Source organism: Gossypium arboreum, chromosome 4 (assembly GCF_025698485.1).
Source record: "Gossypium arboreum isolate Shixiya-1 chromosome 4, ASM2569848v2, whole genome shotgun sequence".
In the NCBI taxonomy this organism is placed as follows: domain Eukaryota; kingdom Viridiplantae; phylum Streptophyta; class Magnoliopsida; order Malvales; family Malvaceae; genus Gossypium; species Gossypium arboreum.
The window spans coordinates 29,254,185-29,326,273 of NC_069073.1; the positions used below are offsets into that span (position 1 = coordinate 29,254,185).

General features: G+C 36.3%; 1 non-coding gene across 1 annotated transcript; it reads right to left on the minus strand.

Annotated features, from left to right (window-relative positions):
* Positions 1-40,508: 40,508 nt before the first annotated feature.
* On the minus strand, positions 40,509-40,615 carry LOC128291926 (small nucleolar RNA R71). The gene has a single exon (XR_008281910.1). It is a non-coding gene; the product is annotated as a small nucleolar RNA R71 (small nucleolar RNA).
* Between the last annotated feature and the right edge of the window lie 31,474 nt (positions 40,616-72,089).

Below are 72,089 nucleotides of genomic sequence, written 5' to 3' on the forward strand. Positions count from 1 at the left end.
GCCAACTTGATGTTCATGTTAGCCATGGTTCAAATCCTTGTTACGCCATGGAAGTGGTATTTGGTCAAGGTTGGTATTGTGATAAAGCCATTGCATGTTAAGTGTGAAGCTTGATGATGATGCATGCAATGATGGATTGTCTACTCTTGAAATTTCTTTGTAGCCATCTTGAGTAAGACTTTGAGTTTTCTTTTTGTTTAACCATGATTGAAGATGAAAGGGCATGATTGTGATGTATTCGGCCATGATGCATTCATGAGCATGGTTCATGCTTCTTGCATGTTAGTTAAAATTTGTGTTTTGGATGGCTATATGGACACCTTGAAATTCGCCATGCTCATATATGTATATATATGTTTGCACATGATGTTTTGGTTATGAAGTAAGTGATGAATATGTTTGTTTAATGAAGAAGATGTTGAAGAATGTTTGTGAAATTGCAAGCACATTCGGCCTAGCACACATATGAGTGCTTGATGCTATATTATAAGTTTTGAGCTACAATATACAAAGCATTAACTAGTAAAATGCATGCTGTTTTTGTGTGGTATTAAGTGCATAATTGGCCTCAACATGGACATGTATATTCGGCCTTAGGGAGCCTATTGATGGCCTAAGCTTTTCCTTGATGCTCGAATGAATTGTATTGAATTGCTTGATGTAGTATAAAATGTGCATGACCATTGTGTATTCAAGCGAAAGGGTGGCCATATGACCATTTAAACTCCTTGTCATATTTGGCCATAAGCTAGCACAATGAGGTTTTAATAAATTGAATTTGTTTGAATTAGCTCAAGAGCTTAGAGGGCCACAATTGGACAAGGGGAAGGAAAAAGTGATCGAATAGCCGTAAAAGCCGTTCGACAACATCCGAGGTAAGTCCTCAAGAAGTGACCCTACTTGAATTATGTGAAATGAAATATGGATGTGTATTGATTATTGATTTATGTGTGTATGAGTATTTGAATGATACGGGCTAAGTCCCGGCGATTATGCTTGTGATTATATTTGCGTTTGAGCCTTAGTAACGAAAATGAAATATGAATGTCTAATGATTATTGATGCATGTGTGCATGAGCAATTGAATGATATCCGGGCTAAGTCCCGAAGAAATTTATGCTGGAAATTATATCCGGGTTAAGACCCGAAGGCAATTGTGCTAGTGGCTACATCCGGGCTAAGACCCGAAGGCATTCGTGCGAGTCATTCTATCCGGGCTAAGACCCGAAGGCATTCGTGCACGTGGTTATATCCGGTTGTATTCCGAAGAAGCTTGGGCTGGAGCTGAGTGTTGGTTGCTGTAATAAATTCAATTAGTACGCTTGAAAGGCCCAAAGAATAAGGTATGTTTATATGTGCATTGGAAAGTCGACATGTTTGAGCAACATTCGCTCAATCGACTAACGAATTTCAGCTATTGAATAGGTTGATACCTTGTGAAAGTATATAATGATGAAGTGGGAAGTAAGAATGATTATGTGAATGTGTATTAATGAAATGATGCATTTGACTATGTGAATGTATTGCTTTAATTAAAGCTGATTTTATTCCTTGAGACTTACTAAGCATAAAAATGCTTACCCGTTGCTTTGGCTCTCTATTTTATAGATTTTGCTCGATAGCAATCGGATTTGGGATCATTAAAGTCGAAGTCATCCACACTATCAACGCCTCCATTTTGGTATAAATTTTGGTTGAACTTTGAAATGGCATGTATAGGACTACCCCTTTGTTGGTTTAAATATCTTTGTGATGTATATGTGTTCGGCCATGCGAAAATGGCTCGTAAAGGTGAAGTACGAACTTAGACTATTTGCGGTTTGTATATATATATATGGTGTCATGATGTGATTATGGATTGGAAGTGGAATGTTGGTCACATGATCAGCCATTGGTATGGTTAAAATGATCATATGTGAACCTATGTATGGCAAGACTAGTTGGTTCATGGAGACTACAAAATAGGTAAGACCTACCTTCAAAACAGATGCTGCCAGCTGCGGTGACGTGAATGTGAAAAATCACCAAAATTTGTAGGGATGGTATTAAATAGTGAATAAGATATGTAAATGAACCTTGATGAGTCTATTTTCATATGGAAGAAACGAAATGGTCATAGGAGTTACATGTTAAGAGATATTAAAGCTATTGAGACAGGGCCAGAATGGTTTCTGGGTCCCCTGTCGCAACTTTAAAAATTTACTATAAATTATCCAGAAAGAATTAGGAGTCATGCCTTATATGTACAGATTCCATTTTGAGTCTAGTTTCATTAGAAACAAACGGCACCAGTATTAAAGCCCTGTGCAGAGAGATATTCAAGTTGTAACGCGCGAAGGTCAAAGCAGTCGATCCCTGTAACATGGGTAACTTTAACTAATAAACTGTACCAATTGGCCCCTACCAAAATTCTAGAAATAAATCCATGGATGGATATATGAGTCTAAATTCAGGAAAATTCTGAAACCAGTTTCCGAGTTTTGGAACTCTAGATATGATTTTTAAGGCGTCGGTGACGCAGTTTTCCACTCGATTGGAAATGTCAAATTGGTGGGCAAAATATGTGGACTTGGCTTGTTAACCCCTCGTGTCCGACACGGCGATGGTCTCGGGTTCGGGTGTTACAATTTATTAGTATCGAGCCACGGTTTAGTCGATTCTAGGACTACCGTGATGTGTTTGGGGTCTAGCTATACATGCCATTAAATGATGAATCGATAGTGTGGTGATTTTCGACAATTTGACTTTGTGTTTGTTTATAGCAATGGATCCCGATCCCAACCGAAGCGATAGCTGATGATGTGGAGAGTGTGGCGCTGCTCCCGCGCAAGGGACAATGGCGGACTCTCAACCTATGGCCAACAATCCGAATGATGAGGCTAGGCAAGCCTTTTATAGTGTGATGAGCGAATGGTTTAACCAATACATTCGAACTAACACTACTACATTCCACAACCTCCATTCCGACAAATGCAACCCCGCACCTACAATACCTCCGGTGACTGACCAAATAAGGTCAAGTAAGCCCCCAGTCGATAGGATTCGAAAACATGGGGCCACTGAATTTAAAGCTACGGATGATGATGATGCTGAGCGAGCCGAATTTTGGTTGGATAACACGATCCGGGTGCTCGATGAGCTATCTTGTACACCCGATGAGTGCTTAAAGTGTACCATCTCCTTGCTACGTGAGTCCGCCTACTATTGGTGGAGTACTCTGACTTCTGTGGTACCTAGAGAGCAAGTGACTTGGGAATTCTTTCAAACCGAGTTAGAAAAAAGTATATCGATCGAGATTCATCGACCAAAAGCGAAGGAATTTCTTGATCTTAAGCAAGGTTCTATGTCGATTCTGACTATGAACGAAAATTTGTGAGGCTTAGCCTGGCGAGAATGCATTTCGTCCGAGGCTATTATGTAAACGCTCGAGGATGGGCTGAATGATGATATAAGGATGTTCGTTGGCATTCTCGAAATCGAGAGTTCGTAGTACTTGTTGAGCGAGCTTGTAAAGTAGAAGAGCTTAGAAAAGAGAAACAAAAGTTGATGTGGGAACAGGAGAATTCGAAGAGGTCCTCGGAAAGTCTCTTCAACAGCATCGAAGAGATTTCGAGATGATGTGAGCCGGTTTAGAGTCGTTTGGGCTTTTCTAGGCGAGGACGCGATCGACCCCTGTGACCACACGAGTCACTTGATCGCTGATGGTGGAAATGATCGCCGAGAGAGGCGAGTGTCTACATTGTGGCAAATGGCATTCGGGAGCTGTTGGTTTCGTGATCGCTCTCGCTATAAGTGTGGATCGGCCGACCACTTTATGAAGGATTGCCCGAGGATGCTTGAGCAGAATGTAAGTCGAGTGGAAACCGGGTGCTACCACTTTGCTCGAGGTAGGCCACCTAGAAATATGGGCAATGTTCTTGGCGGTCGAGAGGATCTAGAGATGCTACCATCGATTCGAGGCTCGGGCTCTGCTAGGACTTATGCCATCACGCCGCACGCGAGGATCTGCCTCTCGGATGTAATTACCGGTACTTTCACTCTTTTCAATACTAATGTGATTGCTTTGATTGACCACGGTTCTACTCATTCTTATATATGTGAAACCTTAGCATCCGATAAGACTTTGCCTATTGAGTCTCTCGAGTTTGTAATTCGGTGTCAAACCCTTGGGTCATTACGTGCTTGTCAACAAAGTGTGCAAGAAAAGTCCCCTAGTGTTCCGAGGTTCTTGTTTTCCGGCGGACTTGATGCTTTTGCCGTTCGATGAATTCGACATTATTCTTGGTTTGGATTGGTTGATCATACACGATGCGGTTGTAAATTGCAAAAGCAAGACTATCGATTTGAGGTGCGCGAATAATGAGATAATTCGGGTTGAGTCTTCGGACTTAAAGGGGTTGCCAGCTGTAATATCAGAAATGTTGGCCCGAAAATATGTAAGAAAAGGGTGCGAAGCGTACCTTGCGTACGTGCTCGATGACAAAGAATTAGAAAAGAAACTTGAATCTGTGCCCGTGGTTTGTGAATACCCGGATGTTTTTCCTTAAGAATTGCCGGGTTTACCACCTGTTCGGGAAATAGAATTTGGCATCGAATTGGTACCTGGTACCACTCCAATTTCGATAGCTCCGTATCGTATTGCACCAACAGAATTAAAGGAGTTGAAAGCTCAGTTGCAAGAATTGGTGGATAGAGGTTTTGCTCGCCCGAGTTTTTCGCCTTGGGGTGCGCCAGTGTTGTTCGTGAAAAAGAAGGATGGAACCATGCGGCTGTGCATCGACCATCGTCAGCTTAATAAAGCGACGATAAAGAACAAATATCCGTTACCACGTATCGATGACTTGTTCGATCAAGCGAAGAACCTCGGTGTTCTCGAAAATAGATTTGAGATCGGGCTATTATCAATTGCGAATCGAGATTGGACGTACCCAAGAGCGCCTTGAGCGAGATATGGTCACTATGAGTTCCTAGTGATGCCGTTTGGGCTCACTAATGCCCTCGGTATTTATGGATTTAATGAATCGGATCTTGAGACCATATTTGGATCGATTCGTAGTCGTGTTCATTGATGACATCTTGGTCTATTCAAGAAATGAGACCGAACATCTTTGAACACCTGCGGTTAGTCTTTGCAAATTTTACGGGATAAGCAATTATATGCTAAGTTCAGCAAGTGTGAGTTACGGTTAGAGAGGTTAGCTTCTTGGGTCATGTGGTATCTGCATCGGGTATTCGAGTCGACCAGAATAAAATTTCAGCCATACTTAATTGGAAGCCTCAGAAATATTCGAGGTTCGGAGCTTTTTGGGGCTTGCTTAGGTTATTACCGACGATTTGTAAAGGTTTTTCAACGATAGCCACGCCGATGAATGAAGCTACTCCAAAAGGATGTTAAGTTCGAATGGACGGAGAAATGTCGAGAAAAGTTTCGATCAACGAAAACTTATTTGGTGAAGCCCCAATTCTAGTGCAACCCGAATCGGCAAAGAGTTTGTCATCTATAGTGACGCCTCCTCCTTGGGTTAGGTTGCGTATTGATGCAAGAAGGTCGAGTTGTGGCCTATCGTCGAGGCAATTAAAGCCACACGAGAAAAATTATCCGACCCATGATCTCGAATTAGCGCCATCGTATTCGCCTTAAAGATTTGGCGACATTACTTATTTGGTGAGAAGTGCCATGTGTACTCGGATCACAAAATTCTCAAATATTTGATGACCCAAAGAGACTTAAATCTGCGACAAAGACGTTGGCTCGAAGCTGTTAAAGGATTATGAGCTGGTCATTGACTATCACCGGAAAGGCGAATGTGGTTGCGGATGCCTTGAGTCGTAAATCATTATTCACTTTACGAGCGATGAATGTGCACTTATGCATTCGATCCGACAAAGTGTGTTAGTGGCTGAATTGAAAGCCAAACCATTATTGACACATCAAATTCGAGAAGCTCGAGAAAGTCGACGACGAGTTGGCGCAAAAGCGGGTGAGTGTGTTCGAACAAGGACTCGGAGTTTCAAATCGATGATGACGATTGTTTGAGGTTCAAAAGTCGTCGTGTGTTCCAAAGAATTGAACTCATTTCGATAATTCTGAATGAAGCCCATTGTAGCCGAATGGCAATCCACCCGGAGTACGAAGATGTACAACGATTTGAAACGTCGATTTTGGTGGCATGGTATGAAACGAGACATCTCCGACTTTGTTTGAGATGTTTAATATGTCAACAAGTGAAAGCGGAACATCAAGTGCCTTGAGGATTACTTCACCAATCACGATACCGAGTGGAAATGGGATCGAGTCACAATGGACTTTGTATCCGGACCGCCATTGTCGACAAGTAAGAAGGATGCGGTTTGGGTCGTGGTAGATAGATTGACTAAGTCGGCTCACTTTGTCCCCGTCGCACGGATTTTTCAATGGACAAATTAGCGAATTGTACGCGTTCTCGATTGTGAGATTACACGGGTGCCTATTTCCATCGTATCGGATAGAGATCCGAGATTTACCTCGCGATTTTGGAAAAAGTTGCAAGAAGCTTTGGGTACCAAGTTGCATTTCAGACCGCCTTTCACCCCAAACCGATGGTCAATCCGGCGGATAATTCAGATACTTGAGGATATGTTGAGATGTTGCGTCCTTGAGTTTAATGGTTCATGGGAGCGGTATTTGCCGTTGATTGAATTCGCACAACAACGACTTTCAATCAAGTATTAAGATGGCACCCTACGAGGCTTTGTACGATCGTAAATGCCGTACACCATTGTTTTGGGTGAGCTTGGTGAAAGCAAGATTTTCGGGGTGGATTTGATTAGAGATCTGAGCAGAAAGTGAAAGTAATCCGTGAAAGTCGAAGATAGCCTCCGATCGTCGTAAGTCGTACGCGGATCTGAAGCGTAAGGATATCGAGTATCGGTGGGAGATAAAGTGTTTCTCAAGGTATCGCCTTGGAAAAGATACTCGATTTGGCCGTAAGGGCAAGTTGAGCCGAGGTTCATTGGGCCATATGAGATATCCGGCGAGTCGATCCGGTGGCATATCGTTTGATTTTGCCCCGAACTCGAAAAGGTTCACGATGTCTTTCATGTTTCGATGCTTCGACGCTATAGATCCGATCCATCGCACGTGATTAGTCCATCGAAATTGAAATTCAAGCCAATATGAGTTATGAGGAAGAACCGATTCGTATCCTATCACGGAAGTGAAAGAGTTGCGAAACAAGCGGGTTCCGCTAGTGAAAGTGTTATGGCTCAAGCACGGGATAGAAGAAGCTACTTGGGAGACCGAGAACTCTATGAAAGAGCGATATCCAAACCTATTTACGGTAAGATTTTGAGGGACGAAAATTTCTTAAGTGGGGAGAGTTGTGACACCCAAAATTGACCCTAGTCGGAATGTGGTTTGGGACCACAAAACCGAGGCATAAAAATAATTAAAATTTATTTTGATGCCTATAATATGTGTGTGCTCATGTATGACATTTTATGATGATTGATTTAGTGTTATAAAGGTGAATTCCACTAGAAAGGACTTAGTAGTGAACTTTGAAAGTACGATAGGAAATGTGTGATAGCATGCATGCAAAATAATGGACTTGCATGTCAAATTCCCTTTTACAAGTGATGGCCGGCCATGACAAAGAGATATGGGCTAAACATGTCATGAAACATGTTTTGTTGGGCATTAGGGAGAAATAATAAACAAATAAGCATGGGTAAGAAAAGAATGAAAAAAATGTGTGAGAGAGTAGCATTCCCCCATTGCCGTGCAACCAAGAAGAGAAAACAAAAAATTTGTTCATCCTTGTTCTCTCCTTTTGGCCGAAAATACTAAGAGGAGAAGAGATTTTGCTTCATTTCCTTTGTTTAGAAGAGATCTAGAAGGATATTTGGCTAAACTTGCATCAAGATTGAGGTATGTATGAGGTTGTGTCATGAGATTCATGCATGTTTTAGTTGCCAACTTGATGTTCATGTTAGCCATGGTTCAAATCCTTGTTACGCCATGGAAGTGGTATTTGGTCAAGGTTGGTATTGTGATAAAGCCATTGCATGTTAAGTGTGAAGCTTGATGATGATGCATGCAATGATGGATTGTCTACTCTTGAAATTTCTTTGTAGCCATCTTGAGTAAGACTTTGAGTTTTCTTTTTGTTTAACCATGATTGAAGATGAAAGGGCATGATTGTGATGTATTCGGCCATGATGCATTCATGAGCATGGTTCATGCTTCTTGCATGTTAGTTAAAATTTGTGTTTTGGATGGCTAAATGGACACCTTGAAATTCGCCATGCTCATATATGTATATATATGTTTGCACATGATGTTTTGGTTATGAAGTAAGTGATGAATATGTTTGTTTAAAGAAGAAGATGTTGAAGAATGTTTGTGAAATTGCAAGCACATTCGGCCTAGCACACATATGAGTGCTTGATGCTATATTATAAGTTTTGAGCTACAATATACAAAGCATTAACTAGTAAAATGCATGCTGTTTTTGTGTGGTATTAAGTGCATAATTGGCCTCAACATGGACATGTATATTCGGCCTTAGGGAGCCTATTGATGGCCTTAGCTTTTCCTTGATGCTCGAATGAATTGTATTGAATTGCTTGATGTAGTATAAAATGTGCATGACCATTGTGTATTCAAGCGAAAGGGTGGCCATATGACCATTTAAACTCCTTGTCATATTCGCCATAAGCTAGCACAATGAGGTTTTAATAAATTGAATTTGTTTGAATTAGCTCAAGAGCTTAGAGGGCCACAATTGGACAAGGGGAAGGAAAAAGTGATCGAATAGCCGTAAAAGCCGTTCGACAACATCCGAGGTAAGTCCTCAAGAAGTGACCCTACTTGAATTATGTGAAATGAAATATGGATGTGTATTGATTATTGATTTATGTGTGTATGAGTATTTGAATGATACCGGGCTAAGTCCCGAGGCGATTATGCTTGTGATTATATTTGCGTTTGAGCCTTAGTAACGAAAATGAAATATGAATGTCTAATGATTATTGATGCATGTGTGCATGAGCAATTGAATGATATCCGGGCTAAGTCCGAAGACATTTATGCTGGAAATTATATCCGGTTAAGACCGAAGGCAATTGTGCTAGTGGCTACATCCGGGCTAAGACCGAAGGCATTCGTATGCGAGTCATTCTATCCGGGCTAAGACCAAGGCATTCGTGCACGTGGTTATATCCGGTTGTATTCGAAGAAGCTTGGGCTGGAGCTGAGTGTTGGTTGCTGTAATAAATTCAATTAGTACGCTTGAAAGGCCCAAAGAATAAGGTATGTTTATATGTGCATTGGAAAGTCGACATGTTTGAGCAACATTCGCTCAATCGACTAACGAATTTCAGCTATTGAATAGGTTGATACCTTGTGAAAGTATATAATGATGAAGTGGGAAGTAAGAATGATTATGTGAATGTGTATTAATGAAATGATGCATTTGACTATGTGAATGTATTGCTTTAATTAAAGCTGATTTTATTCCTTGAGACTTACTAAGCATAAAAATGCTTACCCCGTTGCTTTGGCTCTCTGTTTTATAGATTTTGCTCGATAGCAATCGGATTTGGGATCATTAAAGTCGAAGTCATCCACACTATCAACGCCTCCATTTTGGTATAAATTTTTGGTTGAACTTTGAAATGGCATGTATAGGACTACCCTTTGTTGGTTTAAATATCTTTGTGATGTATATGTGTTCGGCCATGCGAAAATGGCTCGTAAAGGTGAAGTACGAACTTAGACTATTTGCGGTTTGTATATATATATATGGTGTCATGATGTGATTATGGATTGGAAGTGGGAATGTTGGTCACATGATCAGCCATTGGTATGGTTAAAATGATCATATGTGAACCTATGTATGGCAAGACTAGTTGGTTCATGGAGACTACAAAATAGGTAAGACCTACCTTCAAAACAGATGCTGCCAGCTGCGGTGACGTGAATGTGAAAAATCACCAAAATTTGTAGGGATGGTATTAAATAGTGAATAAGATATGTAAATGAACCTTGATGAGTCTATTTTCATATGGAAGAAACGAAATGGTCATAGGAGTTACATGTTAAGAGATATTAAAGCTATTGAGACAGGGCCAGAATGGTTTCTGGGTCCCCTGTCGCAACTTTAAAATTTACTATAAATTATCCAGAAAGAATTAGGAGTCATGCCTTATATGTACAGATTCCATTTTGAGTCTAGTTTCATTAGAAACAAACGGCACCAGTATTAAAGCCCTGTGCAGAGAGATATTCAAGTTGTAACGCGCGAAGGTCAAAGCAGTCGATCCCTGTAACATGGGTAACTTTAACTAATAAACTGTACCAATTGGCCCGACCAAAATTCTAGAAATAAATCCATGGATGGATATATGAGTCTAAATTCAGGAAAATTTACGAAACCAGTTTCCGAGTTTTGGAACTCTAGATATGATTTTTAAGGCGTCGGTGACGCAGTTTTCCAACCTGACTGGAAATGTCAAATTAGTGGGCAAAATATGTGGACTTGGCTTGTTAACCCTCGTGTCCGACACGGCGATGGTCTCGGGTTCGGGTGTTACAATTTATTGGTATCGAGCCACGGTTTAGTCGATTCTAGGACTACCGTGATGTGTTTGGGGTCTAGCTATACATGCCATTAAATGATGAATCGATAGTGTGGTGATTTACGACAATTTGACTTTGTGTTTGTTTATAGCAATGGATCCCGATCCCAACCGAAGCGATAGCTGATGATGTGGAGAGTGTGGCGCTGCTCGCGCAAGAGGACAGCGCGGCGGACTCTCAACCTATGGCCAACAATCCGAATGATGAGGCTAGGCAAGCCTTTTATAGTGTGATGAACGAATGGTTTAACCAATACATTCGAACTAACACTACTGTTCCACAACCTCCATTCCCGACAAATGCAACCCCGCACCTACAATACCTCCGTGGTGACCAAATAAGGTCAAGTAAGCCCCCAGTCGATAGGATTTGAAAACATGGGGCCACTGAATTTAAAGCTACGGATGATGATGATGCTGAGCGAGCCGAATTTTGGTTGGATAACACGATCCGGGTGCTCGATGAGCTATCTTGTACACCCGATGAGTGCTTAAAGTGTACCATCTCCTTGCTACGTGAGTCCGCCTACTATTGGTGGAGTACTCTGACTTCTGTGGTACCTAGAGAGCAAGTGACTTGGGAATTCTTTCAAACCGAGTTCCGAAAAAAGTATATCAGTCAGAGATTCATCGACCAAAAGCGAAGGGAATTTCTTGATCTTAAGCAAGGTTCTATGTCAGTTACCGACTATGAACGAAAATTTGTGAGGCTTAGCCGATACGCGCGAGAATGCATTTCGTCCGAGGCTATTATGTGTAAACGCTTCGAGGATGGGCTGAATGATGATATAAGGATGTTCGTTGGCATTCTCGAAATACGAGAGTTCGTAGTACTTGTTGAGCGAGCTTGTAAAGCCGAAGAGCTTAGAAAGGAGAAACAAAAAGTTGATGTGGGAACCGGAGAATTCCGAAAGAGGTCCTCGGGAAAGTCTCTTCAACAGGCATCGAAGAGATTTCGAGATGATGTGAGCCGGTTTAGAGCGTTTGGGCTTTTCTAGACGAGGACGCGATCGACCCCTGTGACCACACGAGTCACTTGATCGCTTGATGGTGGAAATGATCGTAGAGAGAGGCGAGTGTCTACATTGTGGCAAATGGCATTCGGGAGCTGTTGGTTTCGTGATCGCTCGCTATAAGTGTGGATCGGCCGACCACTTTATGAAGGATTGCCCGAGGATGCTTGAGCAGAATGTAAGTCGAGTGGAAACCCGGGTGCTACCTTTGCCGAGGTAGGCCACCTAGAAATATGGGCAATGTTCTTGGCGGTCGAGAGGATCTAGAGATGCTACCATCAGATTCGAGGCTCGGGCTCTGCTAGGACTTATGCCATCACGCGCACGCGAGGATCTTGCCTCTCCGGATGTGATTACGGTACTTTCACTCTTTTCAATACTAATGTGATTGCTTTGATTGACCCTGGTTCTACTCATTCTTATATATGTGAAACCTTAGCATCCAAAGAAGACTTTGCCTATTGAGTCTCTCGAGTTTGTAATTCGGTGTCAAACCCTTGGGTCATTACGTGCTTGTCAACAAAGTGTGCAAGAAAAGTCCCCTAGTGTTCCGAGGTTCTTGTTTTCCGGCGGACTTGATGCTTTTGCCGTTCGATGAATTGACGTTATTCTTGGTTTGGATTGGTTGACCATGCACGATGCGGTTGTAAATTGCAAAAGCAAGACTATCGATTTGAGGTGCGCGAATAATGAGATAATTCGGGTTGAGTCTTGGACTTAAAGGGTTGCCGGTTGTAATATCGCAATGTTGGCCCGAAAATATGTAAGAAAAGGGTGAAGCGTACCTTGCGTCGTGCTCGATGACAAAGAATTAGAAAAGAAACTTGAATCTGTGCGTGGTTTGTGAATACCGGATATTTTTCCTTAAATTGCGGGTTTACCACTGTTCGGAAATAGAATTTGGCATCGAATTGGTACCGGTACCACTCCAATTTCGATAGCTCCGTATCGTATTGCACCAATGAAATTAAAGGAGTTGAAAGCTCGGTTGCAAGAATTGGTGGATAGAGGTTTTGCTCGCCCGAGTTTTTCGCCTTGGGGTGCGCCAGTGTTGTTCGTGAAAAAGAAGGATGGAACCATGCGGCTATGCATCGACCATCGTCAGCTTAATAAAGCGACGATAAAGAACAAATATCCGTTACCACGTATCGATGACTTGTTCGATCAACTGAAGGACCTCGGTGTTCTCGAAAATAGATTTGAGATCGGGCTATTATCAATTGCGAATCCGAGATTCGGACGTACCCAAGGCGCCTTGAGCGAGATATAGTCACTATGAGTTCCTAGTGATGCCGTTTGGGCTCACTAATGCCCTACGGTATTTATGGATTTAATGAATCGGATCTTGGACCATATTTGGATCGATTCGTAGTCGTGTTCATTGATGACATCTTGGTCTATTCAAGAAATGAGACCGAACATCTTTGAACACTGCGGTTAGTCTGCAAATTTTACGGGATAAGCAATTATATGCTAAGTTCAGCAAGTGTGAGTTACGGTTAAGAGAGGTTAGCTTCTTGGGTCATGTGGTATCTGCGCCGGTATTCGAGTCGACCGAATAAAATTTCAACCATACTTAATTGGAAGCCTCAGAAATATTCTTGAGGTTCGGAGCTTTTGGGGCTTGCCAATTATTACCGACGATTTGTAAAGGTTTTTCAACGATAGCCACGCCGATGACGGCTACTCCAAAAGGATGTTAAGTTCGAATGGACGGAGAAATGTCGAAAAGTTTCGATCAATGAAAACTTATTTGATGAAGCCCCAATTCTAGTGCAACCCGAATCGGCAAAGAGTTTGTCATCTATAGTGGCGCCTCCCTCCTTGGGTTAGGTTGCGTATTGATGCAAGAAGGTCGAGTTGTGGCCTATGCGTCGAGGCAATTAAAGCCACACGAGAAAAATTATCCGACCCATGATCTCGAATTAGTCGCCATCGTATTCGCCTTAAAGATTTGGCGACATTACTTATTTGGTGAGAAGTGCCATGTGTACTCGGATCACAAAATTCTCAAATATTTGATGACCCAAAGAGACTTAAATCTGCGACAAAGGCGTTGGCTCGAATGTTAAAGGATTATGAGCTGGTCATTGACTATCACCCGGAAAGGCGAATGTGGTTGCGGATGCCTTGAGTCGTAAATCATTATTCACTTTACGAGCGATGAATGTGCACTTGTGCATGCTCGATCCGACGGTGTGTTAGTGGCTGAATTGAAAGCCAAACCATTATTGACACATCAAATTCGAGAAGCTCGAGAAAGTCGACGACGAGTTGGCGCAAAGCGAAATTTGAGTGTGTTCGAACAAGGACTCGGAGTTTCAAATCGATGATGACGATTGTTTGAGGTTCAAAAGTCGTCTGTGTGTTCCAAAGAATTGAACTCATTTCGATAATTCTGAATGAAGCCCATTGTAGCCGAATGGCAATCCACCCGGGAGTACGAAGATGTACAACGATTTGAAAGCGTCGATTTTGGTGGCATGGTATGAAACGAGACATCTCCGACTTTGTTTGAGATGTTTAATATGTCAACAAGTGAAAGCGGAACATCAAGTGCCTTGAGATTACTTCACCAATCACGATACCCGAGTGGAAATGGGATCGAGTCACAATGGACTTTGTATCCGGACCGCCATTGTCGACAAGTAAGAAGGATGCGGTTTGGGTCGTGGTAGATAGATTGACTAAGTCGGCTCACTTTGTCCCGTACATACGGATTTTTCAATGGACAAATTAGCCGAATTGTGCGTTCTCGTTGTGAGATTACACGGGTGCCTATTTCCATCGTATCGGATAGAGATCCGAGATTTACCTCGCGATTTTGGAAAAAGTTGCAAGAAGCTTTGGGTACCAAGTTGCATTTCAGCACCGCCTTTCACCCCCAAACCGATGGTCAATCCGGCGGATAATTCGAGATACTTGAGGATATGTTGAGATGTTGCGTCCTTGAGTTTAATGGTTCATGGGAGCGGTATTTGCCGTTGATTGAATTCGCTACAACAACGACTTTCAATCAAGTATTAAGATGGCACCTACGAGGCTTTGTACGGTCGTAAATGCCGTACACCATTGTTTTGGACTGAGCTTGGTGAAAGCAAGATTTTCGGGGTGGATTTGATTAGAGATGCTGAACAGAAAGTGAAAGTAATCCGTGAAAGTCTGAAGATAGCCTCCGATCGTCAGAAGTCGTACGCGGATCTGAAGCGTAAGGATATCGAGTATCAGGTGGGAGATAAAGTGTTTCTCAAGGTATCGCCTTGGAAAAAGATACTCAGATTTGGCCGTAAGGGCAAGTTGAGCCCGAGGTTCATTGGGCCATATGAGATATCCGAGCGAGTCGATCCAGTGGCATATCGTTTGATTTTGCCCCCTGAACTCGAAAAGGTTCACGATGTCTTTCATGTTTCGATGCTTCGACGCTATAGATCCGATCCATCATGCGTGATTAGTCCATCAGAAATTGAAATTCAAGCCAATATGAGTTATGAGGAAGAACCGATTCGTATCCTATCACGGGAAGTGAAAGAGTTGCGAAACAAGCGGGTTCCGCTAGTGAAAGTGTTATGGCTCAAGCACGGGATAGAAGAAGCTACTTGGGAGACCGAGAACTCTATGAAAGAGCGATATCCAAACCTATTTACGGTAAGATTTTCGGGACGAAAATTTCTTAAGTGGGGAGAGTTGTGACACCCAAAATTGACCCTAGTCGGAATGTGGTTTCGGGACCACAAAACCGAGGCATAAAAATAATTAAAATTTATTTTGATGCCTATAATATGTGTGTGCTCATGTATGACATTTTATGATGATTGATTTAGTGTTATAAAGGTGAATTCCACTAGAAAGGACTTAGTAGTGAACTTTGAAAGTACGATAGGAAATGTGTGATAGCATGCATGCAAAATAATGGACTTGCATGTCAAATTCCCTTTTACAAGTGATGGCGGCCATGACAAAGAGATATGGGCTAAACATGTCATGAAACATGTTTTGTTGGGCATTAGGGAGAAATAATAAACAAATAAGCATGGGTAAGAAAAGAATGAAAAAAAATGTGTGTGAGAGTAGCATTCCCCCCATTGCCGTGCAACCAAGAAGAAAACAAAAAATTTGTTCATCCTTGTTCTCTCCTTTTGGCCGAAAATACTAAGAGGAGAAGAGATTTTGCTTCATTTCCTTTGTTTAGAAGAGATCTAGAAGGATATTTGGCTAAACTTGCATCAAGATTGAGGTATGTATGAGGTTGTGTCATGAGATTCATGCATGTTTTAGTTGCCAACTTGATGTTCATGTTAGCCATGGTTCAAATCCTTGTTATGCCATGGAAGTGGTATTTGGTCAAGGTTGGTATTGTGATAAAGCCATTGCATGTTAAGTGTGAAGCTTGATGATGATGCATGCAATGATGGATTGTCTACTCTTGAAATTTCTTTGTAGCCATCTTGAGTAAGACTTTGAGTTTTCTTTTTGTTTAACCATGATTGAAGATGAAAGGGGCATGATTGTGATGTATTCGGCCATGATGCATTCATGAGCATGGTTCATGCTTCTTGCATGTTAGTTAAAATTTGTGTTTTGGATGGCTATATGGACACCTTGAAATTCGGCCATGCTCATATATGTATATATATGTTTGCACATGATGTTTTGGTTATGAAGTAAGTGATGCACATTCGGCCTAGCACACATATGAGTGCTTGATGCTATATTATAAGTTTTGAGCTACAATATACAAAGCATTAACTAGTAAAATGCATGCTGTTTTTGTGTGGTATTAAGTGCATAATTGGCCTCAACATGGACATGTATATTCGGCCTTAGGGAGCCTATTGATGGCCTTAGCTTTTCCTTGATGCTCGAATGAATTGTATTGAATTGCTTGATGTAGTATAAAATGTGCATGACCATTGTGTATTCAAGCGAAAGGGTGGCCATATGACCATTTAAACTCCTTGTCATATTCGGCCATAAGCTAGCACAATGAGGTTTTAATAAATTGAATTTGTTTGAATCTCAAGAGCTTAGAGGGCCACAATTGGACAAGGGGAAGGAAAAAGTGATCGAATAGCCGTAAAAGCCGTTCGACAACATCCGAGGTAAGTCCTCAAGAAGTGACCCTACCTGAATTATGTGAAATGAAATATGGATGTGTATTGATTATTGATTTATGTGTGTATGAGTATTTGAATGATACCCGGGCTAAGTCCCGAAGGCGATTATGCTTGTGATTATATTTGCGTTTGAGCCTTAGTAACGAAAATGAAATATGAATGTCTAATGATTATTGATGCATGTGTGCATGAGCAATTGAATGATATCCGGGCTAAGTCCCGAAGACATTTATGCTGGAAATTATATCCGGGTTAAGACCAAGGCAATTGTGCTAGTGGCTACATCCGGCTAAGACCAAGGCATTCGTGCGAGTCATTCTATCGAGCTAAGACCGAAAGCATTCGTGCACGTGGTTATATCCGGTTGTATTCCGAAGAAGCTTGGGCTGGAGCTGAGTGTTGGTTGCTGTAATAAATTCAATTAGTACGCTCGAAAGGCCCAAAGAATAAGGTATGTTTATATGTGCATTGGAAAGTCGACATGTTTGAGCAACATTCGCTCAATCGACTAACGAATTTCAGCTATTGAATAGGTTGATACCTTGTGAAAGTATATAATGATGAAGTGGGAAGTAAGAATGATTATGTGAATGTGTATTAATGAAATGATGCATTTGACTATGTGAATGTATTGCTTTAATTAAAGCTGATTTTATTCCTTGAGACTTACTAAGCATAAAAATGCTTACCCGTTGCTTTGGCTCTCTGTTTTATAGATTTTGCTCGATAGCAATCGGATTTGGGATCATTAAAGTCGAAGTCATCCACACTATCAACGCCTCCATTTTGGTATAAATTTTGGTTGAACTTTGAAATGGCATGTATAGGACTACCCCTTTGTTGGTTTAAATATCTTGTGATGTATATGTGTTCGACCATGCGAAAATGGCTCGTAAAGGTGAAGTCTGAACTTAGACTATTTGCGGTTTGTATATATATATATGGTGTCATGATGTGATTATGGATCGGAAGTGGGAATGTTGGTCACATGATCAGCCATTGGTATGGTTAAAATGATCATATGTGAACCTATGTATGGCAAGACTAGTTGGTTCATGGAGACTACAAAATAGGTAAGACCTACCTTCAAAACAGATGCTGCCAGCTGCGGTGACGTGAATGTGAAAAATTACCAAAATTTGTAGGGATGGTATTAAATAGTGAATAAGCTATGTAAATGAACCTTGATGAGTCTATTTTCATATGGAAGAAACGAAATGGCCATAGGAGTTACATGTTAAGAGATATTAAAGCTATTGAGACAGGGCCAGAATGGTTTCTGGGTCCCCTATCGTAAATTTAAAAATTTACTATAAATTATACAGAAATAATTAGGAGTCATGCCTTATATGTACAGATTCCATTTTGAGTCTAGTTTCATTAGAAACAAACGGCACCAGTATTAAAGCCCTGTGCAGAGAGATATTCAAGTTGTAACGCACGAAGGTCAAAGCAGTCGATCCCTGTAACATGGGTAACTTTAACTAATAAACTGTACCAATTGGCCCCTACCAAAAATTCTAGAAATAAATCCATGGATGGATATATGAGTCTAAATTCAGGGAAAATTTACGAAACCAGTTTCCGAGTTTTGGAACTCGAGATATGATTTTTAAGGCGACAGTGACGCAGTTTTCCAGCCTGACTGGAAATGTCAAATTGGTGGGCAAAATATGTGGACTTGGCTTGTTAACCCCTCGTGTCCGACACCGGCGATGGTCTCGGGTTCGGGGTGTTACATGGTGTCCTTCACCTGGAACCATGCATGCGACCTAGCTACATATATCCCGTAGCTCTCTTTTCTACATGGTGTACACATAGTATCACCCATGCGACCTAGCTACATCATAATGTCTTGTAGCTCTCTTGCACATGATGTGCACTCAACACCATACATGTGACCTAGCTACGTTCCATCTATATTATTCAATCCTTTCGAATGTTCAACTGGGATTTCTCTCCCTTTTCCAACAATTTCACCAATCAAGTAATTATCCACAAACATATTTCCAATATTATTATAAAATATCATAATACAAGTAATATTGATGTATTACTTACATATAAACTTACATCTCATTTGATATCAAGGCAATAACATTAAATTACACATTGCCTTATTAAAAATCATATGAACTTAGAATTTCCCATAATATCCATAATCATAGAAATCACATTTATGTATGATAATTCAATGCACTTCATGTACCATAGACATATTTTTAAATCAATTCATAAACTTGGCACCATAATCATTTAATTTAACATAATTCAATTAATTCACTAAATTTAACTTTCAAATATAAATTACAGCATTATTGCTGTATTATTATCATACCAACTTACATACTTTTAACACCTCAGAAATTATAATAAATATATCAATTTTACATTGAAACATGCTCGATACTAAAACGACCATTTTACCAACTTTTCCAATTTTTGATTTTTCTATCATTCTAGGTTCAAATCTCGTTTTCCGGGATCTAAAACATCATATTTTACTTATTTAATTAATTTACTATTCAAAACAGTCCTTAACTCAAACTTTGGCAAAATTACAATTTTGCCCTTAAACTTTTGCATATTTACACTTTTTCCCCTAGGCTCAAGAATTAAACTTCATCCCTTATTCTTATGTTTTATGACATGCTGATCACTTTTCCCTTCTATGACAACATCAAATTCTCACTCTAACATATACTTATGACTATTAGGTTTTTTTACCGATTAAGCCCTTTTACTCGTTTTCACTCAAAACCGAGTAGCACAAGTTGTCAAACATAATTTAAAACCTCATATTCTATCATAAAATAGAAAAATAAACACATTTCACCTATGGGTATTTTTCCAAATATGAACCCTAGCTTAAATTATTGCTAGAATAAGCTTAATCAAATTACCGGGATTCCAAAAACGTAAAGAACTTGAAAAACGAGGTTGGAACGAACTTACTATTGAGATTGGAAAGCTTGAAAACCCTAGTCATGGCTTCCCCCATGCTAATTTCGTCTTCCATAAAAAAGATGAGTCAATTTTGGCTTTATTTTCCCTTTTTATTTCTTTTAATTACCAAATGACCAAAATGCCCTTTATTACTAAACTTTCAAAAATTCCATCCATGTCCAATTTTTGTTCATCACTTAGAAATTGGTAAAATTTCTATTTAAGACCTTCTAATTAATATTTCAAAGCAATTTCAGACTAGAAACTTCTAGAATGCAAGTTTTGCAACTTATTCAATTTAGTCCCTAACTTCAAATTGAGCACTTTATGCATGGAATTTCTTCACGAAATTTTTACACAATCATGAAATCATATAATAGACATCAATAATCATAAAATAATTATTTCTATCTCAGATTTTGTGGTCCCAAAACCTCTGTTCCAACTAGACCAAATTTTGGGCTATTACAATGGATATGTTTGGTTGTGGTTATGATGTTTTGGCTATTATATGTGTTTATATTAAACTATGGCTAGTATGTTATGTGAGTACCTGAAACCTTAATCAAGTTTATATGTGTTATGTGCATTGAAGATGGTTGAAGATTTTGGATGTGTATAAATGATTGATTCGGCTTTAGTTTATACATGGATAAAAGTAAATGTGAATTTGGTTGATATGTTTAGTTAAGGTGATATTAGGTGATTTGGTATTAAAGAATATTAGGTTATACCCAAACATGGTTGGATTTTATTTTGATATATATGTTATATGGTATGAATTGCTTTTTATGAATGGTTTATTTATTTAGAATTAATGAAAAGCAAGTTGGTTTTGAGTTGTATTTTGGTAAATGTATAGTATATGTATTTAACATGGTTTGGCCTATAAATATATAAACATATGTTGTAATAAATTTGATATGACATAAATCTTAGTAAAATGTATACTTAAATACTTAGTGAAATATATGGTTTTTAAATCAATTATAATTATGATCTTTGTTATATTGCTAATAGGTAATATTATCATGTTTTTATTCAGTTATGGGATGTGAAAATGTTATACAAATTATGTTGATATATATATAATTATATATACTAGTTTAGACCTTTGAAATGTATAGACCTGTAAATTGATTGAATAAAGTTGAAAATGAAAATATGTTAAGGCATATTTGTTAAACAAATTTGTATTTGGCTAAATGCATTGAAAAAAAAGGACCAAATGTTATGTGACTTGGGCATTAGTAAATCGTTAAGATAATATGAGTTTTTATGTGATGTATAAATGTCCTACTTGATAATTGATGAATGTTGAGTAGTGTATAGGTCAGTCCCTAAATTATGATTATAAACTAGTTGATTATGTAGTAATGTACATGTGCTGAATATGATAAGATCAGATTGATAAGATCATGTGTACTTGGTTCTGTGAGTTCTATTTATGTATGATTTTTAATATTTGTTTGAAGTGTACTGTAGTTTGTATGTTTTACTAATTCTATAAGTTGCATTAAACTTTATATTCTACTAAGGTTTAAAAAAAAGTCCAAATAGATAGTAATTCAAGTTATAAGGAAACATGATTATTGTTTTATATAACAGGGTTCGAGTATGAAATGAGATGTTTGTTTAATGTTAATATTAATGTTTCGTAAAATTTTACTTTGTGATTAAATTATTATTTTGTATATATATTCATAATGACCTAAGAGTTTATGTAATCATTCGGAAGTTGTGTCTGGTCTAGTAATACCTCGTAACTTCATTCTGGTGATGGATGCGGGTTAGGGGTGCTAAATTTGATTGGTATCAGAGTTACGATTTAGTCAGTTCTAGGACTAACGTAGCACATGTGAGTCTAGCTATACATGCCATAATTATAAACTGCGATAGTGTGATGATTCCTAACAATTAAAAAAATGTGTTTTCTTATAGAAATGGATCCCGATCGAGCCGTAACGAATGACATGGAAGATAATGTGCCCGTCCTATTTTGGGGGCAGCGCCGGCTGATTCTAGGCCGAATTAAAATAGTATAGATGGAGAGGTTAAGCAAGCCTTCTTCCAATTAATGAATGAGTGGTTCACGAAATTCATTCGAACGAATTCGACTGCTCAACAACCTCAACCCTCTCAAGTTCCTGTAACTTCCCAAGTTATGCAAAAAGAGAAGAAAAGAACAGCTAATTTTGAAGCCAGAGATTCCTGTAAAAGATCATCGAGTAAGACATTTCAGTCAGCATCGAAGAAATCCCGGGATGATTTTAGCCGATCAAAGAATACTGTGGGTTTTTCTAGACGTGATCAAGACAGACCACATATGAGATCACAAGCCATTTTGATTGCTAGGGTTGGTAATGTTCAGTCGAAATGACCTGAGTGCGGACATTGTAGTAAACAACATCCCAGTAGTTGTAGATTAGTAAATGTGGATTGATGGATTATTTTATTCGTGAATGTCCTAAGCTAACGGAATAAAACACAATACAAAATGCGAGATCGAGAAACATGTCAGCTCGAGGCAGACCACACAGGCATATTGGTAATGTGAGTAACAGTTTGAAAAACGCAACAATACAATTTGAGGCTCGTGCACCTGCCAGAGCTATTGCTATACGCGCACGCGATGAGGCTTCACCTTTAGATATTAGCACTGGTATATTTACTCTCTATGATATTAGTGTTATTACATTGATTGATTTTGATTCGACTCATTTTTATGTATGTGAGACTTAAGTATTCAGTAAGATTTTGCCTTTTAAGTCTACTAAGTTTATGATTAGAGTATCAAACCCCTTAGGCCAATGTGTTATGGTTGATAAAGTGTGTAAGAATTATCCCTTGCTGATTCAAGATTCCTGCTTTTCGACTGATTTAATGTTGTTGCCATTTGATGAGTTCGACATAATTCTGGTTATGGATTGGTTAACTTTGCATGACGTTGTCGTAAATTTCAAAAGAAAGATTATTGATTTGCGGTGCCAGAATGATAAGATCATTCAGATTGAATCTGATGATCTGAATGGTTTACCAGCAGTGATATCTTCGACGTTAGCTCAGAAATATGTGAGAAAAGGTCACAAAGCTTATTTTTCCTATGTGCTTGATAATAAAGTGGCCAAAAGAAAGATTGAATCAGTACTTGTTGTGTGCGAGTATCCAATGTGTTACTTGAAGAATTGTCGGTTTTACCACCTATTTGAGAATTTGAGTTCAGTATTGAGTTAATGCCAGGGGCAACTCCAATATTGATAGCTTCGTATAGAATGGCACCTATTGAATTAAAAGAATTGAAAGCTTAGTTGCAAAAGTGACAGATAGAGGTTTCGAGCGATCGAGTTTCTCTCCCTGGGGTGCACCAGTTTTATTTGTGAAAACGAAAGATGAAACTATGAGAATGTGCATCGATTATAAATAGCTTAATAACGTGACTATGAAGAATAAGTATCCGTTGCCACAGATTGATGATCTGTTTAATCAACTGAGAGGGTCTACAATGTTTTTGAAGATAGATTTAAGATTAGGCTACTATCAGTTGAGAGTTAAACACTCCGATGTGCGAAAGACTGCTTTTTGAACGAGGTACAGACACTATGAGTTGTTGGTTATGCCTTTCGAATTTACTAATGCACCTACTATTTTCATGGATTTGATGAATCAAATCTTCAGATAGTATCTAGATCAGTTTTTGGTTGTGTTCATAGATAACATTTTGATCTACTCCCGTGATGAAACCGAGCATGCCGAACATTTAAGACTTCTGTTACAGACTTTGCGAGATAAATAGTTGTATGTAAAACTCAGTAAATGTAAGTTTTGGTTACGCGAAGTCAGTTTTCTAGGCCATGTTGTATCAATATCAAGTATTTGGGTAGTATGAAAATGTTTAATGGTCTGAAAAACAACTATACTGGTGATATGGTATGAAATGAGATATTTCTGACTTTGTTTCGAAATGTTTAATCTGCCAGTAAGTAAGAGCCGAGCATCAAGTACCTTCTAGATTATTTTTGGCCGATCATGATCTTTGAATGGAAATGGGACAGAGTCATGATGGATTTTATATCAAGTTTACCATTGACATTGAGTAAGGAAGATGCAGTGAAAGAAAATTATCCGAATCTATTCATCGGTAAGATTTTCGGGGACGAAAATTCCTAAGAGGGGAGAGTTGTAACAGCCTAATTTAGACCCTAATCGAAACGGTGGTTTCAAGACCACGAATTCGAGTCAGAAAAATATTTTAAAATTATTTTCTATGTTTATTATGTGTGAATTTGTGTGTGTGAAATTTTCTTGATTTAATTTTTTCGTTTGAGTGCCCGATTAAATAAAAGGACTTAATCACGTAAAATGAAAATTTGATGGTTAATTATAAAAGGGCCAAAATGAATGTGTCTTTATAAGAGGAAGTGCTTTTGTTGCAATTATGCCATTGATTTTAGGACAGTTTTGGACATGTTAAATATTGTTTTCTAATTAATTCTAAAAGGTTAAATTTGTAAGATAATTAATAACTTATATATGATATAATATATCATAATTAAAAGCCATATTCATTATCTTTCTCAGTGACCGAATATCATAAAAAAAGAAAAGAAGAAACCAAGCTTAGGGTTTGGCCATTGTTGGAGCTCAATCAAGGCATGAAACGAGCTCGGTTTTTGATAATTTTTACGTTTTTGAGATTGTTGCTAAGTTATCTACAAGACCCACGCTTGAATTTTTTATTTTGGTGAATATTTTGAGTTATGCCATTGTTAAAAGCTTGAGATTTTTGTTGTTTGATGATGAAATATGAAAGATATGTTTTAGATTAACATGTTTTGTATTGGAGTTTTTGATGATTTTGAGTAATTAGGACTAAATGGAAAAAATAATAAATTGAGGGACAAAAATGTGAAATAAATGAAATATATGGACTTATATGAACTGTAACACCCCAAACCTGGCCTGGATGTTATGGCCGAATTCGGTGTGTAACATTGAAGTGTTTTAGCGAAAATAGTGTTTTCATTAAAAGCCCCTCTTAAAATAAAAGAAACCCTAATTAAAAAAAAAAAACCTTTTAGTTACGAAAGCCTTGTTTGAAACATTTGATTTTTTTAAAAAAAAAAAAACTTACTTGCGGAAACGTAGAAAACATACTATAATTTAAGAAATCCATGTTCAACTTCTCGTAATTACAATGAAAATAATAATAATAACATTTCAAGCAACAATAACATAATGAAAACCTTATTACAATCTGGTCTGAACACACTTAAAAAGGAAAAAAAAACTTAAATGCTTAAAAAAAACCAAGTCTGAATTATCTTGCTAGCCGGCCACCCGGAGTCCCTCCAAACATCGAACCTTCTACTGAGCATCACCTGAAAATAAAATAAAATAGGGGGTGAGTTTTCGCAAACTCTGTGTGTACAACCCTCGATGAAAAATAGGCATTCAAAGAGAAATCATCAAGCATGCGATGCAATCCCAACCAAATTATCCATCCGCTACACACCAGCTCTGTCCCCCGTCACACCATGTGGGGATATAGATATTGACCCACCCAGCCCACACACCAATGGTAGCCTAGTTGCGGAACTACCTTTATTTACATATTGGGCTTTAAAAGCCGTCGGTGGATCCATGATTGTCAAGCAACCATGCGATCCTCATTTACTTCCTTCGTTCCATAGTTCCCACCCCATATGCAACCTAAGTAGAACATCGTATGTATGCATGTCACATCCATAAAACTTACATTCAACACCTAGGGGTATTTTGGTCATTTTTGCCCTTAGGGGCGTTTCAATAATTCTCCCTAAATTATGGTTTTCACTTACCTTGACCCGTTAACAAGTCCTGCAAGCTAAGATAAACAAATAGTATTCACTAGGTAGGATTCCAGAGAAGAGGAGGTGGGTTATTAAGACCGCTTAAGTACCAAGCTCTCCCTAGATCCAATCCTAGACATGTATATACCAGTTGCCACACCTTAACCCTTTGACTTGTCCACAGTCGCAATATAATAATTAAGTCTTATGTAGTTATCATGTACTAGGCCCAAAACCCCTTACAACACCCAAACAAATTCACATACCTGTATCTGGCCCATTAAGCCCAATAATATTCACATGCCCATTAGGCCCAAATCACCTTTATATGGCTCATTAGGCCAAAATCACATTTATATGGCCCATTGGCCCAGTCACATTCATATTCATGCTCATATACAAATTCCTATCACATAGCATCTAGATCCAGTTTTTTCCTATTATAGGCCCAACAGCCCATCGACCCCATTTAGCCCATTCTGGGCCGTATGGCCAAATCACAACCCAAGTTCACAGAATCGCCCATGGGTCTCAGGCAACCTATTGGTCTCCTCCTTACGAGTGTTCGTGCACTCGCAAGACTACAGTAGCCAAACTTTTGGCTTTTCGAAATTTTAGCATTTCGGCTTTCGTCGATTCATAGTGTGTGTGTAGTGCATGTACACACCTGGTAAGCGAGCGTGCTGCGATTCCCTTAGTTACCAACCTATAACGATATCACCCCTTCCATTAATCTTATGCTTAGCCCAGATTCTACCCAAAAACCGAAACCTCACCTTAACCTTACCTTGAACGCCAATCCTTAATAACTTTCCTTGATCACATACTCCCTAAATCTGTATTAGTCTTCCTCATTAAAACCAGAATAATAGATGACTCGTATCCAACAGAAGTCCCCTTACCTTAACTATGAACATTCGGCCACCTTAGCCAGTGGGAGAGGAATACTTACCAATACCGCGACACCTAAGGAGCAATTCGGCAATGAGCTAAGATCCGAGATCCGATACTAATTCCCTCACATAGTTGATTAGAAAGAGTGAGGGACAATATTCGATATTTAGCAAAGAAAACCAATTGGAAGAGTAAAACTTACACTAGATTCCGTAACTAAAAAATTTGAATGGCAACAATTGCTTATCCGGCACCAAGTGAGAGAGAAAGAAGAATCGGCTAAACCTAAAAGTGAAACAAGGAAATCGGCACAAAGAAAATAAAAAGGAGAACAACGGTTTTAGGCTTTTGGAGAAATCGAAAGAAAGAAAAAGAAAAAAACATAAGAGTTTTTGACGTTTAAGGAAGAGGGTTTCTGGCAACAAGGTGAGAAAAAGATTTCGGCATTAGCCTACTACCCTTGCATTTGACACCTATTTATAACCCTTATGGCCGAACTCCTCAAGCCCAAGTTCCCATTTCGGCTCCACTTGCTCCTCACTTCTTATCTCATTGTTTTTCTCCCTGATAACCCCTTGATCTTTTCCTCAGATTTCTCTCCTGAACACTTCCCTTAGAGTCCATTTTCATGCCACTTCCAACCTTCTAGAAGGTCAAAATTAAAATTTTAAAAACACTAAGCTAGGATTCAAACCTTGGACCTCGTTGCTAGATATTAATGCCACCTCCTTACACTCTAAGTGGCGTCACTTAGCCAATCCTCCAAGGCTTTTTGATATTATTTTCCCATATCTTTATTTAAAACCCAAACTACTTGCCAACACTGATTCTTTTGATAATTAAATTATAATTTCTTCTACCCCTTAATCCAAACTCAAACCATGACCAAGACCTACCCTTGCCTAATTAACACTTAACTGGAATTGCTAAGTACAAAAAGAAAATTCAAGATTTCGGGACTTCTGGATTTCAGGATTTTTGGGGCGTTACATGAACAATAAGAACATTCGGCCTAACATGGGTGTATTGAAAGTTTGCATATTTTGTGTTTTGTGCAATAGGGACTCAATTGTAAAAAGTGTAAAATGTCAGGGGTAAAATGGTAATTTGCCCATTTATGTGTTTTTGGACTAAATTGAATGAAAATATGTTTGAATGAGTTTAATTTGAATATGTTTAGATCAATAACGAAGGAAATCAGATTTGGATCGGGGAAAAACTAAAGTTGTCGACTAGTCGTCCCATTCTGTTTTTCATCATCCGATGTAAGTTTATAAGTAAAATAATGCTGTTAAATTTCAGTATAGGTGATCTATAAATAATTGTAGCAATTAGTAGTAAATTACAAATCGGCTTTGAGTAATGAAAAACATAATTTATGTTTGATGATAAAGTAATGAATAGGTTTTGGAATTTAAAGTAATGACATGAACTATATATGTTAAAGTGTTGATTATATGTGTATTAATTGCAAATTTAAATTGCTAAATGATATATGTATATGATAGTAAAGTATGATTCATAGTATATATTCATTCGATTATATGATGATTTTGTGACCTAGAAAGTGAATAATAATTTTATTACTGAACATATTTGTGTTTTGGCCAAGTTAAAATTTATATATGGGTATATATGAGACTTCGACTTGTGTTTATGTGTAAGACCATGTTTAATACGTTGGCATCGATATGTGATTCTGATATATGTGTGTGAGTAAGACCACGTTTAATACGTTGGCATCGATATGTGATTCTGATATATGTGTGCGACTAAGACCACGTTTAATACGTTGGCATCGATATGTGATTCCAATATATGTGTGCGAGTAAGACCACATTTAATACGTTGGCATCGATATGTGACTCCGATATAAGTGTGCGAGTAAGACCCTGTCTAGGACCGTGGCATCGATATGTGATTACAAGTGGCATTATACCATATGTGTGATTATCCGAGTATTCTATTTAATTCTGAAGGGTTCAACGGGTAACGATAAGTGTGATTGAATGTGTAAAACGAGCTAAAGTGATCAGGTATGTAATAGCTTATTTCTTATTTGAAATAAGGTAAGTTGGTTATTTGTTATGCGTTATAAGATGATAAAAACAAATATATGTATATGACTTATGTATATTCGGTTATATGATTGTATTAAGGATTTGAAGTTGAATGTTACTCAGATAAAATATACATGAATATTCGGCCAAGGTTAAATTTGAATATGAAAGTATATGTTATATATATGAAATGCTGAGTTTGAGAATAAATGTGATCATAATAGTATAATTAGCTTGATTAAAAAGAGTTGATATTGATATTGAGTTATTTATTTACTTATGACTTACTAAGCTACAATAGGTTACTGTATGTGTTTATGTTTGTCACTGTTTTATAGATTTTGAAGTCAAATTACGAACTCAGGGATCATCAGCAAAGTCCATCACACTAACGATTATTTTTGGTATTTTATAAGTTTTAACTCGAACCTATGGCATATATAAGCTAGGTTGTTTTTGGTCAAGTTTGAAGTATGTATATATAATGAGCCATGCGAAAATGGCTTGTTTATTTCGTTTAGTTCAGTTACAAGACTTGATCATTATGCTTATGTTCGGTTATATTTGACCATGGTTTATGTTCATAAACTCAGTTGGCTTAACAGGAAAAGTCTTGCTGAATACTTAAGTCTCATATACATAAAAATGAGTTGAATCAAAATCAATCAATGTAATAACACTAATATCATAGAGAGTAAATATACCAGTGATAATATCTGAGGGTGAAGCCTCCTCGCGTGTGCGTATAGCAATAGCTCTGGCAGGTGCATGAGCCTCAGATCGTATTGCTGTGTTTTTAGTCCTTTTCCAACTATTACTAACATTACCAATATGTTTGGATGGTCTGCCTCGAGCTGACATGTTTATCGATCTCGCATTCTATATGGTGTTTTGTTTAGTTAACTCAAGGCATTCACAAATAAAATGATCCATCAATTCACATTTAAAACAGGCCCGATTAAGTAATCTACAACTACTGGGATGTCATTTACCACAATGTCCGTACTCAGGTCATTTCGACCAGACATTCGAAACATTAGTAATCGAAATGGCTCGTGAACCTATTGCATGTATAAGCTAGGTTGTTTTTGGTCAAGTTTGAAGTATGTATATATAATGAGCCATGCGAAACTGGCTTGTTTATTTTGTTAAGTTTGGTTACAAAACTTGATCATTACGCTTATGTTCAGTTATATTTGACCATGGTTTATGTTCATTTTGTTAAGTATGCTTTGTGACATATAGAATTGATGTTGGGTTTTAAGTTGTAATATGCTATGGATATGTTTGGTAGTGGTTATGATGCTTTGGCTATTATATGTGTTTATATGTAAACTATGGCTAGTATGTTATGTGAGTACATGAAACCTTAATCAAGTTTATATGTGTTATGTGAATTGAAGATGGTTGAAGATTTTGGATGCGTATAAATGATTGATTCGGCTTTAGTTTATGCATGGATAAAAGTGAATGTGAATTTGGTTGATATGTTTAGTTAAGGCGATATTATGTGATTTGGTATTAAAGAATATTAAGTTATACCCAAACATGGCTGGATTTTATTTTGATATATATGTTATATGGTATGAATTGCTTTTATGATTGGTTTATTTATTTCGAATTAATGAAAAGCAAGTTGGTTTTGAGTTGTATTTTGGTAAATGTATAGTATATGTATTTAACATGATTTGGCCTATATATATATAAACATTTGTTGTAATAAATTTGATATGACATAAATCTTAGTAAAATGTACACTTAAATACTTAGTCAAATATATGGTCTTTAAATCAATTATAATTATGATCTTTGTTATATTGCTAATAGGTAATATTAACGTTTTTTATTCGGTTATGGAATGTGAAAATGTTATACAAATTATTTTGATATATATAATTATATATATTAGTTTAGACCTTTGAAATCTATAGACATGTAAATAGATTGAATAAAGTTGAAAGTGAAAATTTGTTAAGGCATATTTGTTAAACAAATTTGTATTCGACTAAATGCATTGAAAAAAAAATGACCAAATGTTAGGTGACTTGTGCATTAGTAAATCATTAAGATAATATGAGTTTTTATGTGATGTATAAATGTCCTACTTGATAATTAATGAATGTTGAGTACTGTATAGGTCAGTCCCTAAATTATGATTATAAACTGGTTGATTATGTAGTATTGTACATGTGCCAAATATGATAAGATCAGATTGAAAAGATTATGTGTACTTGGTTCTGTGAGTTCTATTTATGTATGATTTTTAATGTGTTTGAAGTGTACTGTAGTTTGTATGTTTTACTCATTCTATAAGTTGTATTAAACTTTATATTCAGCTAAGGTTTTTAAAAAAAAATGCCAAATAAGGAAAATGATTTTTTTTATATAATAGGGTTCGAGTATGAAATGAGATGTTTGCTTAATGTTAATGTTAATGTTTTGTAAAATTTTACTTTGCGATTTAATTATTATATATATGCATTCATAATGACCTAAGATTTTATGTAATCGTTCGGAAGTTGTGTTTGGTCTGGTAATGCCTCGTAACCCCATTCCGATGACGGACACAGGTTAAGGGTGTTACAGTTGCTAACGCTCTAAGTCAAAAATCATTGTTTGCATTGTGTGCGATGAATAATTGTTTAAATTTCTCTGGTGATGGTTTGGTTTTAGCTGAGTTGAAAGTAATACCGTTATTTATTCAACAGATTTTGAAAGCTCAGAAGGTTGATAATGAATTGTTAGAAAAACGAGCTCAATGTGATTTGAATATTGATTCAGAATTCTGAGTTGATGCTAAAGGATGTTTGAGATTCAGAGGCTGAATATGTGTTTCGAGAAATTCAGAGTTGACTCAGATGATTTTAAATGAAACTGACAGTAGTCGGTTATCTGTTCATTTGGGTAGTACTAAAATGTATAATGATCTGAAACAGCTTTATTGGTGGCATGGTATAAAACAAGATATTTTGGACTTTGTTTCAAAATGTTTGATTTGTCAACCAGTGAAAGCTGAACATCAGGTTCCATCTAGATTACTTCAACCGATTATGATTTCGGAGTGGAAATAGGACAGAATCACGATGGATTTTGTATTGGGTTTACCTTTGTCACCAAGTAAGAAAGATGCAATCTAGGTTGTTGTTGATAGATTGACTAAATTGGCTCATTTCATCCCGGTTCGTATAGATTATTCATTTGATAAGCTTGTTGAGTTGTACATTTCCTATATTGTGAGATTGTATGGGGTACCATTGTCTATTGTGTCAGACAGAGATCTGAGATTCACTTCGCGATTTTAGAAGAAACTACAAGAGGCTTTAGGTACGAAATTACATTTTAGTACTGGTTTTCACCTGCATACGGATGGTCAATCTGAGCGGATTATTCAGATACTCAAGAATATGTTGAGATGTTGTATTCTTGAGTTTGAAGGTGTGACAGCCCAAAATTGACCCTAGTCGGGAAGTGGTTTCGGGACCGCTAAACCGAGTCACCGAAATGTTTGAATGTAATATTTATTGTCTAGAATATGTAATTATGAATGTGTGAAAATTTCAAGCTTCGATTTAGTCGATTGCATGTGAATTTAGTCAATAGGACTTAGGTATGACATGTTTGAAATGTGATAGGTTAATCTATAAGGACCTATTATTGCATGTAATCAAAGGGGTGGACTTGCATGTCAATTTCCCCATTTAAGAACTAGTGGCCGGCCATGACAAAGGGGGATGGGCAAAACATGTCATGAAACATGTTGTGTAAGTGGTTTATGTTGGAATAAATAAAATAAGGAGTATGGGTAATAAAGAAATGAAAAAAAAGAAGAAGAAAGAAGGTGTGTGATGGCTTCTCCCCCTCCCCATTGCCGTGAAGGTAAAAAGAAAACAAAAAAAAAAGTGTTCATCTTTGAACATCTTTGGCCGAAAAATTGAAGGAAAAAGGGAAGAAGGGAGTGAAGCATTCGGCTATCCTAGGTCACTATTAAGGTAAGTTTGATGTTGTGCCATGAGATTCAAGCATGTTTTAGTAGTTAGCTTGAGTTCTAACTAGCCCATGGTTCAAATCTTTACTATGTCATGGAGATAATGTTCGGCTAAGGTAGATTTGTGGATGTCATTTGCATGCTAAAAGTAAAGCTTGTAATGATGCATGGGATGGTGGATTGATGACTCTTAAATCTTCTTTTTTAGCATTTTTGAGTGAGGCATTAAGCTCCTTGTTCAACCATGACCAAAATTGAAATGGTATGGTGTTGTAAGGCATTCGGCCATGGTAGGAAGTAAAAGAAAACTATGGTTGTTGTTCATGTTATTTGGATGAGGAATGGTAGTAAGGTGAGGTACAAATGTTAATGTTTGATTTACTAGTGTATATGTGTGTATTAGCCTAGTTTTGAACTTGAAACAAAATGGTGTTTAGTCGATACAAGTGACCATACTTGTAGAATGTATCAAGTGTTGCAATCGGCCTCAACATAGACATGTATGTTCGGCCACATGAATGAGTACGTAAGTTGATGTGTATGCTCGGCCATAAGTAGCCTATTGATGGCTTTAGCTTGACTTAGAAAATTCGGCTAAGGGGAAATATTAACTAGTATGTTGAATTCGATTCGTGATTCCGTACCCATGTGACTCTAATGTCTAATGTATATATGGGCTAAGTACCTTGAACTTCTCTTTGATGTTTGAATGAATTGTATTGAATTGCTTGATGTGATTAAAAATGTGCATGACCATTGTGTATTTGAGCTAAAGGGTGGCCATATGACCTTTTAAACTCCTTGTCATATTCGGCCATAAGCTAGCATAATAAGACTTTAATAAGTTAAATTTGTGTGAATTAGCTCAAGAGCTTAGAGGACCACAGTTGGATAAGGGGAAGGAAAAAGTGATCGAATAGCCATCAAAATCGCTCGACCACATCCGAAGTAAGTTTTCGAGTAATGGAACTTAGATTATGATCTAATTAGATTATGTAATAAACAAATCAAAATCATGCCCTTGTATGTGGCTATTGAGCCGAAATTGTAAATTTGATAAGTGTCTTGTGTTTGAGCTTTGGTAATGAGAATGTAATACGGATGTGTTATGATTTGTTGATATATGTGCTTGGTTATTCGAATGGTATCCGGGCTAAGTCCTGAAGGCTTTTGTGCTAAGTGACTAAATCCGGGTCAATTCCCGAAGGCATTTGTGCGAGTTACTAAATCTGGGTTAATTCCCGAAGGCATTTGTGCGAGTTACTAAATCCAGGTTAATTCCCGAAGGCATTTGTGCGAGTTACCAAAACCGGGTTAAGTCCCTAGGGCATTTGTGCGAATTACTATAACCGGGCTATGTCCAGAAGACAATCGAGCGAGTCGCTATATCCGGTTAAATTCCGAAGGTACGTGATTCGGGAATGAGCAATCTTGCTGTAAAAATTTCAGTTAATACGCTTGCAAAATTCCAGCAATGAGGTATGTTCGTATGTGCATTGGAATAGTTGATTCCCTTCGAATAATATTCGCTCAGTCGAGTAGTGAGCTCCCGGTATTTGGCTAAGATGATCCCTCATGTATGAATTCAGGGGCTGGAATGTGAAGTAGGAATGATTTGAGAATATGTATATACGGAATTATCCGTTTAGTTATATGAATGCTATACCTCTGATGTGCTTAAATTCTTTGCTCGAAACTTACTAAGCATTAAGTGCTTACTCCGTTTTCTCTGAATTTTTGTTTTATAGATTTTGGCTCGTTAGCTATCGGACTCGGGATTTTTGGAAGTCGAAGTCTCCCACACTATCAAAGCCCCCTTTTGGTACAATTTTGGTCGAACTTTGAAATGGCATGTATAGGACTACCCTTTTTGTTGTTAGTCATGTACCCATGGATTTTGTGTAAATTTGGATAGCCATGCGAAAATGGCTTATATCGTTTTAGCATAGTACTATAATCGTTTTGTATGTTGATCACTAAGAGGTATGGAAATGTTTGGAAACGATTAGCCATTGGAATGGTTAATCATGATTATACTTTGTGCTATGTATGCAAAAAGGGCTAATTGAATCATGGAAACTATGAAATAGTTAAAGTCTACCTTAAAGGCAGATGCTGACAGCAGCAGCAATGTGGATGTGAAAAATCACTAAAAATAGTAGGAATGGAATTAATTAGTTAATAAATTATGTAAATGAACCTTGATGAGTCTATTTTCAGAGGAAAGTAATGAAACGATCATATGAACAGTATGTTAAGAGATATCGAAGTTTTCGTGAGACAGGGCCAGAACAGTTTATGGATTCCCTGTTCCGACTTTGGAAATTTATTGTAAATTAACCAGTGATAACTAGGAGTTATGCCATATATGTATAGATTCCTCTTTGAGTCTAGTTTCTATAGAAACAAACGGAATCAGTATTGAAGCCCTGTACAGGGAGATATCCAGGTCGTAATGCATGAAGGTCAGTGTAGTCACACCCTGTAACAGGGGAGACTTTAACTAATAAAATGTACTAATTGGACCAACCAAAAATTCTAGAAAAAAATATGTAGATGGAAATATGAGTCTAGTTTCAGGAAAAAATTACGAAACTGATTTTTGAGTTTTGGAACTCAAGATATGATTTTTAAAGTGACAGTGACGCAGTTAGCCAACTGCCTGGAAAATTTTTAAAATGGAATGTGAAAATGAATGGTCTAAGCCGTTAACCCCTCGTGTCCGACCCCGGCAGCGGTTCCGGGTACGGGGTGCTACAGAAGGTATGTGGGACAGTATTTACCATTGATTGAATTCACCTATAATAACAGTTTTCAATCGAGCATTAAAACGGCACTGTACGAAGCCTTATATGGTAGAAAATGCCGTACACCTTTGTATTGGTCAAAGCTCAGTAAAAATAAGATACACGGGGTCGATTTGATAAAAGAGACCGAACAAAAAGTGAAAACAATCCAAGAAATTCTGAAAGCAGCTTCTGATCGTCAGAAATCATATGCCAACTTAAAACGAAAAGATATTGAATTTGAGAATGGTGACAAAGTATTTTTAAAAGTGTCTCCATGGAAGAAAGCACTCCAATTTGGTAGAAAAGGCAAATTGAGTCTGAGGTTCATCGGGTCGTATGAGATTATCGAGCATATTGGGCCGGTTGCTTATAGATTGTTGTTGCCATCAGAATTGGAAAAGATAGTTCCATGTATCAATGCTTCAACGATACATATCTGATCTTTCACATGTGATTTCTCTGTCTGAGATCGAGATTCAGTCTGATATGACTTATTAAGAAAATTGATTCGTATCTTGGCATGAGAAGTTAAAGAATTGAGAAATAATAAAATTCCGTTAGTAAAAGTATTGTGGTATCGACACGGTGTTGAAGAGGCTACGTGGGAGCCAGAAGATGCTATGAGATAGCAATATCCAAATCTATTCACCGGTAAGATTTTTAGGGATGAAAATCCCTAAGGGGGGAGAGTTGTAATGGCCAGGTTTAAACCTTAGTTAGAATAGTAGTTTTAGGACCACAAATCGGAGTCAAAAAATATTTAAATATTATTTTTTGTGTTTACAGTATGTGATAAAGCATGTGTGAAAGTTTCGTAGAAAATTTAATCATTTGTGTGCTCAATTTGATAAAAAAGACTGAATCGCATAAAATGTAAAAGTTACTTACTATATGTTAAGTGTGCCTAATTGCTGTCTCTTTAATTGAGAGGTCCTTATGTGATTAATAGGCCATTAAACTTATGAGTGGACTATTATGGACATCAATTAAATGGATTTCATATTTTATAATTGAGGTTATATAAGTAATTTAGTATTTAAGTTAATAAAAATAAAACAAAACATAAAATTTGGTTCATTATCATCCTTTATTGCTGAAAATACAAAGAAAAGAGAAATAAAAAGAGTTCTAGGGTTTCGGCACTTTGAGATTTAATTAAGGTATGTGTTTTTGATCGTTTTTTTAAAATTTTTACGTTTTTGTGATCGTTGATTAGTAACTATTAAGCCTATGTATCAATTTCTGATTTTGTTGATGATTTTGAGTTATGCAATTGATAAAATTATGAGTTTTATGAAGTTTAATGATAGTATATGGAAACTTGATGTTGGGTTAATATGTTTTATCTTTGAATTTTTGATGAATTTGAGTAATTTAGGCTACATTGTAAAAATGAGATTTTGGGAGACTAAAATGTGAAATAAATGAAATATGTGGGCTGGACCATAGCAAGATTTGGCTAAGGCATGATTGTGATGAATTTTGTATATTTTGGTGTTTTGTGTAATAAGGACTTAAATGTCAAAATGTGGAAATTAGGGGCTAATGTGCAAAAAGGCCACATTATGTGATTATGAATTTAATTGAATTAATGTGAGATTGAATAAGTGAATTTGAATTTATATAGATCAAGAAAGGAGAAATTCGGACCTAGATCGAGGCAAAAACAAAGTGCTCAATTGATCGACTAATACCGTCATTTTTACGTCCGAGGTAACTTCGTGTATAATACATATTGTTTAAACAATGTTGATATGAGTTGAAATGAATAGAAATGTGATTGTGAAGTTTGAGTATCTGAATTGAGGATTGAATATATGAGGCACTAAGTGTGCGAGATTAAAACAGCGTTGGTTGAATAAATGACACTATATGTGCGATACCAATATTAATTTGGTGTATTGTAATGGCACTAAGTGTGCGATACTATTATAGCTTTGGCTACTTAATTGGCACTAAGTGTGTGATTTCATTGAACATTTAAAGATGATCAAAGGAATTAGTGCAACGATTATTGAAGTGATAAATGTGATAGATATGAATGTAATGGTACAGGTATGTACGAAACCTACGTGGTTGATGATATAGAGTATGAAATAGATGAAAGATTTTGCAAATGAATGATGAAATGAATAATGTGATGAGTTGTATTAAGTGTTAGTTAATTTATTGAATTATATTTTAATTGATGAGTTAAATGTGTTATATCATGAACTACTAAGCTTTAAAGCTTACTGTGTGAAATGTTCTATGTTTTACAGTGTTGTAAAGCTAGCTCGAATTCGAGAATCATCAGTGACTCAATCATACTATCGAACATCTATTTTTGTACCATTTTGAGAGTTTTACATTTGGTATATGGCATGTATAGGCTAGAGTTATTTTGATAGGTTTTGTGATATGGATATCTAGCCATTTGTTTTGGCTTGTAAATGTAACAGCCCGATTTAGACCCTAATCAAAATGGTGGTTTTGGTACCATGAATCCGAGTAAAAAAAATAATTTAAATTTATTTTCTGTGTTTATTTTGTGTGAATTTATAGCTGTGAAATTTTCGTGACTTGATTTTGTCGTTTAGGCATCCAATTAAATAAAAGGACTTAATCGCATAAATTAAAATTTTGGTAGTTTAATGTATAAAGGGCCAAAATACTATTTTCTTTTTAAATGGAAGCCTTTATGAGGTAATTAGGCCATTATTAAAATGGGTGGATGGCAATGGACATTTGTATAATGTTTTTAACTAAGGTTAAAAAGGTATAAGTTATTATATATCTTATAATATAAAAATAAATAAAGCCATGTTTTTATATTATCATCCACCGAAAACATAAATAAAGGAAAGAAATAAGAGAAAGCTAGGTTTGACACTTACTCAAGCTCAATCAAGACCAAGAACCAAAGAAATCGGATTTGGATCGGGGGAAAACGAAAGTTGTCGACTAGTTACCCTATTCCGTTCCGTATCATTCGAGGTAAGTTTATAAGCAAATAGACGTGCTAAATTGTAGTTAAATGTTAAATGTTAAATGTATATGCTGGTATGAAATGTATGAATTTATACATGCTATGGATGAATATGAGTAAGCTTGGCCATTACATTTCCAAATTCGTTTCGACTGAGTTACAACGTTCGAAACCCCATATGAGCCTTAGGAATAGTTAGGATACTGATAAACCGTAATTTATGCATATTTTTATCCCATGCTTAACACATTTATCGATGATTTCTCCTTAGATTTGGTGAATTCGATGCTCCTAATTCTTTAATTTCATGTTTTATACTTAGGAGAGCATAAGAGAGTAAAAAGAGCGAGAAACAGGCCGAAAACGGAGAGAATGGACCCACATGGGAAATCAACACGACCTGGACTTCCTCACACGGGCGTGTCACACAGCCGTGTCTATTTGGAAGGATCGAAGCATGACTTACATAGGTAGACTACATGCTCGTGCCTATTCAACAACCTTGAAAACGGGCTAGAGTAATCATACGCGGACGTGTCACACGAGCGTGTCCCTGTCGAGCCCAAGTATAACCCTATTCGGAAAAGGCCAATTTTGAGGGCTCGTAGGCAATCTAAAGCCTATTTAAACACCTAAGGAGGCACTTAAAAAGAGGGACATAGTGTAGGAGGCAAGTAATTACTCAAGAGAAGCCGATTGGTTCATCTCAGAAGTCGGATTCATCATCAAGACTGAAGATCTCCCTTCAATTTACATTCAGGGGTTTTGGGTTTTCTTTTTGTTTTGTATTCACTATCCTTCTGAGATGTTTTCTTCTATAATTATGAACTAAACCCCCTAAATACCTAAGGGGAATGAAACCTAAGATGGATCTTGTTATTATTATCTGAATTGTATGATAAATATTTGACTTGTTCTTAATTATGTGTTCTTAATTCTTGTTTTAATATTCCAGGATATTATTTGAGTTAATGCTCTTATTCAGAGGAGGACTAGACCTTGTCTAAGAGTAAATTTGTCATAATTAAGCGAGTTGATTGCACCCCTAGCGATAGGGTGATAAGATTTTGCCAAATTAGGGTGAAACCTAATAAGGGGATCCATAGATCGAGTTAATGCAACACTAGGTGTTAATTAGAAAGAGATTTCAATTAATCAACCTAGGGTTAGATGTTATTAGTCTCGAGAGAGGTAATAATATAACTTAGGGATTTCTACGGATCAAGTCAAATGAATAAACCGTCTGATTCAGAGTCAAATAACAAGTGAAGTCTAGGTGGATTTTTCCTTGGGTATTGTCTTAATCAATCGAATTTTCCCAAAAGCTTTTCCCCAATTTCCCTCTATGCACTCTTAGTTTAGTTAATTTAGATAAACAAATCCCTTAATTTTTAGGCTAGATAATAAAAAGAAAGTAATTACTAGTACTCTTGGTTCCTTTGGGTTCGGCAATCCGGTCTTGCTAAAGCTATACTACTGTTCGATAGGTATTCTTGCCTTCATCGTGATAATAGTTAGTTTAAAGAACGCTTAATTATAAATTTTTAAAACCTGTCACAAATATCACGGATCAAGTTTTTGGTGCCGTTATCGAGGAACTAGGATATTAGGAACACTCAATTTTTATTACTTTAGCCATTTTACTTTTATAGTAATTTAAACTTTTATTTTCTTTTCTAATTCTTCATTTATTATCTTCTGACAGGTTTTTCTAGTTTATGACCAGAAGAAACCCGTCAGGATCACTACTTTTTTACGGTGAGATCGATCGCACAGTTCACAGAAATCGAAGAAAAATAAGGCGAAGCCTAAGGTACACAGAGGAAGAGCAAGAGGACGATATTTCAACAACAACCGAGGAGATGGCTGAAAACCAGGAAAGTCCGCTACCTCCTGCGATTGCTGCTAATCAGAATCCTGCTCCGCGCACTATGTATAATTATGCTAAACCTTCTTTAACAGGAACTGAATCGAGCATAGTTAGACCTGTTGTAGCTGCAAATACTTTTGAACTGAAACCTAACACAATTCAAATGATACAACAATTTGTTCATTTTGATGGTTTGCAGGACGAAGGTCCCAACGCTCACTTGGCAAACTTTTTTGAACTATGTGATACATTTAAAATTAATGGCGCTTCTGATGATGCCATTCGCCTTCGGTTATTCCCTTTTTCATTGAGAAATAAGGCTAAACAGTGGTTGAACTCGTTACCAGAAGGGTCAATCACTACTTGGGAATAAATAACCGAAAAGTTTTTATTAAAATATTTTCTGCCGGCTAAAACAGCCAAATTACGTAATGATATCACCTCTTTTGTCAAGATGGATTTCGAAACACTCTATGATGCATGGGAGAGATACAAGGATCTGTTGAGAAGGTGCCCTCACCATGGGTTACCACTTTGGCTATAGGTTCAAACATTCCACAATGGCCTGGATCCTTTGACTCGATAGATGATCAATGCAGCCACTGGCGGAACCATCAATAATAAGACACCTGAAGATGCTTATGAATTTATAGAAGTGATGTCACTGAAAAATTATCAGTGGCAAGTTCTGAGGACAAAGCTAACGAAAGCAGCTGGCTTTTTTAACTTCTATTCGGTCACCATGCTCTCTAATCAGGTAGAACTTTTGAACAGAAAAATTGACAGTTTTCTTGGTTCTTCATAGGTTCACCCAGTAATGCACTGCAAAGCAAGTGGAGGTGGATCAAGCAATTCAGATTACCCACCCTGTGGCTACAACATGGAGAACGAGCAGTTAAATTACATGGCTAATAATCCTCGATCTCAAAATAATCCTTATAGTAATACTTACAATGCAGGTTGGAGGAACCATACAAATTTCTCATGGGGAGGCCAAGGGAATCAGCGACCACCACCCCCTCCAGGCTACCAACAACCACCCACCAACAAGAGAAAAATTCAAACCTTGAAGAGATGCTAACAAAATTCATCTCATTGTTAGAAACTCGTTTTCAGAATACCGAGACAACACTTAAAAATCAACAAGCATCAATCCAATGGCTCGAAACTTAGATAGGTCAGCTCGCTAAATTGATATCTGATTGACCACAAGGATGCCTACCGAGTAACAATGAATCTAACCCAAGGGAGCAAATCAATGCAATTACCATTCAAGATAAGGAAGGGTTAGTTGCACCTGAACCAAAACAGAGGCAAGAAATAGTGGTAAGTACTGGTAAGGGTGAGGTGGACCACAATGACCAGAAACTAGTAAGTAAAGATACAAACCTCGTATGCCATACCCAAATGCCACAAGGAAAGACCGCACAGAAGAAAAATTCGGTAAATTCCTTAAATTATAAAAGAAGTTACATATTAACTTACCGTTTATTGAAGCTCTTTCGCAGATGCCAAACACAGTCAAATTGTTAAAGGTGCTTTTAACAAATAAGCGGAAGTTGGATGAGGCGTCGCATGTGGAACTAAATACGGTTTGCTCAGCCATACTACAGAATAAGCTGGCCAACAAATTAAAAGATCCAGGGAGTTTTACAATTCCCTGTTTAATTGGTAGCCTAGATGTTAATAATCCTTTGGCTGATTTAGGGGCTAGTATCAATGTCATACCTTACAAAATGTTTAAGCAATTAGGTCTTGGGAAACCCAAACAAACTAGGATGAGTATTCAATTAGCTGATAAAACAATTAGATTTCGTAGGGGAATTATTGAAGATGTACTCGTTAAAATTGACAAATTTATATTCCCAGTTGATTTCATTCTTCTAGACATAGAAGAGGATAGTAGCGTTCCTTTAATTTTATGGAGGCCCCTTTTAGCAACCACTAGAACAATAATTGATGTTGGCACAGGTGAACTCACACTTCGTGTGGGAGATGAAACAATCACCCTTTAAGCTCGTAATTCGAGTAACACATCAAAAATTGAAGGTGGTTGTATAAATCATTCTACTAAAACTGACCATGTGGTGTAATCTACTTTACAAAAAATTAAGTTCGAAGAACCTACACGAGCCATGTTCAAGAAACAACAAAGGACCTATCTATGAAGAACGAAGGCTACAAATCGAGGAACTAGATGAATGGCAGATACAGAAATTGAAACACCCGATAAACCAAGACAGAGCCAGGACGAGCTCAATACATCACCAAATCAACTTAAGGTTGCAGACAAAGTACTACTACATGCAGTAGATCCTTGCATTACCACTTTTGAACCTAATGAAGAAATTCCTCTCACGGTACTCAGTATTTTTCCATATGGTACAGTCGAGGTAATTCACCTCAAATTCAGAAATTTTAAGGTGAACATACTCGTCTTAAACCTTATATTGATAAAGTTGATAGCAGGGATGAGGAGTGTAAACTCCTTGAGCCATCATGATCACACACCAGAGAGGTAAGGCAAGCTTAGACTATAAATAAACGCTTCTCGGGAGGCAACCCAAGCACTAACAGTATTGATTTCGTTAATTTCTAGTTTTTCACATCTAACCTACTAACTGAGTCTTGGAACACAGGGTTTTCCCATCCACACGGCTAGGCATACGGGAGTGCCTTAGGCCGTGCTCACACCACAGGAGGCAACATGGCCATGCGATACGGCCGTAGGAAAATAGGGCAAAATTTTTTTCCCAACACGGGATATGATAAGTCGCCATGGCCATGTGATAAGGCCATGGGCGAAATTACCAAACCAACATGGGCTTGCGACACGCCCGTGTTTTGAAACCATGGGCGAACCTGTCAATTTAGCACGGGCGTTCGACACCCACATGCCCAGCCCCCGTGGTCGACACTGTCAAACTAACACGGGCGTGGACTATCATACATGGGCATGTGAGAAGCGAATGAAGCAAGGCACTGCCGTGCGACACGGCCGTGTGCACCCATACGCCTAAGGAACACGGGCGTAGGGCGAATGTCAGACGTGCCTAAATTTAAAAATTACGAAACACATGGGCAAAAATTGGGCACGCTCGTGTGCCCTAAAATCTATATAAACCCCTCACTATTCATCATTTCCCTCCCCAAAAATCCCTAACCCTAACCACTGCAACTCCACACGCCCTACCTGCCATGCCCGTGCGTCGCCTATTACACTATTTTCGACGACCCAAGCTTCTCTCTTTTGCGTTTGTTTACTCTTTTATCTCTATTTTCTTTAAATATTTTTCCTATTTCATGTTTTCTCTGATCCATTTGACTATTTTAAGTGAACATTCATAGTAGAATAATAGAAATACTCATGCTTATTATTAAATAATTTTTCCATTTTTCATATTACATTCATCCATCTTTCTTGTTTCCATGGAATTTATGCTTACCCACATGCATTCATACATTAGATATTCCCATCGTATTATTCTCATAGTCCTATTTTAATAACTTGATATATTTGCTTTAGTTGTTTTAGTTTTGTTCTTTTCATCTTATACACGAGTCTCATGAAATATTTCTATTTAGTTATGTGTTTCCATGCTATTTTTGGGGCATATTGGTTGAACTTTGACTTTTCAATACAAGTATACAATGTCATCCTTTCGTGGTAAGAAAACTGTTGTCCTCGCCTTGAAGAAAAGGAAAGGAGTAGTGACATCCTCGAGTCCTACTGCAGAGATTAGGCACCCTTTCCTCGAGTTCCCCTTGGGACCCCAGAAGGAGCTATTTTAGATATTACGGGCCCGACCCCTAGGTGTGGGCCACTGCATTGACTAGGCCGCACTTGAACAAATTCAGATGGCTGACGCTATCCAAGCCCTCCTGTCGACTGAACCGTGGGGACTTTTCTTTGAGATCATCGAGCTGACATACCTCGAGCTCACGATGGAACTATGCTCGACCTTCCATCTCCAAGTCATCATGACAAACTTTGACGATCCTGGAACGGTCCAGTTCAGCCATGGTGGTCTAGTGTGCCTGTTGAGTATATTCAAGTTCGGGATTGCACTAGGGCTGTACACGGAAGAGTTCATGGATGATAATGAACTCGACACCCTCCACCGCCACATCCACTACTCTCCCTCAAAGTGTTGGAGGGATCTCATCCCTGCCTCGGCCTCTTATGATCCTAGCCGCTCTAAGACATCGGCCCTCGCCCCATCCCTGCGTTACCTACACTCCATCTTGGCCCACACTCTGACGGGACGACGAGAAAGCACCGGTGTCATCAACACTCACGATGCCTATTTCCTATAGAGCATGGCAAGCGGGCACGTCTTCCACCTTGCCTACTTCATTGCCCATACCGTCCGCCATCAGACGGAGTGACATAAGAGAGGGGTCATCTTTATTGGGCCCTATGTGACTCGATTGGCTCGGTACTTTGGGCTCCTCAACACAGCAGCACAATCATCCTCCCTCACTCTCATCAGTCAGTTGTCCCCACAGGGCATCTTGAGCATGCTAAACATGAGGATAATCAAGAAATGACGTGGAACCTACCCTCCTCAGTACCACCTCGTTCAGTCCACCGAGGTGGAAGACCCAGAGGACATTACAGATGATGCTCCTCCACGTCATGAGGACTCGCCGTCTCAGCCATCACCCATCCATCGTCCAGTTCAAACGGCGGCTTCAAACTTTGACATCTCTGATCACCTTACATGATTTGAGTAGTAATGTTTTCAGCGCTTTGATCACATGATGCGACTCTACATCAGATTTGTCAGCACTTCCACATCTCATCGCCACCACCACCTCGCGAACCATCCGGCAATGACAATGTTTAAAAACTTTTTATTTATTATTTTATTTTCACTTTTTTCTTTATTTATCTTATTTAAGTACTTTTTATTTCATTTTCTTTTATTATTTTAATTTTAGTTTTATAATTTTAATTGAATAATTTATAGTTTCGGCTATTTCATTACGAGTAATTATGCTTCCAAAAAGTTCCTAATTCTATCACAGTTATAAAGAGATCCAAAGCTCATCATCGCATAGGAGCTAAAAACTCCACTGGCAAAGATTTTCCACGACTGCCATGTCCTGCTCGACCACGACCATAGCTATCACCACATATAATATTCTTTTAGTGCAGGACTTATGGGCTAATGAACCTTTACTGCCATCGGAGTATCCTCTGTGATATCCCGAATTAGGGCCTAATCAGAATAGTGGTTTTGGGACCACAAATTTGAGATAGAAATAATTATTTTATGATTATTTTGAGGTCTATGATATGATTGCATGATTGTGTGAAAATTTCGTGAAGAAATTCTATGCATAAAGTGCTTAATTTGAAGTTAGGGACTAAATTGAATAAGTTACAAAACTTGCATTCTAGAAGTTTCTAGTATGAAATTTCTTTGAAATATTAATTAGGAGGTCTTAAATAGCAATTTGATCAATTTCTAAGTTTATGGACAAAAATTGGACATGGATGAAATTTTTGAAAGTTTAGTAAGGAAGGGCATTTTGGTCATTTGAATATTAAATGAAATAAAATGGGAAAAATAACACAAAAATGATCATCTTCTCCATAAGTTGCTCCCAAATTTTTCTCTCCACCATAGCTAGGGATTCAACACTTTTAAGTCTTGATTGTTAGTGATTTCTATGCCCGTTTTTAATGTTCTTTACATTTTTGAAATCCTCGTAGCTCGGTTCAACTATTTCTACCAATATTTTGAGCTAGGGTTTATATTTAAAATTTTACCCATGGATGATATGTATGAATTTTGATGTTTTATGGTAGAATATGATGTTTGAGATTGTGTTAAACAACTTTTGCTAAGTGATTTTTCGTAAAAACGAGTAAAATGACATAATCGATAAAAATACCTAAAATTCTTAAGTACATGTTAGAGTGTGAATTTGATGTTGATATAAAGGGAAAAATGATCAGTATGTCATAAAACATAAGAAAATAGGATGAGGTTTAATTTACGAGCCTTGGGGCAAAAGTATAAATATGTGAAAGTTTAGGGGCAAAATGGTAATTTTACCAAAGTTCGTATTAAGGGCTGTTTTGATGAATGTGTGTATTAAATAAATTAATTTGGCATTATAGATCAAAAGAAAAGAGATTCGAGTCGAGATCGGGGGAAAAATAAAGTTTACGAGGAATAGACTCGACTATTCTCATTTTGTATCGAGGTAAGTTCATATGTAAATATTGTAATATAACTATTATTTTAAATGATTTAATTCTATTTATACAATATTATAATTGTTATCATACAATTCTATGCTTTGTGGTCGTTGTTGGACAACATGCAAAAATTTTATGAATTATGTGAAAAATGTGAAAGACTATCGAAGTATCGTCATTGGTATTCTAAGGAGAATGGTAAAGGAGTACGAATGAGGAAAGTCCCGTTGAACCTTAGGAATAGATTTGGATATTTGAGCATCCGAACTCGTTGAGTTGAGTTCGAGTTCACTTATGGATGCGAACGTTCGAACTCGTTCAGTTGACTCCGAGTTCGTGAGATGTAACTAGGCATCCGAGCTCGTTGAGTTGAGTTTGAATTCACTTATGGATGCGAATGCCCGAGCTCGTTGAGTTGAGTCTGAGTTCGCTTATGGGCGGGTTACATGGTAGCTTGGATACATATGTGGCACTTATGTGCAAACTTTCCATGCATCCGAGTTATATTCCGATGTGTTCAACGGGTAAAATTCTAGTGAAATGGAAGAATACTCAAGATGCAAGTGACGTATTGGTCAGTGTTTTGGAATGGGCACGTTGGATAGGTATGTACTTACCCCTAGGGTTGAAACTTGATACGACAACAATAATGTAGTAAGACGATGAATGATGAATAGAAATGTGATATATGTTTTGGTGATATTATGCTAATGTTGGTTGGTATAATTGCTTTGTTAAGTTATTTGTTATTTGCATATGAACTTACTAAGCATTTATGTTTACTCCCTCCCTTCCAATCCTTGTATTTTTGACAAGTTGGTTTGGAGATCAGGACGGTCGGAGGCACTCTCACACTATCAACGGACCATCTCGGTATGGTGGCTTGCATATTTTGGGAATATGGCATGTATAGCATTATAATCCTTTTGTGCATATAATCTTATGATATAGCTCATGGATGGCATGGAAATGTTTGAGAATGATTAGCTATTGGAGTGGCTAATCAAGATTATATTTAATTTAAGCTTAATGGATCTATTTTCATGTGGAAGAAACAAAATAGGTAAAAATGTTTTATTTTATGAAATATTTACTTTTTGGTGAAACAAGGTCAGAGCAATTTCTGAATCCCCTGTTCTAAATTTAAAAATTTACCATAAATTGTAAAAAAAAAAAAAACAATTAGGAGTTTTACCTTACATGTATAAAATCCTTATTGAGTCTAGTTTTGTGAGAAATAAACGGCATAGTCATTGAAACCCTGGACTGGGATATAACTGATCCGTAATACACAGGGGTCAGAGTAGCTGAACCCTGAAACATGGGAGACTTTAACTAATAAAATGTACTAATTGGCCAAACCAAAAATTTTATAAAAATTTTAGTCAGTACATATATGAGTCTATTTTCAAGGAAAATGTACGGAATTGGATTTCGAGTTTTGTAACTCGAGATATGGATTTTTTAGCGACAGTGATGCAGTTAGCCAGCTTGTCTGGAAATTCTAAAATAAATTGTTTAAGCTGTTTAATTAATGAATTATGTCCGTTAACACCTCGTGCTCGACTCCGGCGATGGTCTCGGGTACGGGGGCGTTACATTCTCCTCCGCTCTTATCATTGCCTTAGTCAATTATTCTCCATAACTCCAAATCAAGTAGTTCATTCATCATGCAAGAAGTTTCACTTCTCTATCTATCTTATGATTATTTATGTATATTTTTCAATATACCTATCTTTGTACATTGAGGGTAATGTACATCTTAAATGTGGGGGGTTCTTTCATATCATCATTAGAAATTCCTAAATTTTGTCTTATTCTTACGTGAATCACTCATATCACTATTAGAATGAATTTTAATTAATTTATGATTTTTATTGATATGTCTTGAATTAAAACGTAGGCATTTATACATTGATTGTTTAAACTTTAAGACATTAGGGAATCAAGTATGAGAAGTTGATTTTTGAAGAATTATAAACTTTTAGGTTGTTTCCCTAAGTTTAGGTATTATCATGAGTTGAAATTAACAAGTTTAAACATCAAAAAGCCATAATTTTTGTGAGATCTTGAGCCTTTAGAGCATATTTTATTTCTCTCATGCTCACTTTTATTATGAGTGCGTTAGTATTGATTTGTTATTCTAAAACTTGCTTGATTATGCATGTCAAGACCACACCATTTGATTTGATATGTCAAGATGATAAATGCACTTAAGTTTAACCCACTCACTCCACAAAAGCCTACCTTCATAATTGACCCTTACTGAACCCACTCACTCCACAAAAGCTTACCTTCATAATTGACCCTTAGTGAAACCCTTTGAACCTAACAAGCCATTAATTGATTTACCCTCAATATTAACCCGTAACCCATTATTGTTGAACTCCCCTAATTTGATTCCTATTTTTGTCGAGATTTGATTTGAACTAATTGCTTAGCTATGTTTTGCTATTCTATATATTTGACTTGTTCTTAAAAAAAAATACTTCAACACATATTAGTAGTAATTTGTCATTTTTGATCATGAGTGTTAATTCCATATTCTGAGAAGAAGCTCACTTGTATTCAACTGATGACTGGTTACTTTTCTAGCTAGGTAATTTTTCAATTCAATCTTGATTCTAACCTTTTCTTTCAGTATAACAACCCTTACCTGAGACTGTCGCCAGAGTCGAGCACGAGGCGTTACATGACTTAGCTTACTAATTCGGGGCATAAAAATTTGCTTTTAAAGAACAAACCGGAATCAATAAAAATTTATTAGTTAAAGTTTTTGGTCTAGCCAATTCGTACAGTTTATTAGTTAAAGTTTCCCATATTTCAGTGTTCGGTTGCTCTAACCTCTGTTCACTACGAATTAATTTTCTCCCTGTAAAGAATTCAAATAGCCATGCCATTTATTTTATTTAGAAGTAGACTCAATAAGGAATCTATACATACAAAGCATAACTCCTAATTATTTCTTTACAATTTTTAGTGAATTTCTAATGTCAGAACAGGGGATTCAGAAATCACTCTAACCCTGTCTCATAAAAATTTAAATATCTCGTAAAATACAACTCCTTTATTTGCTCTATTTCTTTCATATGAAAATAGACTCAATAAGATTTAATTATGTATCTCATTCACTATCTAAATCCATTTCTACTATTTTTAGTGATTTTCCAAATTCACATCATTGTTGCTGTCCGATACTATTTTAAAGCTAATTTCACCTTTTTCATGATTTCCATGGAATAACTAGCATTTAGGCATACATAACACCAAATATGACCTTGATTAGCCATTCCAACAGCTAATCATTATCAAGCATTTGCATACCATTCATCAGCCATATCATAAGATCATACACACAAAATGGCTACGATGCTATACATGTCATACTCAAAATGAAACGTCTAGCTATACCAAAAAAATCCTTATGATAGTATGCGGGACCTCGACGTTTTACGATCCCGAGTTAGCTTGACAAAACTATAAAAAGAAGGAAAATAAAGGGGGTAAGCATTAAGCTTAGTAAGTTTGCATGCAAATAAATAACAACATTCATAAGAATTATCTTACTACTTGGCATGATACTAGTTAATGCAACTTCATTAATTGTCATAGACATATTTTAAACTTCTTCACTTACTCACTTACTTAAATACTTACTTACTTAATCAAATTTATTAATACATTTTACTTACCGTTTTCCTTATCAAGCATGCATGAACATTATATACTTACCTTTGCTCTTCTAGCATGAACTTGGCTTACCTTTTTAGTAAAACTCGTCTTACCTTACCTTACCTTACCTTGATATTCTCTTTAAATTTTCCTGTTGAACCACTTATACGGGTACCTTACCATTGCCATGACTTGCCATGGTCTTATGTGGTATCCTTTTGAAACTTACCATTGCCATGTCCTAACATGGTCTTACATGGTATCCTTGCCTTATCAACTCACCAATGCCATGCCTTGGCATGGTCTTCCATGGGACCTTTGCCTTATAGTAACTTGTCAATGCCATGTCTTGACATGGTCTTACATGATTTCCTTGCCTTAGAAACCTTACCAATTGCCATGCCTTGGCATGGTCTTACATTGTATCCTTAAACCCTAATGTCATGACATTTGTATCCTACAAATTCCTAAGGCTCAACCGGAACTTTCTGAAATTACTTCTCCGTCAATTCATGCTCGAGTCTTTTTTGAATAATTTCATAAAATAAATATGCACATGCTGGAAATTAACAAATTAGCATAAAATAACAGAATATTGCATTTATTTACCGCAAACTCACTGCGAAACAAAATACGATCAACTATATTGATTTAGTCCACTATCTTTTTCTTTCCCCGGTCTAACTCCAGATTTCGTTCTTCTTGATCTATAATAAAAAATTTAGCTTATTTAATAGTCACATTTATTAAAACAATCCTTGACTCAAACTTTGGCAAAATTACATTTTTGCCCCTAAACTTTTACATATTTACACTTTTTCCCCAATGCTCGGAAATTAAACTTCATCCTATTTTCTCATGTTTTATGACATGCTGATCATTTTTCCCTTCTATGACAACATCTAATTCTCACTCTAACATGTACTTATGAACATTGGGTATTTTTACTGTTTATGTCGTTTTACTCGTTTTCACGTAAAATCGCTTAGCAAAAGTTATTTAACACAATTTAAAGCTTCATATTCTACCATAAAACATCAAAATAAACACATTTCACCTATGGGTATTTTTCCAAATATAAACCCTAGGTTAAATTATTGCTAGAATAAGCTTAATCAAGTTACCGGGACTCCAAAAACATAAAGAACATTAAAAACGGGGCTAAAACAGACTTACAATCGAGCTTGGAAGCTTCAAAAACCATGGCTATGTCCTCCACATGTGAAATTCGGCCAAGGGGTTGAAGATGAACAAAAATTGGCTTTTAATTTTGTTTTTAATTCATTTTAATAACTAAATGACCAAAATGCCCTTAATTAAAAACTATGGTGTTTTATCTTCATTTAGGTATTTTTGTCCAAACTAGTATAATGGTCTAATTACTATCCAAGGACCTCCACTTTAAAAACTCATTACTCAAAGGTACTTAGTACCTTTGTGAACTAGAACACACATTTTACAACTTTTGCAATTTAGTCCTAAATATCAAATTGGACCCTCTATCGATAAAATTTCTAAACGAAATTTTCACACAATCATGTAATCATGCCATAGACCTTAAAATGATAATAAATTAAAATTTTCTGCCTCAGATTTGTGTTTTCGTAACCACTATTTTGTTTAGGCCCTATTTCGGGATGTTACATTTCTCCCCCCTTTAGGGATTTTCGTCCTTAAAAATCTTACCTGTGAAGAGATTTGGGTACTGTTTTCGCATAGCCTCTTCGGGCTCCCATGTAGCCTCATCTACCCCATGTCCATTCCATAGTACTTTCACAAGTGCAATACTTTTGTTCCTTAATTGCTTTACCTCTCGAGCTAGAATCTTTACCGTTTCTTCAGCATAAGTCATGTTTGGCTGAATCTCAACCTCTGTCTGAGAAATCACTTGTGATGGATCTGAACGATAACAACGTAGCATAAACACATGAAATACATTATGAATCTTCTCTAACTCCATCGACAAAGCTAACCGATATGCTAATGATCCGGCTTTCTCAATCACTTCAAACGGCCCAATAAAACGTGGACTTAGTTTTCCTTTCTTGCCAAATTTGAGAACTTCTTCCACGGGGATACTTTCAAAAACACTTTGTCACCAACTTGATACTCAATCTCTTTTCTCTTCAAATCTGTATACGACTTTTGTCTGTCTGAAGTTGCTTTCAAGCAATCTTTGATGACTTTTACTTTCTCTTTTATTTCCTTAACTAGATCAACCCCGTAAATCTGATTTTCCTTAAGCTCTGTCCAATACAAAGGTGTGCAACATTTACGTCCGTACAAAGCTTCATAAGGTGCCATCTTCAAACTCGACTGATAACTATTATTGTAGGCAAACTCTACTAATGGTTAGTACTTTTCCCAACTGCCTTGGAATTCCAGTACACAGCATCTAAGCATATCTTCAAGTACCTGAATAACTCTCTCTGACTGACCGTCGGTCTGAGGATGGAAAGCTATACTAAAACTCAGCTTTGTGCCCAAAGCTTCTTGTAATTTCTTCCAAAATCGTGAAGTAAATCTCAGATCTCTGTCTGAAATGATCGATAATGGTATTCCGTGTAGTCTGACTATCTTTGAAATATACAACTCGGCCAACTTGTCAAATGTATAATCCATACGAACTGGGATAAGATGAGCTGAGTTCGTTAACTTATCAATCACAACCCATACTGCATCTTTCTTTCTCGGTGTCAATGGCAATCCTGTCACAAAATCCATAGTAACTCGGTCCTATTTCCACTCAGGGACTAGCACAGGCTGCAATAAACCTGATGGTACTTGATGTTCAGCCTTTATCAGCTGACAGATCAAGCATCTAGAAACAAACTCTGAAATATCCCTTTTCATTCCTACCCACCAGTACATTTTCTTCAAATCATTATACATCTTTATACTACCTGGATGAATAGACAAAGAACTACTATGTGCTTCCTGTAAGATCTTTTGAATAAGCTCATCATTCTTCGGTACACATACCCTGTCTCTGAATATCAAACAACCGTCAGAACTGATCTAAAAATCTGACTTTATATCCAACTCACACTGAGCTCTTTTGGCTAACAACTCACTGTCATTTTTTTGAGCTTCAAAAATTTCTTCAAGAAACATCGGTTTAGCTCTCAACTCAACTAAGATAAAACCATTATCTGATAAGGCTAGACTAGTGTTCAAAGCTCTTAATGCGAACAAAGATTTCCTACTAAAAGCATCAACAACAACGTTTGCCTTACTTGGGTGATAATCGATCACTAGCTCATAATCTTTAATCAACTATAATCATCTTCTTTGCCTCAAATTCAAATTTTTTTGAGTCATCAAATATTTCAAACTTTTGTGATCAGTGAATATGTGGTACTTCTCACCGTACATATGATGTCTCCAGACCTTCAGCGCAAAAACAATGGCAGCTAGCTCTAAATCATGTGTCAGATAGTTTTTCTCATGTGGCTTTAGCTGTCTAGAGGCATAAGCAATTACCTTTCTTTCCTGCATAAGTACACAACCAAGTCCATTCATGGACGCATCACTGTAAATCACAAACTCCTTACCTGGTTCTGGTTGTACTAAAATAGGAGCTTTAGTCAACAATGTCTTTAACTTGTCAAAACTCTGTTGACACTTCTCAGTCCATTCAAACTTGACATCCTTTCGTAGCAATCTTGTCAACGGGGTAGCTATCATGGAAAATCCCTCTACAAATCATCTATAATATCTAGCAAGACCAAGAAAACTTCTAACTTCTGATACATTTCTAGGAGGCTTCCATTCAACAATGGCTGAAACCTTGCTCGAATCGACCTTGATACCTTCACTTGAGACAATATGTCCAAGAAAACCAATTTCCCGTACCAAAACTCAATTCTATATCTTTAGTGTTCAACACAAAATCAAGATAAGTTTCATAACCTTTTCTCAAACATTTCTGAGCAGACATAACAGAAATCATGGCAAATGCACTATCTGACTCTTCTGAATTAACCCGAAGAATTTCACCATTTTCACTTTCAACTCAATGAATTTCTTTCCACAATTCACAATCACATCATGTGTAGTCAACCAATCCAAACCAAGAATCACATCAAACTCATCAAATGGCAATAGCATGAGATTGGCCAAAAAATAGTAGCCTCTAATCTCAAAGGGCAATTTCTACATACTTTATCTACTAATACATGCTTGCTTAATGGATTCAATACTTTAATAAAAAATTTTGTAGATTCTATAGGCATACTCATACTAGGTATCAATTTCATGCAAAAATATGAATGGATTGAACCCGGATCAATCAAAGCAATAACTCTAGTATCATGGAGAGAAAATGTACCCGTAATCACATCGGGGGAGGATGCCTCTTTGCGAGCACGGATAGCATAAGTCCTCGCAGGTGCTCTAACATCTGGCCTCACTGCTGAATCTCTAGATGCACCTTTATTACTTGCCCCAGCTCCCAGATTTCTCAGTGGTCTGCCTCTGACAAGAGCTTTGCCTGATCTTACACTTGGTATTGCTTCCCTTTTAATCATCTCGGGACACTCTCGAATAAAATGGTCTGGTGCACCACATCGGAAACAACTTGTCTTAGATGCTTAACATTGTCTTGGGTGACATCAACTATATCAGGGACACTCTGATCTATCAGGCTAAGCACTACCAACACTTTCGGACTCATAAATCTTTTGCCTTTGTTTCGACTAGAATATCCAGCTGAAAAATTAGATCTAGTGGAGAAGTCTCTAGGCCTCTTGGATGTAGACTGAAATGACTTGCTCTTTAGTCTTTTCTTCGTGTCTTGTGTCTCAATTTCAACTTTGCCCTTTCTTTTTAACAACTCCTCTGCCTTACAGGCTCTCTCAACTAGGATAACAAACTCTTTTATTTCTAGGACACCAACAGACAATCGGATATCATCATTAAGCCCATCCTCAAATCTTTTGCACATAATAGCCTCCGTAGACACACACTCTCAAGCATAATTGTTGAGTCTAACAAACTCATGCTCATATTCAGTCACAGTCATATTGCCCTGTTTCAACTCTAGAAACTCTTTTCTTTTCTGGTCAACAAACCTCTGACTGATGTACTTTTTACGGAATTCCTCCTGAAAGAAATCCCAAGTGACTTTCTCTTTCGGTACAACTAATACAAGTGTCTTCCACCAATGGTAGGCCGAATCTCTAAGAAGTGATACAACACATTTCATAAATTCCTCAAGTGTGCAGGATAACTCATCAAAGACTCTGATAGTATTCTCGAGCCAAAATTCTGCCTTTTCTTCATCATCATCTTTTGTAGCTCGAAACTCTTCAGCTCCTTGTTTTCTAATTTTATCAACTGGTGGTTTTTCTCTTATAACCATACCTGTGACTGGGGGAGCTACATGGGTTTTCTGATGATCATAAGGGGGTGGAGGTCTAACAGCCGGATTCATACGAACGAACTCGGCAAACCATTCATTCATAGCTTGGAAAAAGGCTTCTCGAGCCCCTCCTCCCTAACTAACTGTAGTGGGCCTTTCACTACTATTTGGTGTCACCGTCCCTTCTGCGTGAGCGGGCACGTTACTCTCTACATCATCTGCACCAGCTTGTTCGGGATCCATAACTATAAAACAAAACATTTTAAAATCATCAGGAGTCGTCACACTATCAGCACATAAGTATGGAATGTATTGCTAGACACTTACTCATACTAAATATTCCGAGAACCGACTAACCTGGCTCTGATACCAATAAATGTCACACCCCTTACCCGAGACCGTCGCCGGAGTCGAGCACGAGGCGTTACCTGACTTAGCTTACTAATTCGGGGCATAAAAATTGGCTTTTAAAATTAATTTAGTTTTATTCATTCAATATGTCCTTAAAAAGGGTCTTCGAGACCCTAAAAGATGAAATTGAAATAGTTCGGGAACAAACCAGAATCAATAAAAAATTTTCGATCACTTAAACAAATCAAAACAATTTATTTCATCTTTCATAAATAAACTGTCCATCTGCGTCATAGTCACTAAATAAATCATAAATTGAGTTATGAAACTCGAAATCCAAATCCGTCAATTTTCTATGAAACTAGACTCATATATATTCTTACTAAATTTTTTTCAGAATTTTTGGTTTAGCCAATTAGTACAGTTTATTAGTTAAAATTACCCCTATTTCAGTGTTTGGCTACTCTGACCTCTGTTCACTACGAATTAATTTTATCCCTATAACGAACTAAAATAACCATGCTGTTTATTTTATTTAGAAGTAGACTCAATAAGGAGTCTATACATACAAAGCATAACTCCTAATTATTTCTTTACAATTTTTAGTGAATTTCTAATGTCAGAACAGGGGATTCAGAAATCACTCTGACCTTGTCTCATCAAAATTTAAATATCTCGTAAAATACAACTCCTTTATTTACTTTGTTTCTTTCATATGAAAATAGACTCAATAAGATTTAATTATATATCTCATTCGCTATCTAAATCCATTTCTATTTTTAGTGATTTTCCAAATTCACATCATTATTGCTATCTGATACTATTTTAAAGCTAATTTCACCTTTTTCATGATTTCCATGGAATAACTAGCATTTAGGCATACATAACACCAAACATGACCTTGATTAGCCATTCCAACAGCTAATCATTATCAATCATTTACATACCATTCATCAGCCATATCATAAGATCATACACACAAAATGGCTATGATGTTATACATGTCATACTCAAAATGAAACGTCTAGCTATACCAAAATAATCCTTATGATAGTGTGCCCGGACCTCCGACGTACTTTGTGATCCCCGAGTTAGCTTGACAAAACTATAAAAAGAAGGAAAATAAAGGGGGTAAGCATTAAGCTTAGTAAGTTTGCATGCAAATAAATAACAACATTCATAAGAATTATCTTACTACTTGGCATGATACTACTTAATGCAACTTCATTAATTGTCATAGACATATTTTAAACTTTTTCACTTACTAACTTACTTAAATACTTACTTACTTAATCAAATTTATTAATACATTTTACTTCCTATTTTCCTTATCAAGTATGCATGAACAATATATACTTACCTTTGCTCTTCTAGCATGAACTTGTCTTACCTTTTTAGCATAACTTGTCTTACCTTACCTTACCTTGATATTCTCCTTAAATTTTCCTGTTGAACCCCTTGGAATATTAAGGATACATGGGTACCTTACCATTTCCATGACTTGTCATGGTCTTACGTGGTATCCTTTTGAAACTTACCATTGCCATGTCTTGACATGGCCTTACATGGTATCTTTGCCTTATGAACTCACCAATGCCATGCCTTGGCATGGTCTTACATGGGACCTTTGCCTTATAGTAACTTATCAATGCCATGTCTTAACATGGTCTTACATGATTTCCTTTCCTTAGAAACCTTACCAATTACCATGCCTTGGCATGGTCTTACATGGTATCCTTAAACTCTAATGTCATGACATTTGTATCCTACACATTCCTAAGGTTCAACCGAGACTTTCTGAAATTACTTCTCCATCAATTCATGCTTTAGTCTTCTTTGAATAATTTCATAAAATAAATATACACATGCTGGAAATTAACAGCATTAACATAAAATAATAGAATATTACATCGCAAACTTACCGCGAAATAAAATACGATCAACTATATGGATTTAGTCCACTATCTTTTTCTTTCTCCGGTCTAACTCCAGATTTTGTTCTTCTTGATCTATAATAAAAAACATAGCTTATTTAATACTCACATTTATTAAAACAGTGCTTGACTCAAACTTTGGCAAAATTACATTTTTACCCCTAAAGTTTTACATATTTACACTTTTTCTCCAATGCTCGAAAATTAAACTTCATCCTATTTTCTTATGGTTTATGATATGGTGATCATTTTTCCCTTCTATGACAACATCAAATTCTCACTCTAACATGTACTTATGAATATTAGGTATTTTTACCGATTATGTCGTTTTACTCGTTTTCACGTAAAATCGCTTAGCAAAAGTTATTTAACACAATTTAAAGCTTCATATTCTACCATAAAACATCAAAATAAACACATTTCACCTATGGGTATTTTTCCAAATATAAACCCTAGGTTAAATTATTGCTAGAATAAGCTTAATCAAGTTACCGGGACTCCAAAAACGTAAAGAACATTAAAAACGGGGCTAAAACGGACTTAAAAACGAGATTGGAACCTTGAAAAACCCTACCTATGTCTTCCTCATGTGAAATTCAGCCAAGGGGTTGAAGATGGGCAAAAATTGGCTTTTAATTTTGTTTTTAATTCATTTTAATAACTAAATGACCAAAATTCCCTTAATTAAAAACTATGGTGTTTTATCTTCCTTTAGGTATTTTTCTCCAAACTAGTATAATGGTTTAATTACTATCCAAGGACCTCCACTTTAAAAACCCATTACTCACAAGTACTTAGAACCTTTGTGAACTAGAACACACATTTTACAACTTTTGCAATTTAGTCCTAAATATCAAATTGGACCCTCTATCGATAAAAGTTCTAAACAAAATTTTCACACAATCATGCAATCATGCCATAGACCTTAAAATGATAATAAAATAAATTTTTCTACCTCAGATTTATGGTTTCGTAACCACTATTCCGTTTAGGCTCTATTTCGGGATGTTACATTCGGCTTGTGACCACACCTCCTAACCAAAACCACATTACAACCCTCTAAAAAGACCTTTTTGATTGATGTATCAACTCAATTTATAGTGGTGGAGATTTGATTTTCAAGCAAGCCTATGGTAATAGCTTTTCATATTGACTAATGAGAGCTTTAATTGATGTTCTTAAACACCTTGAGCGATTTGAGTGAATCTTTAGTGAGGATGTTAAACTCTATTATATTTTGATCAAAGGTAATCACTTAGATAAGGGTAGACACCTATGTTTTCGTGATAAAATGCTCAACTTGAAATGTTTGAAACTTTGATGTACTTTTACTTGAATTTTCAATGTATGAATACTTATGGATTATTTTGAGATATTATTGATAGGGATTATAAATTGGGAAGAATTTATTTTGATTGTGAGTCGAGGATTTTGCTTGAGGGCAAGCAAACGCTTAAGTTTGAGGGTATTTGATAAACCATAATTTATACATATTTTTATCCCATGCTTAACGCATTTACGGATGATTTCTCATTAGATTTGGTGAATTCGATGCTTCTAATTCTTTAATTTCATGTTTTATACTTAGGTGAGCATAGGAGAGTAAAAAGAACGAGAAACAGGCCAAAAACGGAGAAAATGGACCCACATGGGAAATCAACATGGCTGGATTTCCTCACATGGGGTGTCACACGGTCGTGTCTCTTTGGAAGGATTGAAGCACGACTTACACGGATAGACTACACGTCTGTGCCTATTCAACATCCTTGACCACGGACTGGAGTAATCGCACACGCATGTGTCACACGGACGTGTCCCTGCCGAGCCCAAGTATAACCCTATTCAGAAAAGACCAATTTTGAGGGCTCGTAGGCATTCTAAAGCTTATTTAAATACCTAAGGAGGCACTTAGGAGGGGGGACGCAGAGTAGGAGGCAAGGGAACCCGATTGGCCCATCTCAAAAGCCGGATTCATTATCAAGACTGAAGATCTCCCTTCAATTTCCATTCAAGGGTTTTAGGTTTTCTTTATGTTTTGTATTCATTATTCTTCTGAGATGTTTTCTTCTATAATTATGAACTAAACCCCCTAGATACTTAAGTGGAATGAAACCTAAGACAGATCTTGTTATTATTATCTGAATTGTATGATAAATATTTGACTTGTTCTTAATTATATGTTCTTAATTCTTGTTTTAATATTCCAGGATATTTATTTGAGTTAATGCTCTTATTCAGAGGAGGAATAGACCCTGTCTAAGAGTAAATTTGTCATAATTAAGCAGAGTTGATTGCACGCCTAGAGATAGGGTGGTAAGATTTTGCCAGATTAGGGTGAAACCTAATAAGAGGATCCATAGATCGAGTTAATGCAACACTAGGTGTTAATTAGAAAGAGATTTCAATTAATCAACCTAGGGTTAGACGTTATTAGTCTCGAGATAGATAATAATATAACTTAAGGATTTCTACGGATCAAGTCAAATGAATAAATTGTTTGATTTAGAGTCAAATAACAAGTGAAGTCTAAGAGGATTTTTCCTTGGGTATTATCTTAATCAATCAAATTTTCCCAAAAGCTTTTCCCCAATTTCTCTCTGTGCACTCTTAGTTTAGTTAATTTAGATAAACAAATCCCTTAATTTTTAGGCTAGATAATAAAAAGAAAGTATTACTAGTACTCTTGGTTCCTTTGGGTTCGACAATCCGGTCTTGCTAAAGCTATACTACTGTTCGATAGGTACACTTGCCTTCATTATGATAATAGTTAGTTTCAAGAATGCTTAATTATAAATTTATAAAACCTGTCATGAATATCATGTATCAGATACATATGTCATGGCATAGGAGTTCGATATATGTGTACGAGTAAGACCATGGCGCCAATATGTGACTCCAATATATGTGTGCGAGTAAGACCCTATCTGGAAGAGTAGCATCGATATGTGATTACATGTAAGACCAGGTCTGGGACGTTGGCATTGTACGATAAATGTGTGATTATCTGAGTGTCCTACCCAATTCTGAATGCTTCATAGCGCAAATCTAAGTTGTGATCGAATGTATAAAATGAGCTAAATGGACAGGTATGGGTTAGCTTGTTGTCTACTTTAAATATGGTAAGTATGTGACTTGAAACATGTTACAAATTATGTGTAATGCAAATGTGGATTTCATGTGAATTTAGTATGAATATTCGGCCTTTGATACATATTTATATGTAATTATGACCATGCATATTATGATGTATATATTCGACCAAATATGATGTACATATTCAAAATATTTTATTATGATTTTCGAGCTTATTTTCTTAAGTGTATATATAAATGATTAAATAATGACTTCATAGCTTTAGAAGTTGAATGACATTTGGTTAATTTCGCTTTTTTGAGTGTTTGGGCAAGATATAGAATGTGTATGAAAGTGTATTAATTATGTATCAGTAATTTAAGGTTAAGCATGTATCGTTAATACAATTTGGTTTGGTTTAAAAATGAGATATTTATATCATTGTGCTATTTATTTGCTTATGACTTTCTAAACTAAGTTAGCTTACTCTGTGTGTACATGTTTACTTTGTTTTATAGATTTTGGATTCACGTTACAAGCTCGAGGATCGTCAGCAAAGTTCATCACACTATCTACTACTTCGGTATTTAAAAAGTAGAACTTGAATTATGGCATGTATAGGCTGGATTACATTTTGAAATAATGAAACTTGGATTATGTATATAGGCCATGCGAAAATGGCTTAATTTATATGTTGAATTCAGTTATGCTTGGTTGTGTTTGAATTCGCTCGTGGTTATAGTGTGATGTGCTATGGATGAATGGTGTTGAGATAGGTGTTATATGTTTTGGAAATGGTTAATGAATCTAGTTGAATGTGTGGCTGGTTCGGCTATGATATGCATAGATAAAAGTATGTATGTGCATTAGCTTGTAGCAGCCTGATTGAGACCCTAATCGGAATGGTGGTTTTGGGATCACGAATCTGAGTCAGAAAAATATTTTAAAATTATTTTCTTTGTTTATTTTGTGTGAATTTATATCTGTGAAAATTTCTTGACTTAATTTTTTCGTTTAGTTATCCGATTAAATAAAATGACTTAATCGCTTAAATTAAAAATTTATTGTTTAATGTATAAAGGGCCAAAATTCTATTGGCTTTTTAAATGGAAGCCTTTATGAGGTTAATAGGCCATTATTAAAATGGGTGGACGGCAATGGACATTTATAAGTGATAGTATAATGTTTTTAACTAAGGTTAAAAAGGTAAAATAAATATTAAGTTATTATATATCTTATAACATAAAAATAAATAAAGCCATGTTCTTATATTATCATCCACCGAAAACATAAATAAAGGAAAGAAATAAGAGAAAGATAGGTTCGGCACTTACTCAAGCTCAATCAAGATCAATAACCAAAGAAATCGGATTTGGATCGGGGAAAAATGAAAGTTGTCGACTAGCTGCCTTGTTCCGTTTTGTATCATCCGAGGTAAGTTTATAAGCAAATAGGCATTCTAAATTGTAGTTAAATGTTAAATATATATGCTGGTATGAAATGTATGAATTTATACATGCTATGGCCGTATATGAGTAAGCTTGGCCATTACATTTTCAAATTTGTTTCGACTGAGTTACGACGTCCGAAAGCCCCGTATGAACCATAGGAATAGTTAGGATACATATGTCATGACATAGGATTCCGATATATGTGTACGAGTAAGACCATGGTATCGATATGTGACTCTGATATATGTGTACGAGTAATACCCTGTCTGGAACAGTGGCATCGATATGTGATACATGTAAGACCACGTCTGGGACGTTGGCATTGTATGATAAATGTGTAATTATCCAAGTGTCCCACCCAATTTCAAATGGTTCATCGGGCAAAGCTAAGTTGTGATCAAATGTACAAAATGAGCTAAATGGACAGGTATGGGTTAGTTTGTTGTCTACTTGAAATATGGTAAGTATGTGACTTGAAACATGTTACAAATTATGTATAATTCAAATGTGGATTTCATGTGAATTTATTATGAATATTTGGCCTTTGATACATATTTATATGTAATTATGACCATGCATATTCGGCCAAATAAGTGGTACATATTCATAATGTTTTATTATAATTTTCGAGCTTATTTTCATGAGTTTATGTATAAATGCTTAAATAATGACTTCATAGCTTTTGAAGTTCAATGACATTTGGTTAATTTTGCTCATGTGAGTATTCGGCCAAGACATAGAATGTGTATGAAACCATATTTATTATGTATTAGTAATTTAAGGTTAAGCATATTCGTTAATACAATTTGGTTTGGTTTAAAAATGAGATATTTATATCATTGTGCTATTTATTTGCTTATGACTTACTAAGCTAAGTTAGCTTACTCTGTGTGTACATGTTTACCTTGTTTTATAGATTTTGGATTCACATTACAAGCTCGGGGATCATCAGCAAAGTTCATCATACTATCTACTACTTCGATACTTAAAAAGTTGAACTTTAATTATGGCATGTATAGGCTGGATTACATTTTGAAATAATGAACCTTGGATTATTCTTGAATTATGGCATGTATAGGTTGGATTACATTTTGAAATAATGAACCTTGTATTATGTATATAGGCCAAGTGAAATGGCTTAATTTATATGTTGAATTCAGTTATACTTGGTTGTGTTTGAATTCATTTGTGGTTATCGTGTGATGTGCTATGGATGAATGGTGTTGAGATAGGTGTTATATGTTTTGCAAATGGTTAATGAATCTGGTTGAATGTGTGGCTGGTTCGGCTATGATATGCATATGTAAAAGTATATATGTGCATTAGGTTGTTGTATTTAGTTAATGTGTTATAAGTGAATTGGCATCTAAAGTTGTTTAGCTATATCCAAACTGTAACGCCCCCACGCCCGAAACCGTCGCCTGAGTCGAGCTTGAGGGATTACCGAACAAAATTTATCAAATTAAGAACTTCAAATCATTTGTTTCTACATTCACAACTTTCTAGCTACCCGCGTCACAGTTACAAGAAAAATCATATCTCGAGTTACGAAACTCAAAATCAAGATCCGTAAATTTTCCATAAATCTAGACTCATGTATATATTTACTAATTTTGTTTCTATAATTTTTTGTTGGGCCAATTAGTACAGTTTATTAGTTAAAGTCTCCCCTGTTTTAGGGTTCGACTGCTCTGACCTCTGTGTATTACGAATCAGATATCTCTCTATACAAAATTTGAATGACTACGAGGTTTCTTTCTATTAAAACTAAACTCAACAAGAAATCTGTACATATAAATAATGACTTATAATTATTTTTTTACAATTTATTATGAATTTTTAAATTCAGAATAGAGGATCTAGAAATCACTCTGGCCCTATTTCACAAGGTTTCAAATATCTCATAAAGTATAATTTATATGCCTGTTTTTTTTTAATTCATATGAAAATAGACTCATTAAGCTTAAATTTCATAACTTTCTCATCATGTAATTACATTTATGCTATTTTTAGTGATATTTCAAATTCATGTCATTCTTGCAAACAATATTCATTTTAAGGCAAATTTCATCTTTTCATGAGTTGTTATGAACTAGATAACCTATTAAACTTCCATGATATCAAACATGATCTAAATTTAACCATCACCATGACTTATCAATATCAGACATTTTCTCAACCAATCATGGCCATATCATAAAACTATTTACACAAAATAAGTATATTGCTATACATGCCATACTTAAGTTTTACAAGCCATTTACCAGATGAAAGTCCTTTGGATAGTGTGATCGAACCTTCGACTCGTCCGATTCCCGAAATGGCTTGTTCAAAACTACATAAATAAAGAGGAAGGAGTAAGCATAAATGCTTAGTAAGTTCATATGTAAATAACAAGTAACATAACAATACAAATATGCCAAACAACTTTAGCATGGTATCACCAAAACATATATCACATTTCTAAACATCATTCATCATCTTACCACCTTATCATTGTTGTATCTATTTTCAACCCGAGGGTTAAGAACATACCTATCCAAAGTGTCCATTTCACAACACTTACCAAAACATCGTTTGCATCTTAAGTGTTCTTCCATTTCACTAGAAATTTCACCCGTTGAACACATCGGAACACAACTCGGATACACGGATAATTTTCACATAAGTGCCTCATATGTAATCAAGAAATCATGTAACCCGCCCCTAAGTGAACTCGGACTCAACTCAACGAGCTCAGGCGTTCGCATCCATAAGTGAACTCGAACTCAACTCAACGAGTTTGGATGCTCAACCATCCTAGTGACTTGTCACTTGTATCCTAATCTATTCCTAAGGTTCAAACGGGCTTTTTCCCTCGATCTCACATTTGCCATCTTCCATGGAATATCGAAACCGATACTCGGTAGCAATTCATATTTATCAAGTAGTAAACATAATTTGCATATTTCTCAATAATAACCACAAAGCATAATATTTCACGATTAAAAATCAGCATATCATATAATTAACATTAATAACTTAAAAATAACATTTATGCTACATTATTTACACATGAACTTACCTTGGTACCAAAATATAAAGATTTTGCAATTTAGTCCACAATCTTTTCTTTTCCTCGATCGTGACTTGAATCTCGTTTCTCTTGATCTATAATGCCAAATTAATCTTATTCAATACATACATTCATCAAAACAGCATTTAATACGAACTTTGGAAAATTACACTTTTGCCCTAAATTTTGCATAATTACACTTTTGCCCTAGGCTCGTGAATTAAACTTTATTCCTTATTCTTATGTTTTATAACATGCTGATCATTTTTCCCTTCTATGGCAACATCAAATTCTTACTCTAACATATACTTGTGACTATTAGGTATTTTTACCAATTAAGCCCTTTTACTCGTTTTCACTCAAAACCGAGTAGCACAAGTTGTCTAACATAATTTAAAACCCCATATTCTATCATAAAACATCAAAATACACAAATTTTACCTATGGGTATTTTTCCAAATATAAACCCTAGGTTGAATTATTGCTAACATAAGCTTAATCGAGCTACCGAGATTCCAAAAACATAAAGAACATTAAAAACGGGGCTTGGAATCACTTACTATGGAGCTTGGAAGCTTGAAACAAACCCTAACTATGGAGAACCCTTGAAATTTCGGCCTAATGAAGAAGATGGACAAAAATTGGCTTTTAATTTTGTTTTTAATTCATTTTAATAACTAAATGACCAAAATGCCCTTACTACTAAACTTTCCAAAATTCCATCCATGTCCAATTTTGTCCATAGACTTAGAAATTGGTCAAATTGTTATTTAAGACCTCCTAATTAATTTTTCAATGCAATTTCATACTAAAAACTTCTAGAATGCAAATTTTGCAACTTATTCGATTTAGTCCCTACTTTCAATTTAAACCCTTTAGGCATAGAATTTCATCACGAAATTTTCACACAATCATGCAATCATATCAAATTCATCAAAATAATTATAAAATAATTATTTCTATCTCGGATTTTTGGTCATGAAACCACTATTCCGATTAAGCCCTAATTCAGGATATTACAACTCTCCCCCCCTTTTAAGGATTTTCGTCCTCGAAAATCTTACCGGTAAACAGGTGTGGGTATTGGTTTTTCATAGTTTCTTCAGGTTCCCATGTAGTCTCTTCTACCCCATGCTTTTGCCACAACACTTTCACAAGTGCAACACTTTTATTTCTTAGTTGTTTGACTTCTCGAGCTAAAATCTTAATCGGTTCTTCTTCATAAGTCATATCCAAATGTAGTTCAACTTCCATCGGTGAAATTATATGTGAAGGATCCGAACGATACCGACGTAACATAGATCGTGAAACACATAATGAATGTTCTCTAATTCGGTGGTAGCACTAGCCGATATGCTACCGGTCCAACTTTTAAATTATTTCATACGGTCCAATAAAAGCGGACTTAACTTGCCCTTTCGTCCAAATCTAAGGACTTTCTTCCATAGAGACACTTTCAAAATACCTTATCACCAACTTGAAACTCCATTTCTTTTCGTTTCAAATCCGCATAAGATTTTTGTCTATCTGAGCGACTTTCAAACAATTTGAATCACTTTCACCTTTTCTTGGTTTCTTTTATTAAATCAACTTTATAAATCTGATTTTCCTTGAGTTCACCCAATACAATGGCGTCCGACATTTATGACCATATAATGCTTTATAAGGTGCCATCTTCAAACTCGTCGATAACTATTATTATAAGCAAATTCTACCAATGGTAAGTACCTTTCCCAACTATCTTGAAATTCCAATACGCAACATCCGAGCATGTCTTCAAGAATCAATTACTCTCTCGATTGTCCATCGGTTTGTGGATGAAAGGCGGTGCTGAAATTTAACTTTGTACCTAATGCCTCTTGCAACTTTTGCCAAAATCGTGAGGTAAACCTCGGATCTTTATCCAAAATGATTGACAAAGGTATCCCATGAAGTCTAACAATCTCTGGATATACAATTCAGCCAACTTATTAAGAGAATAATCAGACGCATTAGGAATAAAAAGAGCCGATTTAGTCAGTCTGTCAACTATTGCCCAGATGGCATTTTTCTTCCCTGGAGTTAATGACAACCCTGATATAAAATCCATAGTAATCCGATCCCATTTCCATTCAGGAACCATAATAGGCTGAAGTAATCCCGAAGGTACTTAGTGTTCAGCTTTCACTTGCTGACAAACTAAGCACTTTGATACAAACTCGGAAATATCACTTTTCATTCCACTCCACCAGTACATTTTCTTTAAGTCATTATACATCTTCGTACTGCCCGGATGAACTGCCAAACAACCATTATGTGCTTCATGCAAAATCTTTTGAATCAACTCATCATTTTTCTAATACACAAATCCAATTTTAAACATCAAACAACCATCGAACCGATTCTGAAATCTGATCCCGTATTAGCTTCACACTGTTTTCTCTTGGCTAGCAAATCTTGATCATTTTTCTGAGCTTCAAAAATCTCTTGTAAAAACATCGGTCTTACTCTTAACTCTGCTAGAATCGAACCGTCATCTAACATTTTCAACTGAGTGTTCATAACTCTCAAAGCAAACAACAACTTTCGCTTAAAGCATCGGCAACCACATTCGCTTTTCCGGATGATAATCAATAACAAGCTCGTAATCTTTCAATAACTCTAACCATCTTATTGTCTCAAATTCAAGTCTTTTGTGACATCAAGTATTTAAGACTTTTGTTATCGGTATATACTCGGCACTTTTCACCATACAAATAATGTCGCCAAATCTTCAAAGCAAACACCACTACAGCCAATTCCAAATCGTGAGTAGGATAATTCCTCTCATGAGGTTTTAACTGCCTCGAAGCATAAGCCACCACTTTTCCTTCTTGCATGAGTACACACCCCAAACCATTTAGTGAAGTATCACTATACACCACAAATTCTTTACTTGATTCGGGTTGTATCAACACTAGTGCTTCAGTTAATAACTTTTTCAATTCTTTGAAACTCTGTTGACATTCTTCCGTCCATTCAAATTTAACATCCTTTCAGAGTAGTCTAGTCATAGGAGCCGCAATTATAGAAAATCCATTTACAAACCGCCGATAATACCCAGCTAGCCCCAAGAAACTCCTAACTTCAGTTACATTTTTCGGTGGTTTCCAATCAACAATGGCTGAAATTTTACTAGGATCAACCCGTATACCATCACCTGAAACAATATGACCCAAAAATCCAACTTCCCGGAGCCAAAATTCACTTTTACTAAACTTAGCATACAGCTAATTATCTCTCAAAGTTTGCAAAACTATCCTCAAATGCTCAGCATGCTCTGTCTCATCTTTTGAATAAATTAAAATATCATCTATAAACACCACAACAAATCATCGGTATTGCCGAAATATGCGATTCATTAAGTCCATAAACACAAGAGAGCATTTGTCAACCCGAATGGCATAACTAAAAATTCATAATGACCGTACCTTGTTCTAAAAGCAGTTTTAGGCACATCTGACTCTTTCACTCGCAGCTGATAATACCCAGATCTCAAGTTAATCTTTGAAAATCATGTCGCTCCTTTTAGTTGATCAAACAAATCATCAATTCTCGGAAATGGATACTTGTTTTTGATTGTCACCTTGTTTAACTGTCGATAATCAACACATAATCTCATAGAACCATCCTTCTTTTTCACAAATAACACGGGAGCACCCCAAGGTGAAAAACTTGGTCTCACAAATCCTTTATCAGTCAACTCTTGCAACTGTGACTTTAATTCTTTCAACTCTGTTGGTGCCATTCTATATGGAGCAATCGAGATCAGAGCTGTTCTCGGTATCAAATCTATACCAAATTCTACTTCCCTGACTGGAGGCAAACCCGACAATTCTTCTGGAAATACATCCGCAAATTCACACACAACTAGCACTGATTCAACTTTCTTTCAACTTCTTTTGTATTAATTACATACGCCAAATAAGCTTAATAACCCTTTCTCAAATATCTCTGATCCGACATTGAAGGAATCATACTAAATTGTAACACTCCTAACCCGTATCCGTTGTCGGAATAAGGTTATGAGGTATTACTTGACTGAACAAAACTTCTATAAGGTCAAAGATATTTACCAGACATAAATTATCAACAATGCAACCTGTCTCATTGATTTTTTCATAAGAGCTCTTATAAATTTCCAAAATGACTAACTATCAAAACATAACCGAATATCTAATAACAAATTAACTACTATCAAGTTATAACTAAAACATTTCAACACATTAGTTCAATTATAAGGCTTCTCTAAACAAAATAAGCGAGCCATCTTCGCATGGCTATAATGTATACAAAGTCAAAATATCATTCTACCTATAGTCTATCGTATACATGCCTTAAATCATGATGATATACCATCTTCTCAACTCACATAATGACTCGGTAGTGTGATGATATCTCCTGCTCTTCCAACTCGAACTAAAGGATAAACCTATAAGGAATGGAAAAGAGAACACGGAGTAAGCTTCAATGCTTAGTAAGTTTTAAGCAATGCAAACAATTAATTTACTTATAGATCGATTATTTCAAATTTTCAAGAAATCATTCCTAGGTAATTGCCATTTCGGCCAAGTATCCATGAACATAATGCATATTTAGCAAATTCACCTCACTTGAATCTGAACTCAATTAAAACCAAATATTGAAATCACAAATAAGATCATAAGAACTCGAAAAGTATCTCATTAACTAGTTTTAACCATGTTTGCAACAAAATCACAAATTCACTACAAGCTGTTTTCCTGAGCAACAGTCACTAAATTATTTATAACTGGAGATAAGAAACTCCAAATAATGTACCATTAATATTTCCTAAAAATAGACTTATATATATTCCATCCATAAAATTTTCAGAATTTTTGGTTTGACCAATCAATACCATATTTTCATTGAAGTTTCTCCTATTTCACTGTTTGACTATTCTGACCACTCTTCACTACAAATCAATTTTCTCATTACACAGAATTCGAAATATGTTATCGTTTACTTCATTTGAAACTAGACTCATTAAGGAGTCTAAGAATATAAATTTTATCTTATAATCATCATTGTACAATTTATAAGAATTTTCTAAAGACAGAACAGGGGATTTCAAAGTCATTTTGACTCTGTCTCACTCCACTTCAAATATATCATTATCTAAAATTATTTTGCTTACACGGTTTCTTTTATAAGAAACTAGACTCATTAAGCTTTAATTTCATAATTTATTCAGCTTCTAATTGAATTTCCACAATTTATGGTGATTTTCCAAAATCACGGTACAGTTGCTGTCCCAAGCAGATTTATTACAAATTTGCTCTTTCACGCATTCCTTGCATTCAAATTATCTAAACATGTATATCATGTCATTCAAGATCGAACTCATATAACATAGGCATTAAAATGCTTTACTATCAGCTTTAGTTCAATTGAAACAAATGAAATACAATATCATATTCACATTTAATTTTCCAAGATCGTAATCACCTAAAAATAAAATCATATACTTCCACAAACCTTTCCACAAGGACCAAGTGTTTATATTTGAATATAAATATAGAATCATTTCACATAACTTCACATATTTACCGAATATATCACAATCACATTTATAGTCATAACACTTATTCACAGATGCATCCTTTTATATATATTTATAATTTAATTCAAATCAAAATCGCATACGAGTACATGATACATACCTGGCCAACTTAATATGTAATGCACTTTCAATTTGTCAACTTAGTGTAGGATCTTGTAATTGTATACTTTTATCAAATTCATCGGCACTTGGCCTACTAGGTATAAAACCCGAAATTATATTATCAGCACAAAGCCTGCGGGACTTTAACCCAGATACATTTCCAGCACGAAGCCTGCGGGACTTTAGCCCGGATACATTTCCAGCATGAAGCCTGCAGGACTTTGGCCCGGATATATTTCTAGCACGAAGCCTGCGGGACTTTAGCCCGGATACATTTCGAGACGAAGCTCGGGACTTTGGCGGATATATTTCAAAGACGAAGCTCGGGACTTTAGCCCGGATACATTTCCAAAGACGAAGCTCTGCGGGACTTTAGCCGGATACATTTCGATGTCTTGCATATTTATTCACATGTTAACGCATTTCACATAATATTTCACATTAACAATTTAATTGCTTCATTCAATATAAGCACAAAATGTACACCTACCGTTAACTTCGGTTCAATAATCATACACAAGGAACACATAATCTTTTCATTATCCTGGTTTCACTTTTAATAACCATTCGACTATATGCCATATTCACAAATTATTTCACACACAACCTCGATCGAGTAGGAACAATAGTCACAATTCATCTATTATACAAATATCCCATTCTTTGACTTTGTTTCATAATAGCTATTCTGTAACCACATATATACCATTCAATTCACCTTCGACTTTATACAAACAAGTACAATAAAATTGTATACACATATTACACACTTTCAAAACCCAATTAATAGTCATTCGGCCACATTATATACATAAATCATCCATTTCATATTCGGCTTTATAGCCGAAATTCAATATACTTATGGCAAATCGAACTTGTAAACGTCAAATAATTACTTATCATATTATATAATCTTAAGCGCGCAGCAAATCAAATATAATTACTTAAGGACTTACCTCGGAAGACGATAATCGGAACGAGACGACTAATCGACCATTTTGATTTTTCCCCCGATCCAAATCCGAATTCTTCTTTTGCCAATCTAATTAATATCAAAATTAACTCACTTATTCAACATTTCATTAAATTTTATCTAAAGACACATAATTTGGGCATTTTGCATTTTATCCCTAACATTTCACATTTTACAATTTAATCCCTATTTCAAAATAACACAAATTACTCAA